Here is a 72,089-nt window from a genome sequence, read left to right on the forward strand (position 1 = left end):
TGTTTAATAAGGTGGGGTTTCACACGTCCATTCAACTCTATCCTTAATAGAGGCAGTGAAGACAACACCATGTGATATCTCATGCGTATGCCCTCTATCCTTTAACACTATTCTTCTCAGGGATTTGGATTTCCTTCCCACACAATCTTAAAAACTATATATATATCCCTTGTCTTAACAAACAACACATGCAATTGCAACCCTCAAGTTCAACACTTAGATTCCTTCCTTCAAGATTATAGATTCGTCTACTTCATTCAATCAAGCACAAAAATGGGTTTCCGATTACCTGCTATTCGACGAGCATCATTCACAGCTAGCCAAGCAGCTTCAAAATCTTCAGAAGTCCCAAAGGGCTATCTTGCAGTGTATGTTGGAGAGAAACAAAAGCGGTTTATGATTCCCATATCATACTTGAACCAACCTTCATTTCAAGGCTTGTTGAGTCAGGCTGAAGATGAATTTGGATATGATCATCCCATGGGTGGCCTCACAATTCCTTGCACCGAAGACGTCTTCCAACGTATAACTTCTTTCATCAATTGACAATATATCTCACTCTTGAAGACTGACATAGATTAGTGGAGAAATTTTGTACAATAGGCATCTCCTAGCTTGTAATCCTTTTTCCCTTTCTCGAGAAAGAGGGAAATGAAACAGAATGACAAATTCAAATTGTATAATTCTTTTGTTTATATGCCATGAATTCAATCACTAAAGCAGCTCCTCCGTATTTTCTGTTTAGTTTCAGTCTGTACTCTTTGCTTAATGGATAACAAATTTCACAATTTAGGAGACTAACAATAGGCGTCTTCTCAACATGTAAACATCTCCCTTTCTATGGACAAACCTTTAGAATCACAAATTCATATTTCGTATAGCATATATTTACTTGGTTAATTAACAATACTATGTCAATGATACATATACCGCTATGCATCATTGAACCGAGTAAAAATTCTTTCGCAGGGAATTCAATTGCCACTCTCTCTCTGGATCTCTTCATTACTACTTTTCTATTTAACTTGTAATGTATAAATCTTTAAATTATAACTGTGACTCTTTTCCATTGGATAAATTGATTAATAACAAGTGCAAAGTGCGATATGTGACTTTGAATGATCTGCAAATTTTTCTGATGGAGATATCAATAGATTAGAGAAAAGATTTGTACATATGGCTTTTTTTTTTATTATATACTCATAACACCATCATTCCAAAATTTAACTTGATACATATATACCAGCGTGAGTCACAATTTTGATGCAAATGAAGAAACGGTTTTGCTCATGACTCTTGTTCTATTCGTTTGATAACTTTAAACCTATGCTTCTTTCATTGTAAGAACATAGTTTCTGAAGGCATAGGATTACAATGAGACATAGCATTCATGAATGATATAAGAGAAAGCTTTCGTAACAGGAGTAGGCCACCTCTATTATTCATAAAAGAAGAAATTGATGTAAAGCACAATTTTATGTTTTCCTTATCAGTATAAAGTCTTGCTTTTTAGCAGAATTCAACCATGGTCATACAAGTGCAGATTTAAACTTAAAAAGAAACTACGGAGGAGCCGCTTGAGTGGTTGAATTCAATTTAATTAAAAAAAGTTATATACAAGGATTTTTATCATCTTTACAAGAAAAGGAGATGTTTACAAACTCAGAAGATCCTTATTGTGCAAAATGCCTCTACTAATCTATGTTAGTCTCCTAAAGAGTGAGATATAAGGTCAATTCAAGCATGAAGTTATACGTTGGAAGACATCTTCGCTGCAAGGAATTGTGAGACCACCCATGGGATGATCATATCCAAACTCTTCCTCAGCTTGACTCAACAACTCCTGAACCGAAGGTTGGTTCAAGTATGCTACGGGGATCACAAACCATTTCATTTTCTCTCCTACATAGACTGCAAGATGGCCCTTTTGTGCATCCACTGCTTTAGAAGATGCTTGATTTGCTTCGAATAAGGCCTTTCTGATAACAGGTAAACGAAAACCCATTGTTGTATTGATTTGAGAAGATAACGGATATAGGAGAAGTCTTGAGAACTTTGAATGGTTTCGGATGCGAATGATTTGTAGTGATCCTAAATGCTTGAATAAGTGAATATATATACAGATAAAAGGTTATGAAAAAACTATGAATTGGTTACTTGAATTATTGGCGAAGGAGGGAAATAAAATAGGACTCATGGGACCAAATGAGAGACATGGCATGTGGCGTTGTCTTTGAGGGCTTTCTGAATAATCAACGTATCATGTTAGCATGTACATAATAGAAATGACCCACCTTTTGGATCTACGAAAAAGAAGTGTAATTTGATCTTATCGACACTAGCTTACTCAGGGTGGTGGGAGCGAGGAACTTCTTTTATTCAAATTTCATGTTATGTTTGTTGGAATTTGATGTACATAAAATGTGGTTCATAATGCCTCGTGATGCGGACAATTATTCAACGTTGGTTCTCTTATGATCACAGTGGAGCTATAAGGTATAGGACAGAGCCAAACCTTATATATAATGTTCACAGTTGGCCATGAGATGACTCAAGAAAACAACATCACACGGTATGGCCGCAGAAGTCGTTTTCAGGGATTAGGACACTGAGTGAGAGAGCATTGCGATAATGATCGTGAAATTACTCACCTATGTTTGTCCATGCATTGCCATAAAGCTAATTTAATGGTGGATAAGCTTTAGACATACCACATACTTCCTCAAATATTTGAGATGACATTTCCATTCAAAACTACATATCTCGGATGTATCATCAAATAGTATCACAGTGACAGACAGCAACTACTAAACCTTAATCAGACAACACCATGTGCCCTTGTCTTTCAATTGGTCCAATTACTCCCATTGCGTATCCCTCCTTCAATAATTCATGCAGCCAATGATGTCTTATCTATTCATTTCTCTATATATTCATGGCTAATTTATAGGATCAACGCAGATCATTGACATCCAAGAGCATTCAAAACTCAAGAGCTTATTCTCAAGACTTTTCGTAAACCATTCTCATCCCAAATCAACACAATGGGGTTTCGTTTACATGGTATCCGAAAGGCTTTATTTGCAACAAATCAAGTATCTTCAAAACCAGGGGATGTGCCAAAGGACTATCTTGCAGTCTATGTCGGAGAGAAAATGAAGCGGTTTGTAGTCCCCTTATCATACTTGAATCAACCTTCATTTCAGGATTTGTTGAATGAAACTGTTGAAGAGTTCGGATATGAACATCCCATTGGTGGCCTCACAATTCCTTGCAGTGAAGATGTCTTCCGACGTATAACGTGTTGCTTCAATTGACAAATAGTAGTATACTTTTGGACACTGACATAGATTAATGAAGACATTTTTTAACATAGACGTCTTCTCAACTTGTAGAGATCTCCCTTTCTTGAGGAAGAGAGGGGAAAGACCATTCAAATGACAAATTCATATTTCTTAGAGCATTTCTTTGTATGGTTAAACCGCACTCTGTCAATACTATATACACACAAACCTTCCTTCTGTGTCATTGTAATGATTTACAATTGTTTCATACAATTTATTTTCTCTCTCTCTAACACCTGTGCCTTCCTACTTTTCTCTTTGACTCATTTATGGTCCTGATTCCTTTAGCTTAAAGTCTACTTTGTATCAGAATGCAAAAACTGGGACATCTTCCTAGCCAGTAATAGTTTGCAGGATCATTGACTTCTTAACGCCATATCAGAATCTATTTTTAAGCCCGTTTAAATTCACTTCTAAATAGTTAGTCTAGAAAATGTGTTCTGGAAGTTTCTATATGATTATAAGTATTTGATGGTATTTATAATCAATTTTACGTTGAATATTAAACCAATAATTATTTGTCAAGTGGCTGTTATACAGTGTGGGAGTGGTTCAAAGTTAGGAATTATAGAAGTTTGGAAATTTGATTGTTTCAAGTGCATGCATGCATTCTGCTAATGCATAACCGAATATCTATATTGGGAATGACTGTCCTCTCTACCAAACAAAGGGACTATTTACTTGATAATTACAAAATATTTTATCCATACATCCATACTGGGAATATGTTATGATATTATTATTAATTTAACATTGTTATTATATAATAATTTAACATTGTAGTGATTGAAAGTTTTATATAAGTATCTATATGAATATAATTATTAGCTTAATTATTTTAAAGTGTATATGTTTTTGTATTTATGTTCGATATAACTTAGAAAGTAAATATGTATTATAAATTTGATTTAGAAGATTCCAAGTTTTTATTTGATTATGCATTAGCAATTTTCCTGCACAGTTGATAAATCTTTGAAAGCTCCATTTTTTATTGCTCCAAAACTTTTCCAACACGCACAGTCCTCTTGAAAGCTAGTTTGGCAGTATGGTTGTTGGAAGCATCTACGCTTGACAAACAATTTGTCCATAACAGCACAACAAGAGTCTAATTTCGTAGGTACGTGCTTTGAGATTTAAGTATAAAGCTTAAAACTAATTTAGAATTCAACGTTAACATACCTATATAAACACCAGAAACAATCCTAAATACCATAACAAATCTTTCACACACTTCACTCAGCGGCAAAGTAGTTATTCCAATTACTGTCACACTACACAAGCCACCATGGTTTCAAAAAATCAATTCTATCATATTTCATTGGCGTTGCTTTTCTGCATGGGATTCTGGGGTTTTCAAGTCACATGTCGCACTCTCCAAGATGATGTCTCCATGTATGAGAGGCATGAAGAATGGATGACTCGTTATGGCAGTGTGTACAACGACCCTGAGGAAAGGGAAAAGCGTTTCAGGATATTAAAAAAAAATGTGAATTATATTGAAACCTTCAACAATGCTGCCAATAAACCTTACCAGCTAGGCACTAATCAATTTGCAGACCTCACCAACGAGGAATTCATAGCAGGCAGAAACAGGTTCAAGGGGCACATGTGTTCCTCAATCCTAAGGACAACCACTTTTAAGTATGAAAATGTGACTGCAATTCCGTCCACAGTAGACTGGAGGCAGAAGGGTGCAGTTACACCCGTGAAGGACCAAGGTCAATGTGGTAAGAAAATGCATCATTCTTCATTCACATTTCCATGTCAAATTATAAACTCAATGATTGTCTAACTATTAATTTATCTTGTAGGATGTTGTTGGGCGTTTTCAGCGGTTGCAGCAACTGAAGGAATCCATGCACTGACTTCTGGAAAATTGATCTCTTTGTCAGAACAAGAACTTGTTGACTGTGACACAAAAGGTGTGGACCAAGGGTGTGAAGGTGGTTTTATGGATGGTATTTCAAATTCATCATAAAAAATCATGGAATAAACACTGAAGTGAATTACCCCTATAAGGGTGTAGATGGAAAGTGCAATGCAAAGGCAGAAGCGGTGAATGGTGCAACCATTACTGGGTACGAAGATGTCCCCGTTAACAACGAAAGCGCCCTTGAGAAAGCTGTTAGCAGTCAACCAGTTTCTGTAGCAATTGATGCCAGTGGATCTGACTTTCAGTTTTACAAAAGTGGTGTGTTCAGTGGTTCGTGTGGAACTGAGTTGGATCACGGTGTGACTGCTGTGGGATATGGTGTTAGCGATGATGGGAAGAAGTATTGGTTGGTAAAGAACTCATGGGGAACAGAATGGGGTGAAGAAGGCTACATTAGGATGCAAAGAGATGTAGCTGCTGCAGAAGGACTCTGTGGGATAGCGATGATGGCATCTTATCCTACTGCATGATTATAACTTGTACACTACTCTTCATACCTAAACTTGTGTTTAACACTGTATTCTCTAATCAATTATTCACTAAAAAGGAAATGAAATTTAGTCATGTGAGTAATGATTTTATGGTGATGCATAATTTATATATGCTTTATATCTATTTATTTAATTAGTAATTGTTAACGAACATCTAACGCGCGCAATAGTATAAAAGGTTAGGCTTTCCTCCCTCATTGTGTTCGGAAACAATGGCAGAAGAATTACCAACCACGATTCCGTGTTGAATAAACTTTAACATAATAAACTTTCAATGTTAGTTTGTGAGTTTTAAAATTAGAAGTTGTTCCGTATTCTTTCATAAGTCCTTACTGACTTGTGTCGGAGTGCAAACTGCCATAAAACCTCCTTTGTCTCTACAGGTAAAGCCTCCAACAACCAAGAGAAGTGCAGATTCAAGGGGAGACAAGCGGAGCCTAAACTAACCATCAGAGTCAACCGACGACCATGTCAACCGGCAAGAACATTTGGCGTCCACCGTAGGGCCCGATAAAACTAGGACCCATCCACATTGGTAAACAAAGCAATCGAAAGGCATGAGAAATACTCGACAAAGCGGTCCCGCTGGATCTGAAGAAGGCGATGCCCCCACAACCCAGCAGCTTATGGAGATCATCACAACTCTCCAAGAGACAGTGGCGACAACCAGGGCTGAGCAGGTTCAAAACCAAGACCAGTTTAGGACTGAGTTGGATGCATTGCAGGAAGCTAATGAGGAACCAAGCAGAGCTAATGAGGAATTGCACAGGAATTGGAAGTGCGCCACGGGCGATCAGTACCCACCTGTCCAAAATAGGGCCCGCACAATGCCCTTCTTGTAAAACAAGCAATCACTCACACTTGAATTTTCTCTCTAAAGAACACACTCTTCTTTGAATTTCTCTCTATTGTATTTCTTTTTGTGGTGCATATTACAACTGAGAGAGCATCCTATTTATAGGCTTTAGGAAGCTCTTCTAGAAAAATCTTCATTATGGCCTTAAAACCCCACTAACAACATAATTAAAATCCCACTCACAACCTTTGACCTTTTACATATCCAAACTCTCATTCTACTCTTTTCTAGTAACTTCTAATTTTAAAACCCACAAATTACATTAAAGTTTATTCAACAAAACTCCCCCATAAACTTAAATGTTTCTACCATCCATCATGCCAATCATCTTCTTGAATTTGTCGAAAAGGACTTTCGGTAGTGGTTTTGTGAAGATATCCGCAACTTGATCCTGACTTGCCACATGCACCAATTCCACACTTCCTTTCTTCACATGATCACGAATAAAGTGAAAACGAACGTCAATGTGTTTGCTTCTTTCATGGTTCACTGGGTTCTTTGCCAACTCAATTGCTGATTTGTTATCAACTTGAATCACGGTTGCACCTAGTTGCTTTAGCTCCATCTTGCTCAACAAGTTTCTAAGCCATATCGCATGACATACACACCAAGATGCTGCCACATATTTAGCTTCACACGTCGATAGCGTCACGATTGGTTGCTTCTTTGAAAGCCAAGAAAATGCTGTGTTTCCCATAAAGAATACATATCCCGATGTACTTTTCCTATCATCTATGTCTCCGCACCAATCTGTCAGAGTAACCCACCAACTTGTAATCTTCTGCTTTTGAGTAGAACAATCCGAGTGATACAGTACCTTGGATGTACCGTAGGACTCGCTTCAAAGCCTTCCAATATGAGTAAATCGGTTCCTCCATGAATCGACTTATGATGCCGACACTTAATGAAAGATCCGGTCTCGTGCATGTGAGATAACGAAGGCTTCCTACCAAACTCCGGTATCTACTTGCATCGAAACGTTCTCCTCCATCAAACTTTGAGAGTTTCGCACCTGGTTCCATTGGTATTGATACTGGGTTGCAATTTTCCATCTTGTACTTCTTCAAAATCTCTTTTGCATATGTCTCCTGTGATACAAAAATACCTGTCTTTTCTTGTCTAAACTCCAAACCAAGGAAAAACTTCATCAATCCCAAATCTGTCATCTCAAATTCCCGTCTTATTGTGCCCTTAAATTCTTCTACCATCTCATTATTGTTACCCATAAAAATGAGATCATCAACATAAAGAGCAACAAATATCATGTTACCTCCATCGTTCTTTGTGTAAAGAGCATGCTCGTAAGGACATTGCTTGAACCCGTTCTCCTTGAAGTATGTATAGATACGAGTATTCCATGCCCGCGGTGCTTGCTTCAACCCGTAAAATGCCTTCTTTAATTTTAGCACCTTCTTCTCCTCTCCGATTTTCATGTACCCGGGTGGTTGTTCGATGTAGACTTCTTCTTCAAGCACACCATTCAAGAATGCCGACTTGACATCCATTTGAAATATCGTCCATTTAAATTGAGCCGCTTGGGAAATGAGCAATCGAATTGTCTCCATTCTTACAACGGGAGCAAACACCTCATCGTAGTCAATTCCCTCCTTTTGTTTGTATCCCTTTGCAATGAGTCGCGCCTTGTACCTCTCTATCTCACCTTGAGCATTCATCTTTTTCTTGAATACCCACTTCACACCAATGGGTTGACTTCCCTCTGGCAATTCTGTTAGCTCCCATGTGTTGTTTCAGTCAATCGCTTTAATATCCTCATCCATGGCAGTTTGCAACTTCTTGTCTCACACCGCCTCTTCAAAGCTGATATTTTCTACATCTGCCAAAAGACATACAAGGTGTACCTCATTTGTCGAATCATACAAATCATGCAAACTTCGAATTTTAGGTTGTCGTGGTTCATCTTCATCATCGGTTGTTTCGGAATTTATACTTGTCGGTGCAACTATTGATGATTCTCCAACATCAATCATAACCTCTGAAGAATTGTTCCAATCCCACTTGCTTGTTTCATTTATTCGCACATCATGACTCACTATCACCTTCTTGCTTATCGGGTTAAAGAGCTTGTATCCTTTTGTCTTCTCATCATACCCAATAAAAACATACCTTTTGCTTTTGTCTTCGAGCTTCGTTCTTCGTTGATCTGGTACGTGTGCATAAGCCACACTACAAAACACTTTGAAATGAGAAACTGTTGGCTTTTGTCCGCTCCATGCCTCTTGTGGTGTTTGATGATCTAACTTCACATGTGGACATCGATTTTGCACACAGATGGCACATTGCACAACTTTCGCCCAAAATTCCTTTGGCATGTTTTTGCTCTTAAGCATTGATCGAACCATGTCGACAATGGTCCGGTTCTTCCTCTCAGCCACACCATTTTGTTGAGGAGTGTATGGTGCAGTTAGAAATTGCCTTATGCCTTGCTCCTCGCAATACTCCATGAAAGTTGTTGAAGTATACTCGCCACCTCTATCAGATCGTACAACTTTGATCTGTTTATCAGTTGCCCTTTCCATCATCACCTTGAACTTTTTGAACACCTCAAATGCCTCGGATTTTTCCTTCAGAAAATAAACCCAAGTCTTTCGTGAGAAATCATCGATAAAGGTAATGAAATACCTTTTACCGCCGAAGGATTCTGGAGTAATTGGTCCACATATGTCGGTATGAATCAATTCGAGAGGTTGCTTAGCCCAATATTGAGCCTTCTTTGGAAACGAGGTTCTCATATGCTTGCTAAGCACACATTCTTCACAAAATTTTCCCTCGTAGTCCATGTTCGGTAGCCCGTGCACCATATTCTTCTTCGCTAACTCTTTTAGACCACCATGATTGAGGTGACCAAAACGGAGATGCCACAGTGATGCCTTATCTTCTATGTTGACTTGCAAACATTTTTCTCGTATGCTTCTCAAATTAAGCATGTACATCCGATTTCTTGCCATCTCGATTTGAGCAACCAAACGCCCTTGCTTGTTCTTCAAGTGTAGTAGCCGATCTTTCAAAAAAATCGAGTAACCTTTCTCCGTGAGTTGCCCCATACTCAAAATGTTGGTCTTGAGGTCTGGTACGTAATAAACATCTTGGAGTGACCCAATTAAGCCATCCTTTTGTAAGTAGCAAACGTACCTCGCCCTTTGACCTCCACCTTTGATGCATCTCCAAATGACGCATGACCATCTTCAATCATTTGCATATCTTTGAATAGGTACTCATGACCGCACATATGGTTGCTTGCTCCTGAGTCGAGGTACCACAGAGTGTCACTATTAATGTTGACTTCATCTTGAGCCATCAAGAGAACACCTTCATTCGTTTCGACTTTCATGGCTAGGTTGGTTGTTTCTTCTATCTTTATATCAGCTCGACAATTTTTTGCAAAATGCCCCACTTTATGATGAAAATGAAGATGAAAAAGAGGCCAACATTCAAGAAGAAGAAGACGAAACTCATGGAGAAGCCCAAACCCACTCCAATCAAAGAATCACTAGGAGCATGGCTAGATCATTGGGAAGATATTGCTAAATGAAATCTCTCTTTGTAATATCTCTTGTATTAAATTGTAAATAGGATAGGATAGCCTTAGGGAAGTGCCTAAATAGGAAAACAAAAGAAACTATGCATGTAAAGGCACTTTTAGTCACTAGTTACTTAGAAATGGCTAGGAAGGTCACCATTTGGCCTAGTTAGGCGCCTTTTGTTCATAGAAGGAACTTGAAGGAGCCTTTCCTTCCTTCCTTACCTAGAGGGCCGGTCATCTCTCACCTTATAAAAGGAGAGCCTTGCCTCATTGTAAAACAAGTTGAAATTGAAAGTAATGAAATTCTAGTGAATTTTAGAGAAAGTTGTGAGGCTTGACTCTTCTTCTCTCCTTAGTCTCATCTTGTGAGCTCTTGGGACTCTCAAGTGGCGGCACCACCCACTCATCTTGGAGCAAACCACCCTTCAAGTGGCGTGAAGATCCTCCCTTGGTCTACAACCCCATAAGTCACTTTTTCCATCTTCCGTTTTCTTCCATTTTTGTGTTTCTTGCTTGTGTTTTCTATTCCATTCGGTGGAATCTGTTCTTTGTTGTTTTCCCTTTCATTTTCTGCACTTTATTTCTCCTTTAAGCAGTGCAGTTTGGTTGTTTCCTTGCTGTTCTTGGTTCGTCCCATTTTGGTAATTACATGTGATAATCTTGTTGTTTTCAAGTTCTTTTCCATGGGTTATGTTGTTTAACTTGTTTCAATCGGTAGTTCTTTGTATGCTGCGTTAATTTATGTTCTTGGCACGGTTCTTGTGTTCCTTGAGCTGTTCTTGAGTAGTTCTTGGGTTTTACTTGCTGTTTTAGAGTTACCCATTCATTCTATATCCATATCATGTTATTGGAATCGCATCATGCGGTATCATGAGTCTTAGGTTTGTTCTTGTGTGTGTTTGAGTTGTTTTGGCACTTTTAATTCAAGAACTTTACATTCTTGTCTTTACCCTTCTGTTTTATGTTTATTTTTTGACTATTTCTTGCTGTTTTCTTGTTCTTATTACATTGTGTTTGTGTCATTTTGATTTTTGAATCCTTATTAGTTTTGTCAAAGTCATGTTTCTCCAAAATGTTATCAATTCTATTTAGTCCTTTTGTTGATAATTTTGGTTTCTTGATTTTGTGTTGAGTACAGATTTATGTGTTTGTTTTCTTGATCCTTTGGTGCTTTTTCTTTTTAGTTTTGAGTTCATACTTGTGTAATAGACCTATACAAATTCTTAAACATCACTTCTATTATGTCTTTTGAAGTTCTTAATTCTGTTTTTCATTCCAGTTAGGTTTCCTCTGTTTTCTTGAAAACGTGCTGACTATTTCGATTTATTGAAATTTCTTTGCTTACTGGAAATTTCTGAAATTCTGGATTTGAGTTCTTCAAAGTGTTATAAAAAAGTAGAAAAAAGAAGTACATCAAAATTCCATGTACAAAAAAAATGATAAATGAAATACGTCCAATGTGTAATTCTGGCGAAAAAAATACGGTAATCTGGCAATGATTTTGCAAAATTTATCACAATTAATTGGCTTACTGTTTTTGTGTAATTTCAGTGCCATTGTTGAGATAAGATCTTGAACTTTCTGTGGTTTAAAATTCATAATCCAGTTTGCATTATACAGTTCCAGATAAATCTATAAAGTCACGCACAGTTTATAAAAAAATTCCAGTAGTTCTTTTTTTTTCTTCATCTATTCTAGTGCTTTTCTCTAGGTTTCTTTTGTGTGTCATCCTTTAATTGAGTACCTTATTTTTCTTGCTTGTCTTTTTTTCACTATTCTTTGAGTTTGTCATATATCTTGTATTCCTTTTTCTATAGCCTTTCTTGTTTACACCTTTTCTTGCTTGTCTTTTATTGTTCTTTAAGTTTTGTGGTGGATGCACTTGGATAAAGTGGGTGAGTGCTTTGACATATTTCACTTGAGAATCACCAAACCACAAGATTAACTTGGAAGAGAATTGAATTCTTTTTGGAGTGGATTGAGTGCAAATTTTGTCACAAAACCGCAAACATCTTTGCCATTTTTCACTTGTTTTACTAACTTTGTTTTCTCTTAATTGTTTGTTCATTTGTGTACTGTTTTGTTATTAAAATGGAGCATTATTCAAGTAGTGGTTCATCCGAGTCTAACTCTGCACCAAAAGCATACATTAAAGATGAATTGAAGGATGCCAAAAAGACCATTGCACAAAAAGATGAAGCCATAAGACAATTAGAAGCAAGGTTGCAAAGGCTTGAAGAAAATCATGCCACATCCAACAATTCTGCACATGGAAGGCGCCATTCACATAGAAGTCCTTCAAGAGGCGCTTCTAATCACCTTGGCCATGAAGAAGAATCAGATGGAGGACGATACCACCAAACTCACCAACACCACCGCCATCATCATAGAGAAAGAAGGCACCATGAAGAAAGGAGGCACCATGAAGAAAAACCTTACTTACCCTATGTAAAATTACCTACCTTTAGTGGGGAAAGACATCCTAATGTGTACTTAGGATGGGAAGCAAAATGTGAGCAAATTTTTGATGTATATAAGGTCAAAGAAGACCAAAGGGTACATCTAACCACTATAGAATTTCTAGACTATGCTTTACAATGGTGGCATAAGACACTCATGGACATTGGACTTAGAAGGAGGCCTCACGTGGACTCCTGGGATGCTTTAAAAAAATGTATGCGCGATAGGTTCGTTCCACCACACTTTAGGAAAGACCTAATGTTGAAGCTCCAATGGCTTCACCAAGGCATGCTAAGTGTGGATAGTTATTTCAAGGAATTAGAGACGCTTATGCTTAAAATAAATTTGGATGAAAGTGAGGTAGCAAAGATTGCTAGATTTATAAGTGGTCTTAGAAGGGATATACAAGATGTTGTAGAAATTCAAGAGTATTCATCTTTACAAACCTTAGTTCACCTTGCCATCAAGATTGAAAATCAAATTGCAAGGAAAATGGCTTTCAAAAATTCTACTCATGTTTGTTACTACAACAACTCTTGGAAAAATAAAAACAAATCTTTTTCAAAGTTCCCTTCTAAAGATTCATCTTCTAAAGCTATGGATTCTAAGCCTTCCACTTCTAATCATAAATCACCAACCAAATCCTCAAGTAAAAAGTGTTTTAAATGTTTAGGATATGCTCACATAGCGGCTAATTGTCCTTCTAAAAGAAATATGATGATAAATGTTAATGGGGAAGTGGTGAGTGAACATGAATCCGCAAACTCTAGATCATCCACACCTCCTAGGACTCCAAGTGAGTATGAGAGCGAAAGTCCACATGAAGGTGACTTATTGATGATAAGGCGAATGCTGGGAACAATTCCAAAATCATTGGATGATACCCAAAGAGAAAATATTTTTCACACCTGCTGTCTTATCACCAACAAGTTATGTTCCTTGATTATTGATGGGGGTAGTTGCACTAATGTGGCTAGTACAAGAGTTATGGAGAAGTTAGCCTTACCCACTATTTCTCATACCAAGCCTTATAAATTGCAATGGCTTAGTACCGAAGGTGAAATCATGGTTAACAAACAAGTCCTCATTAACTTTGCAATAGGAAAGTATAAAGATGAGGTTTTATGTGATCACTACAAAAAACAGTGTACATTGTGGCGGTTATTTTCGTATATTATGGCGGTTTCCCAAATCGCCATAGAACTGGCTGCCACAAAGTTTAATGTGGCGGTTTTACCCTACCCGCCGCAACACCCACCACTTTAAACATAATGTAAGTAGTGACGGTTTTTATATGTAAGTAGTGTCAGTTATAATTGTCGCAATTTACATTCATTGAAGAAGATTCTGGTGTCATAGTATACGTAAGTAGTGTCAGTTATAACTGTCGCAATTTACATTCATTGAAGAAGATTCTGATGTCATAATATACGTAAGTAGTGTCAGTTATAAGTGTCACAATTACATTCATTGAAGAAGATTCTGACGTCATAATATACGTAAATAGTGACATTTTTAACTAACGTAATTTTAATTCTGAATAAATAAAATTTAACCACCACTTTTTAATAATCTGTTTTATACAATTATAAAATTTAACCACCACTTTTTCATAATAAAATAAAATAATGTATAAAGTTATAATCATCCATTCTTTTCATTGAAAATATAAACACACATAATAATGTCCAAAAATTTATATGTAATTGAAAATTAAAACACATAAAAAGTTCATACATCCCTAATCAAGTTTAAAATTACAACACATAATTGTTCAAAAGTTCATACATCCCTAATCAAGTTTAAAATTAAAACACACATCCCTAATCAATTTTGCTTCCAGCACTTGATCCTATTACTTGATTAGGTGAATGAGCACCACTTCCATAATCTGATGCCTGAAATAAATAATTTTAAGTTAATGAATGTGTATGTTTATAATTATAAAATAAAAGACACCAATAAATATTTAAATATATTAATATCTCATTGGTGGATGCATGTTACACTTTATCCTTCACCATGCAAATACCAAGTTTTGTAGTTCTGAGGGAAAGCTGTACATGTTAAGTGTTCTTGAACTACATCCATTGTTTCCTTGCTGTTCTTGGTTCGTCCCATTTTGGTATCAAATTACATGTGATCATCTTGTTGTTTTCAAGTTCCTTTCCATGGGTTATGTTGTTTAGCTTGTTTCAATCAATAGTTCTTTGTATGCTGCGTTAATTTCTATTCTTGGCACGGTTCTTGTGTTCCTTGAACTGTTCTTGAGTAGTTCTTGGGTTTTACTTGCTGTTTTAGAGTTACCCATTCATTCTATATCCATATCATGTTATTGGAATCACATCACTTTACCACAATTGTAACATTTGTCAGAGTTACAATCCTTCGCATAGTGACCATATTTTTGACATTTGTAGCACTCGATGTTGGAATAATTCGATCGGCCGCCTATTCCTCTACCACGTCCTCTTCCACGCCAATTTGGTTGGCTCAACTGTTCCTTCTCCTTATAGTACCCTTCATGGTTGTTGCCTTTTCCACCACGACTGTTTCCACGACTTCCACGACCACGCCCTCTATTTTGAGAATTTTGATGATAGAGTACCTTTTCGTCTTTGATTGACGCCTTGGTTTGAAGTGCTTGCTCGAGTGTTTCCTCCTTCTTCTTCTTCTTTCGTTGCTCGTGTGCCTCGAGAGAACCGGCAAGCTCGTCGACTGTGAGCGTCGTTAGGTCCTTTGACTCTTCTATTGCGCAAACAATACTCTCAAAATTGTCAGTTAATGTTCTCAAAATCTTCTCCACAACTCATGCATCGGTCAACTTTTCACCATTTTGGTTAAGTTGATTCACCACAGTCTGTACACGCGTAATGTAGTCAGATACACTTTCCGACTCCATCATCTTCATGCTCTCCAACTCGCCACGAAGAGTTTGTAGACGCACTTGCTTAACTCGGTCGGCTCCTTTCAACACCTTTTTTAAGATGTCTCACACTTCTTTTGAAGTAGTTGCACTGACAATCTTCTCAAAGCCCGACTCATCAACCGCTCGGAACAACATGTATAGTGCCGCCTTATCCCTTGATCACATCTCTTTCAACACTTTGGTTTGAGCCACCGTATAACCCGTGGTATTTGTTGGTTCTTCGAAACCTTCTTCGACCACATCCCATGTATCTTGAGAACCGAGAAGAGCTTTCATTTGAATGCTCCAATTATCATATGTGATGTGATTCCAATAGCGATATAGAGAAAGGTTCTTGACCTTCTTAGGAATCACCTTGAGTTGGACATTATAGAGGCACTTTTCTTAGAGTTGGATCATTGTTCTAAGACAAGAACTCACCAAAAACTAGCACCAAATCCCAAACTCATTTGGATGAACCAATTTTAGTCAAATTGAACCGAACAAAAGAGTAAGAAAAGCAAAGGAACAAGATGAATGGACAGAATTATAAAACTGCCGAACCAAAATACTCATAAAAACAGCAAGAACACCAAACCAAACAAAAGAACACAAGCTAACAAAAACAAATGAAAGAGGAGAAAGGAAGGAGAGAAGAAATGCTCTTGAAGATGGAAGGAGGATGGATGATCTCGCCACTAGAAGTGTGGAATGCTCTTAGATGAGAGTGATGCCGCCACTTGAGGACTCCATTGATCCATCAAGATAAGACTAGAGAAGAAGGCTCAAAGCTCTCCAAAGTTCACTCAAAATTTGAGTAGAGTTTTCTTAGATTAATTCCAATCTGAATTTTACAAAGGAAGCACCTCTATTTATAGCCTAAGGTGCTGAAAAATAGGTGGGAAATTTCAAATAAACTCAATTGAAATTCCCACCAAAAACAAGTCACATGGGAGGTGTGACCTTTTTCTACTATGACACCTCCCAAAAACTACACCTACACCACTCTCCTAAGTCACATGGACAATGTGACTTTATTTTACATTTTCACTTACCTTTATTTAATAACCACACCTCCTAAAACTATACAAGAGTATTTCAAAGCTTGGCCTTGCCCCTCATGGGATGGACTTGGGCTCTTTGGGCTTTGGCCTTCTTGGGCTTGGGCTTGGGCTTTGGGCTTGGGCCTCATCTTTATTTTATGTCTTCTTTTAATCTTGAGAAGACTAGAAGGAAGAACTTCAAATGTGAGGGTGGATGTCCTCTTCCTCCATTAATAAAAGCCTCCTTTATTTGATTCTCATCAATATGTGGTCGCCTTTGTTAACCGTGGTAGCGGTATTTGACCCATCACATTTGCCATTGGCTCTGATACCAAATTGTAAAACAAGCAATCACTCACACTTGAATTTTCTCTCTACATAAAACATTCTTCTTTGAATTTCTCTCTATTGTATTTCTTTTTGTGGTGCATATTACAACTGAGAGAGCATCCTATTTATAGGCTTTAGGAAGCTCTTCTAGAAAAATCTTCATTATGGCCTTAAAACCCCACTAACAACATAATTAAAATCCCACTCACAACTTTTGACCTTTTACATATTCCACAAATTACATTAAATTTTATTCAACACTTCTCACAAGAGATCTTAGACGCAATTGTGCCAAAAAACATGACGACGCCTAAGATCACTTTCACTGGTGTCGAAGATCCGGACGTCCACCTTGCAGCCTTTGAGGCCCAAACAATGATTCAAGTTGGCACAAATGTCGCACATTGCAAACTATTCACGGGCACACTCTCAGGCACAACACTGAAGTGGTTTATTGGCCTACCCAACGGCCTTATAACCACTTTTGACCAGTTCTCCACATTGTTTAGGGAATAGTTCATGGTGAATCAAGCACCACCCACTGTTCCTTTTGACCTCTTTGGGGTGATTCAAAACAAAGGGGAATCTGTGAAGGACTTCCTAAATCGATTTGGAGTGTTGGTGGTACAACTCCACACCCACGACGAGGGATTGATAGTACATGCCTTTGTGAAGGGGATAAGGTCGGGGCCTTTTAGCAATTCTTTGATAACAAATCGACTCAGGACGCTGGTAGAGATCAAGCGGCGAGCAGTCGCCCACATCGAAGCTGAAGAATCGATGAGCACGAAGCGTGGGAGCATGGGCGTAGGGCCAACCAAGGCCCAGGAGAACTGTCGTACCCAACCCTTGAGGGTACACGAGACCACAACGGAGAAGAAGCCAGCGCGGAAAAAACCCTATGAGTCCACTGGGACCCAATCCAGGGCGAGGTCAAGCACCAACCCGCCTCCCCAGCCTAAATTGAAAATGCCCTATAGGGAGTTACTTGCCATCCCGGCTATTGCGAAAAAATTGAAGTCCCCACCAAAGACCGATAAGGTCTTGGGACCGAGAAAGAATACTTGGTGTGAGTTCCATAAGGCTTATGGACACGGCGTTGAGCACTGTTTAGCTTTGCGCTACCAGTTCTCAAGACTGTTGAAGGATGGTTTCATGCATGACTATATGTAGGGAGACCAAGAGGGGACAACAAAAGAAGCACCGACGGGAGAGCAAAGGCACAAGGTGCCCATCCACGGTGAAATCCATACTATATCTGGAGGGTTCTCTGGAGGAGACTCTTAGAATATATGGCCTTAAACAAGAGGGGAGTGAATTGTTTAAAGGGGGTTTTTCAAAACTTTTTCAGGTTCAATGAATATTTTTGTATAAATCCAGAACAAGAATCAAGTTAGCCAAGAACTCAAACAGTTAAGCAGCAATACACAAAAAAAACAATTAGTTGTTTATATTAGATAAACTATAAAACAGAATTAAAAGAAGTTCAGAGTAAGATAGAATCACACAAAGAACTTATACTGGTTCACTCTTAAACCAAGAGCTACATCCAGTCCTCAGAATACCACTGGGTAATCCACTAAGCAATCAAACCAGATTACAAACACAAACCACCAAAGTAGTGACCTTGAACCCTACAAGAAACACACTACCTTTGGCAAACCACACCAAGAGTATTGATCTTGAACACCTCAAGAACACACAATACTCATTGGCAACACAACACCAGAAATACAGTAGGTTTAGAAAGGATTACACCTGATCATAGTACAATCTGAATTGAATACAATTGCAATCCTATTCCACTCTCTCTTGAAAATCCAAAGCTTGATGTGAATCTTGAAAATCATAGAATCAAATCTATCAAACTTAATTTCTCAAAGTTGTTTCTTATTTGTTTGAAAAATAAAAAAACCATTTATATTTTCCAAAGATTGGTCAAAGCATTTAGTGAAGGAGCGTATTCAGTTAGAAAACAATTAAAACAGATTCACCATTCAGAACAAAATTCTGATAGGATTTTCAAAGAAACAATCGGTTGAAATCACGAAACAACTGATTGTTTTGGCTTGACAGTTAAGTCAACCAAACCAAAACAGTTTTCAACCTTTTTCAAAACTCCTAAGAGCAAAACAACCGGTTGATTCGAGAAAACAACAGGTTGTTATTCACTTAGTTGGAAAAACACTTGATTTCAAAAAGGTTTTAAATCACATCATTTTTAGATTCAACAAAGGAGTGAATCACACTCTATTCTACCCATATCCCACCCAAACACAGCAGCAACAGTAGCCTTTCATCAAACATCTTGGATTTGGATTCTTCAAAGCACTTGATCACACATGATCAATAATCTCCCCCTATTTGATGAAGACAAATCCCTAGTTGTTTGTGTTGATCTTGATTGAATCTGAAAAAACACCTGCAAAACAAAAAACTATGCAATGCAAAGCATCTCTCATAGCAGATTATAATGGCACATAAACTAGTTTTCTACACAATCATAACAGTAGAAAAACCAGCCAAAAACCTCAGCTGAAACTGTACCGTCCCGTACCCAAGCGTTGACAAAGTCAAGGTCAAGGTCAACGTAAAGGTCAAAGTCAACGTAAGGTGTCGCCTAGGTGGAGGTGACGCCAAATACAGACCTCACCAAGAGAAAGCGTCGCCAAGGTAAGGCCTTGCCTAGCAGGACGTCGCCAGGATAGGGCGCCGCCCAACTGGGTGTCGCCAAGATGGAATGGCTCAAGGGCAAGGTGACCACAACGCTGCTCCCCGATACCCGTGGGTAGGAAAGACCATGGAGGGGGCGACGCCGGGGGAAGGCCCCAAACCTGGATAACCAGGGAACAGTAATAAAGAGAAGAGAAAGGTGGCTTCAAGGCCATAGAAATAGCGCCAGTATAGAGCAACCTGCCTCGTGAAGTGCACCTGCCGTCCAGAAACGCCCTTGGGATAGGTATGACCCAGGAGAGGGGTCACGCCCGGGGGCAGCCAGGCACAGGGCACGAGAGGAAGGTAGATACGCTCTCACAGTGAGTGACTAGAGGCTTGGGGGCATGAGTTGGCACCCAAAAAGTCACCCCTTGCGCAGTTGCACTCCCAGGTAAGAGGACTCACGCGAGGAAACACCCTCAGATAGGGTAACGGTGCTGTGAGGCCCTCCACGTGTACAGCAGCCAAGTCAGGATGGAGACGCCACGTTGCCAGGTGTGAGGTAATTAAGGTTATTTAACACATTTTCCGTTTCGAGCGTTTAAGGTACTGTAAATGCTCCCGCACGTTTCAAACGTCTTAAATGTGCTGAACAGTTTTATAATTAAATGCGCTTTGAATATGGGAAGAGCTTAAATAGCGCTTTGAATGTTGGGAACGGGGTTCGAACTTTTGGCAAATTTTCCAGAAACACTCTAGTTGCTTGCTCGAGCCTTGAGGTTAGGCACAAGGGACTAGGGAAAGATTGTTTGCCAGAACGAGAATATACACACAATACACAGTCCATTTTTAAGACCTTCAGAGTGCCATACGCGGTGCTCAGAGACGGAGGTGCACAGTTTTGGTGTTTCTCGCTGGCTGACTTGAGCGTCGGAGTGCAAACGACCGCTAGGGCGCCCTCTTGTCCTCTTTTGCAGGGATCCACAGGTAACCAGTGGGAAGGAGTCCCTAGCTGACGATTGAGGTCGCGCACGAAGACGTCCCAGTCAACCGGACGGAACATTTGGCGCCCACCGTGGGGCCGATATAAAACATTGGTCCCATCGCAAGTTCGAAAAGTCTATCAAGTCACGATCGCATTTGAGGAAACAGAGAAGGATGGCCACCACTAGACGAGGTACCGCACGCGCTGCGGGAGAAGAAATGTCCATGCAGCAGGTCCTGGAGATAATGCGGGGGCTGCAGGATGATATGGCGGATTCGAAGATAGAGCAAGAGCGCATGCAGGCGGATCTTGACGGCTCACATGTGAGAAACGACGAGCTCCGTCGCGTGAATGAGGAGTTGCGTCGGAGTCTGAGGAACAATCAGGTGCAGCGCGAGAACGAAGAGGGGGGGCATCTCACTCCACCAAGGGAGTTCTCTACTCCCTTCTCGCAGGAGATCCTGGACGCGCCGATCCCCAACACCTTCGCAGGACCTAAGGCGATTTTCACTGGGATGGAGGACCCTAAGGCGCATCTCACGGCGTTCCACACACAAATGGTGTTAGTGGGCGGTTCTGACGCCGCAAGGTGCAAGCTCTTCATGAGTACTTTGACAGGAATGGCCATGGATTGGTTTATCAGCCTTCCTAGCGGCCATATCACCTCTTTCTAACAGCTGTCCCAGTTGTTTAGAGAGCAATACCTGGCGAACAGGACCCCGCCGCCGGTATCTTACGATCTGTTTGATGTGAAGCAATACCAAGGGGAAAGTTTAAAGGAGTATATCAACCGTTTCGGGTCCCAGGTGGTGAAGGTGGGCATGACGGAGGAGCCCATGATTGTGTATGCCTTTAGGAAAGGCGTATGTCCTGGCCCTTTTTGCGAATCTATTATTCGCAATCGACCAAGGACTTTCGCTGAAATACGGCGTCGGGCGGTGGAGCATATCGCCTCTGAAGGAGAGGTGTGCGAGAAGCGCACCAGCGTGGTACCTTCGCGCCCGAGAGCGCAAGCGCGGGCTCAGCCTGTCAGGGTCAATGAGACCACGACGGGGAGAAAAAAGCCAGAGGGGAGACGCCCCTATGAGACCAGGAAACCCCAACCCAAGGGTCCAGCAGGAGGGGATCGCCCAGTCAGAGAGAGGGCGAGACCGGCGAGGTACAACTTTGCGGTGGAGCTGAAGGACCTGATCGTCGTGCCTAATATAGCTGAGAGGCTGAGGCGACCGGCGAAAACTGACAAGGTGTTAGGGCCACGGAAAGACTCCTGGTGCGAGTTCCACGAGGCTTTCGGTCATCACATTGACAACTGTCTCTCATTGGGTTATCAGCTTGATGAGCTGGTGAAGAGCGGGTTTCTGAAGGATTACGTCGCAGAACCCGCCGCGACCGCCGCCCTGCCGGCGCCAACAGAGGAGCAAGCACACGAGATGCCTGTACTTGGCGAGGTCCACACCATTGCTGGAGGTTTTTCCGACGGGGGACCCACCGCCTCCCAGCGGAAGAAATACGCGAGGGGGGTCAATTCAATCGAAGAGAGAATCTCGGGTGAGCCATGGGAGTCGGACCTCGTGTTCACGAGAGGAGATCTCCGAGATGTGGTACCCCACGACAACGACCCCGTTGTCATCTCAGTCGTCACAGCCGGAAGAAAGGTGCATAGGGTTCTGGTCGATCAGGGAAGTTCAGCAGACGTCATGTTCTTGTCGACATTCAACAAGCTGTGATTGTCCCCTGACCTTCTGAGGCCCTACACAGGCTGCCTATATGGGTTCGCAGACAACCAAGTGGAAGTCCGAGGCTACTTGGAACTGCGGACGACATTCACAGATGGGGAAGCCTCGCGCACCGAAAGCATACTATACTTGGTCGTGAACGCTCATTCCGCCTACAACATCTTGTTGGGGAGACCGGCGCTGAATAGGCTCAATGCGGTATCCTCCACACGTCATATGAAGATGAAGCTACCAGACCTTAGCGGCAAGGTCATAGTTATCAAGTCGGATCAGGAGGAAGCGCGAAAGTGTTATGAAAACAGTTTAAAATCGAAGAAGAGCGTGTTCATGGTGTTTGAACGACCGCCAAGTGTCGATGCGACGATGATAGAGGCAACGCCCTCCGGGTCAACGCCTGTTGGGGCCACGCCCGAGAGGGCGACGCCCGAGGTAGATACACTGATGGAGGAGAGACCTGACGATACGACGCCCGTGGAAGAGGTGGCGCTCATCCAGGGAAATAGCGGGGATCAACAGGCGGCTAATGCCGTGGAGAGGGAGATTGGCGGCAAGACGTTTAAACTAGGGCGTCTGCTGGGCCAAGAAGAACAGGAAGCAGTGGCAGAGGTGATCTCACGCCATTTGGACGCCTTTGCGTGGTCTGCCTCGGACATGCCTGGCATCGATCCTGATTTCTTATGCCATCACCTCAGCATGGACGCCACGGTTCGCCCCGTGCGCCAAAGGAGGAGAAAGTTCAATGAAGAGAGGCAGCTGGTGGTACGCGAAGAAACGCAGAAGCTGTTGAAGGCTGGCCACATCAGGGAAATCCAATACCCCGAGTGGCTAGCCAATGTCATTCTAGTAAAGAAGGCGAATGGGAAGTGGAGGATGTGCGTGGACTTCACAGACCTAAACAAGGCGTGCCCAAAGGACTCGTACCCGCTGCCCAGCATTGACGCGTTAGTAGATAGCGCCTCCGACAGCAAGGTGCTAAGTTTCCTAGATGCTTTCTCAGGGTACAACCAGATTAAAATGCACCCGAGAGACGAAAGCAAAACCGCATTCATGACGGAAACCAGCAGTTATTGTTACAGGGTGATGCCTTTCGGTTTGAAAAATGCGGGCGCCACCTACCAAAGGCTGATGGACAAGGTCCTAGCACCTATGTTAGGAAGAAACGTATACGCCTACGTGGATGATATGGTAGTGGCGTCGAAGGATAGGGCACAGCATGTGGCTGACCTGGAGGAATTATTCGTCACTATATCCAAGTACCGCCTCAAACTAAACCCCGAGAAGTGTGTCTTTGGGGTAGAGGCCGGGAGGGTCCTAGGTTTCATGCTCACGGAGAGGGGGATAGAGGCGAATCCCGACAAATGCGCAGCGATCATCGCCATGCGAAGCCCGACGTCAGTAAAGGAAGTACAGCAGCTGACGGGGCGGATGGCGGCGCTCTCGAGGTTCGTTTCTGCCGGAGGAGAGAAGGGGCACCCATATTTCCAGTGCCTTAAGAGGAATAGTCGTTTCGCATGGACGGATGAATGCGAAGTGGCTTTCATCAAGCTAAAAGAATACCTGGCGGCGCCACCGGTCCTCTGCAGACCGGTAGAGGGCGTGCCTCTCCGACTGTATTTCACGGTGACGGAACGAGCTATCAGCTCTGTGTTAGTCCAAGAACAGGACCAGATTCAAAGACCTATCTACTTCGTAAGCAAGGCCCTACAAGGTGCGGAGATGAGGTACCAGGCATTGGAGAAGGCAGCGCTGGCGGTGGTGTTTTCCGCCAGGAGGCTTCGTCATTACTTCCACAGCTTCACGGTGGCAGTGATGACCAACCTCCCCATACAGAAGGCACTGCAAAAGCCCGATGTGGCTGGAAGGATGGTGCGCTGGGCGGTGGAACTTTCAGAATTCGACATCCAGTATGAGCCCAGAGGATCCATTAAAGGGCAGGTATACGCAGATTTCGTTGCAGAACTCTCGCCCGGAGGCGAACAGGAGTTGGAGGCAGGCTCGCAGTGGTCGCTCTCAGTGGACGGCTCTTCCAACCAGCAAGGAAGTGGTGCGGGAATAGTCTTGGAAGGACCAGACGGTGTACTGATCGAGCAGGCCCTGCGCTTCGCTTTTAAAGCCAGCAATAATCAGGCTGAGTATGAAGCCCTGATTGCAGGAATGCTTTTAGCCAAAGAGATGGGCGCGCGGAACCTCTTAGTGAAGAGTGACTCTCAACTAGTTACAAGGCAAGTGTTGGGTGAGTTTCAAGCGAAAGACCCGCAGATGGCAGCATATTTAAGGTACGTCGAATCGCTAAGAGGAGCCTTCAGTGCTCTTGAACTGGTGCATGTCCCAAGGGAGCAGAATGCCAGAGCTGACCTGCTCGCCAAGCTGGCCAGCTCAGGCAAGGGGGGCAGGCAGAGGACCGTAATCCAAGAGACGCTTAAGGCTCCGAGGAAATTCATAGAGGATAACAGGGTGGATGTCCTCCACGTAAGCGCCGCGAGAGGAAGGCCAAGAAGTCATCGTTCCTTGACTCAGGATACGTTGAAGGCACCTCACATTAGTGTATACACGGACACGCCCGAAGGAGGGAGGCGAGCGCAGATACATGTTTTAGCCGAAGGAGACACCTGGATGACCCCCTTCAGGCGGTACCTGGCGGATGGGGTTCTCCCAATGGAGCCTGAAGAAGGTAAGAAGGTTAAGAGAAATGCGGCAAGGTACACCCTGATAGACGAAGTGTTGTTCAGACACGGTTTCACTCACCCTATCTTAACATGCGTAAGCGGCGACGAGTGTACCAGGATAATGACGGAGCTCCACGAAGGCGTTTGTGGGAGCCATGTAGGCGGAAGGTCCTTAGCTTCTAAGGTGGTGCGCGCAGGGTTTTATTGGCCAACAGTAAAGGAAGATTGCGTGTGACACGCCCAGCGTTGTAAGCAATGCCAAAAACACGCAGACTGGCACAAGGCGCCGCCAGAGGAGCTGCGATCCATATACAGCCCATGGCCTTTCCATACCTGGGGGATCGACATCCTAGGCCCGTTTCCGTTGGCGATAAGGCAGATGAAGTACTTGATCGTCGCCATCGAGTACTTCACCAAGTGGATAGAGGCGGAGCCCGTGGCCCAGATCACTGCGCACAAAGTCCAGCATTTTGTGTGGAAGAACATTGTGTGCCGCTTCGGCATACCTAGACGCTTGATATCCGATAATGGGACCCAGTTTGCCAGTCAGCAGTTGAGAAACCTATGTGCTGAAGTAGGCATCAAGCAGGTGTTCGCATCAGTTGAACACCCCCAGACTAATGGGCAGGTAGAGTCAGCAAACAGAGTTTTGCTGAGAGGGCTAAAGAGAAGGCTGGAAAAGGCCAAAGGAGCATGGGCGGAGGAGGTGCCAAGGATCGTGTGGGCATACCACACCACGCCCCAATCTTCCACCATGGAGACGCCTTTCAGCTTGGTGTATGGGTCGGACGCGATGATCCCGGTTGAGATTCACGAAAGCTCACCACGTTTCCAAAACTTTGTGGTGGAAGAATCCAACGAAGAAAGGCGGGTGAACCTAGACCTACTGGACGAAGCCAGGGAGGAAGCCAAAATAAAGGCCGAAGCAGTGAAAAGAAGAGTATAGCGACAATACAGCTCTAAGGTAAAGCCGCGACAGTTTCAGATTGGCGACCTAGTTGTGAGGAAGGCTCATCCATACGAGCTGGAGAATAAGCTATCTCCCAAGTGGACCGAACCCTTCAGAATTACCGAGGCTAAGGGCAATGGTTCGTACAACCTAGAGACCTTGGAGGGGGGTCCCATCCCACGCAGCTGGAATGCAGCCAACTTAAAATTTTATTTTAGTTGACTTATGTAAGCAGCCATGTAACAACTTAGTTGAAGGGGACACTCTTTTTCCCTCTCGGGGGTTTTTTAATGAGGTCACCCGAATAAAAGAAAAAAAAACAAGTTTCAGAAAAAGCCGTGCCTTGGTTTTCAGCCTTTACTTTTCTCCGTTTGAAGTAGTGTGAGTCGTCGCCAAGTCAAGGCGTCGCCTAGGTGAAGGCGTCGCCGAGAGAGAAGGCGTCGCCAAGAGAGAAGGTGTCGCCAAGAGAGAAGGTGCCGCCAAGAGAGAAGGCGTCTCCAAGAAGACAGGTGTCGCCTGAGTACAGGCGCCGTTGAGGAACATGAAGAAGGAAAAGCGCACAATATACGAAACGTATGCAAAGTAAAGCGGCGTTGCAAAAAATCAAGTATGCTATAGAAAAGTTGACGTTACAGGCAATGTTCGATACAAATGGGCGTAATGCGGTTAGGGCAAATATTACAACTCATGCAAAACACAAACGAGCCACTTCTCAGTGGCCATCGGAGTCAGCACTGGAGGAAGACGAAGCCCTGATCCCAGCCCGCAGAGCTCGGGCAAGTCGTGTCCTCCTCTCTTGGTTTATTTCGAACCTGCACCAAAGGATATAAATGTGTCAGAGACACCAGGAAGCAAGACATGCACAGATAGAAAGCAATAAAAGCCGAAGTTTCTAGGGCAGTGACTCATACATATGTACTTTTCGAGAGTCCCAGCGTTGAACTCCAAGCTGATCAAGGTGGCGGAGTCAAAACTTCCCGCCTCAGCAAGAATCCGGCAGGCCACCTGGTCATTCGGGGCCAGCTTCTTGAAGGGCTTGGTTTTGAGAACCCTCGCCTCTCTCACCCAGTACAGAGGAAAACCATCCAGAGCGGTGGGAACGAGGTCAGTGCAGCAGATCTTGAAGAACCGGCCTTTCCACCCGGTAAATGAGTTTTGGAAGGGGGTGAGGAGAACTCTCCCAGGAACGTTACTGAGAGTTACCCAGAGGTTGTGCCTTTGCCTCTTCACCTCAAAGAAGTGAAGAAAGAGGTCAACCGAGGGAGCACAACCCAGAAACCCGAAGAGGATGTCAAAGGCTTTGACAAAGGCCCAGCTGTTGGGGTATAACTGGGCCGGAGCGACATTGATCTCCGTCAGCAGTTCCTTCTCGAACCGAGAGAAGGGCAGGCGCACGCCGATGATCTTGAAAACCACCTGGTAGAAGTAAAAGAAGGGGACCCCATCGTTGGCCCGTTCATCCCCGCATACTGGCTCCTCTAGAGTGCAGGGGAGCACAGCAATGTCGTCATCATGCCTCCTCGCGAAGGCGCGGTGATCATAGGAGCATGAATCCCCTTTGTGTTCCCTTATTGCCCTGGTGGCGAGTAAGCATGAGCATTCGTCAAGAAGCTCACTTGAAGCCCAAGGGTACAGGTCCTTGGGATTGACCCTGGGAGAAGTAGCATGTGAGGACATTCTTTAACAAGATCAGGGATTGTCGAAGGCGTATGACCCGCCGGTAACGCAAGAGTCGAGCGATGGTGGGAGCGAACGCTGGAAGAACCCTTCGCGAAAGGAGAAAGGGTGCAAGAAGAGAAAGTGTAAGTAGGATACAAAGAGTGCAAAATGATGAGAACAATTTCAGAGTTTGAAGAGTTAAATAAAGCGGTTAGAGCGCCAAACGACGCAAGTAGAAGTATTGCAGTTAGAGCATTAAACGACGTGAATGGATGCACCGCACGATCGAGCCACGTGGCAGAAGATGAAAGGATGGCCCTGGCACCGCTGGTTAAACTCAGAAAACGTCGTATCGACAGAATACCCAGTGGTACGATGCGCCGTCGAAAGTGGGTCAGGGGAACAGTAGGAGTCAGGACTCAGTCGAATGACTGAACGTCCCATCAGCCATACAAGAAGCGCCACGTGGATGGCACCGGCGAAACCTCGAGCTTTTCGCTGTCCTCAGGAGTCGACCAGGGCCAAGGTCACAGTCAATGCCAAGGTAAAGACGGCGCCTTTGGCGACGCCAGCATGAGACGCTCGAGGCGTCGCCTAGAAAGACGCAAAGGGTGACGCCAGCGTGAGACGTGCGGGCAAAGTCAATGCCAAGGTAAAGACGACGCCTTAGGCGACGCCAGCATGAGACGCCCGAGGAGTCGCCAGGAAAGACGCAAAGGGCGACGCCAGCGTGAGACAGTGCGGGCGTCGCCAACCCAAGTATCAGTAGCGTCGCCGATACCCACAGGCAGGAAAGACTGTGGAGGGAGACGAAGTCGAAGAAAGCAGAGCTAGTTAGCGGCGTCGCCTCCCCGATACCCACAAGTAGGAAAGACTATGGAGGGAGACGAGATCGCCAAACGCCAACGAATCACTGGCAGGGTTGTTCCCCGATACCTATGGGAAGGAAAGACCATGGAGGGAACGACCCCCCCCAGAGCACTCGGCGTTTTAGACACCAGGGGATGGTACGGCGCTGCTGTAGCAGGCCTCTCCTTAGGCGTGGGCGCCGGGCATTAAGAATCAAGGGACGGATCGCTTGGTGTTGAGACACCCCATGGACGATACGGCCCCATTAGACAAGCCTCTCCATGGGCGTAGGCATCGACGCGTAACGAGTATAGTACAGGCAAAACAACTGAAGCACGTGAAGTCAAAGGACGGAAGTAAAACCACACATGCGGAATTCTATATCACAAAGACACGAAGGTAATCATACAAAAACCCAGAGTTGTAACAAACGCGCAGACAGTTCAAAGAATCACAAGTTCAACAGAAAGAGTCAAAAACAGAGGTAAAGAGTAAAAGGAATAAAGCTTGAAAGGTAAAGGTGGCGGGTGAGAGACAGCGGTTCAGTCATCCAAGTCCATGGGCACGACCTTCCCGTCGATGACATGGTGTGTGGGGTCGCAGTTTGAAATATTGATGCCAGGGTTCTCGCAGGACGCCTGAGTCAGAGCCTCTTGGAAGCCCTCTTCAAACGCGCCCGCCATCTCCCCAGTCAATTCTTGGACCTCCCCCTCTAGTTCCGCAACCCTAGAGTCCATGGATGTCAACTGCTTCTCCAGAAATTCCTTCTCCACGCGGAGCTTGTTAGCCTCGGCTTGGAGAAGGCTCAAGGCTTCGACCTTCGCAGCCAAGGCGTCCTCTCTCTCACCTAGTTTCTGCCTCCAAGCAGCATCCAGTTCTTCAAGTTTTCTCCGCTGCACTTCGGAGGCAAGAGCCGCCTCTTGGAGGCCAATGCTTTGGATTTGGTAGGAGGTGAGTTGGGCCAGTTGATCGGCATGCGCCTGTTCGAGTTCGCGCGCGTACGTCTCAGCCCCCTCCCTACCCTCGTGGGCCAGTTTCAGCAAAGATTGGGAAGTTTCCTCCTTGAGCCCCCAGTTTTGTTTCTCCTCTTTCAACGCTCCCTCCTCTTGTCTCAGTTTGCGGAGAGCCTCCCTCCCCTTGATAGCGTTTCGAGCCTGGGTGCGCCACTTGAGTGCCACCGCCAGGAATGCCCCCATATAATAAGGCATGCCTCCCCCCTTTTGAGGATCAGTCGGCGACATTCCTTCGGTGAAACCCTGCGTCAACTCCCTATGAATGGGGCGAGGAATTCGGGGTTTGCGAGAAGTCAAGGCAGGGACTGATGCAGGAGGGGCGGAACCCGAGGCCTCAGCGGCGTCACGATGCGGCAACGGCGAGAGCGGGGGAACCGAGTCAATCCTTTCTTCTCGTTCCTCGTGGGCTGGTGGAGGTGGAGGTGATGTGGCACTTGGAGGATCGTCCCTGAGAGAGCTCCCACCACCGGGAGACGCGGCTGATGAGGCAGGAAGGCCCGTAGCCCTCCTCTTATGGGAAACCAGGGTAGTGCCCGAGTCTTCCCTGTCAGAGTCTACTACCAGCACCCTTTTTCCTTTGTTGGGGCGTGCTGGGGCAGGGGTCGACGCCATGGCTAATGGAACCGTGGCGATGGGAGAAGGAGAAGCCGATGGTGGAGGAGTCGGCAGGGAAGCGACGGTGGGCACGTCAGAGGCGACGGCGTCTCCACCCTCTTTGGCAGATTTTGCCTTCTTCAAAAATTTGGCAAGAGCGAGTCGCCTCGAAGAAGTCATCACTGAACCTGCAGCAGCGAAGAATAGCAGAGCAAAGATTAATTCCGATAAAACAGAAGGGGAATTTTATAGCCAGACACGTGCAGATAACCACAAGGGTTCAAGCAAGCAAGTGAATCCGTATAACCACAACAGCTAATGCAGTATTAATCAAGGGCAGATACCAAAGTAGGTAGAGAGCCCATGGGCGTTGAATTTATTTGCGATGAGCTTGGCAGTATCGAAGACTACCCCAAGCCCCGTCAAGGCTTTGCACACGTCCCGATCAGCGGAGGCGAGCTGATCCAAAGCCAGGGCCTTCATGGTTATGGGCTTATCCGTCCAGTATAGGGGGAAGCCTTCTAGGGTGGTAGGATCGCGCTTGGTCGCACGTACTTTGAAGAACTTCCCTTTCCATCCTTTGAACGAATTTTGGAAGAGCGTGAGGATGATGCGCCCGGCGACGCCAGAAAAGCTCATCCATAGGCTCTTCCCCTGTTTCTTTACCTCGAAAAAATGAAGAAAAACGTCCACGGAAGAGGGGACACCCAGATATCCGCAGAGAATCTGAAACCCCCTTACGAAAGCCCAGCTGTTGGGGTGGAGCTGGGCTGGGGCGATGTTTATCTCTGTGAGCAGTTCCCTCTCGAAGGAAGTAAGAGGCAGACGCAGGCCCACCCTCTTGAGTACCATTTGGTAAAGGAAGAAGAAGGGGCTTCCCCCAGTGTCCCTAGAGTCCACACAAACGGGTATCCCAGGTCTCACCCGGCATACCAGGACGTGGGAGTCGTGAGTTTAATGGAAGGCGTTGAAATTGTAAAGCGCGAGGTCCCCCCTGTGGGCCTTCACGTCCTCAACAGAGTTTAGGGTGGAGCATTCGTCGAGGAGATCGTCGAGGGCCCAGTCATACTCACCTTTATAGTAAGACTCAGGGAGCGGAGGAGGCGCGGCGGTCTTAGTTTTCGCCATTGATGCAAGAGCTGAAGAGCAAAAGAGGAAAGAAAGGGATCAGAGAAAAAGGGTTTGGAGAAGAAAAGGGGAAAAATGGAGGAATCCTAGGAGAACCCTACCCACACGAGAGAAAAGAGGAACGAGGGGAACGAAGAAGCACAAGAACGATATTTGAAGAAATGCAGTAACATGGACAGTCCCTGGCAGTTCATGCAGTAAAGGGAATCATCAAGGAGAGGAAAAACCGTACCTTTGGGGGTTGAAGGGCGTGGAGAGCGGAAGCACGAAAGGGCAGGGGTCGTGAGAGAAGGGATTCAAAGAAGATGAACAGTGAGGAAAGGCAGAGAAAGTGGATGTAACAGTGGTTCCAAGCGCGGGGTTTGGGTAACTTAAACGTTACACTTGCAACTCAAGGAGCGTTAATTGGGGACCGTGCGATGGTGCCGCATGTCAAAGGATGGGGCGCTCAAGGGGAGCGCAAGAGGTTCTCAAGGATGACCGCGTGATGAGCCACGTGGCACACGATTAAGCATGGCCAAAAAAAGCGTTGCTTTCCCCGTTTCAGAGGATGTCCAATCAGCCATTAAGAGCACCCCAAGGGTTCGGAGAGTGTCATGTTAATGTTTTCAAGGATGCTACGTCATCAAGAATGACACGTCACCGGGTGCCACGTGGATGGCGTGGGTTTAGCCTTAGTCTTTTCGCTGAAGACCAGTCATCAGCTTAAGACTGGGGGGCTTGTGTACCGTCCCGTACCCGGGCGTTGACAAAGTCAAGGTCAAGGTCAACGTAAAGGTCAAAGTCAACGTAAGGCGTCGCCTAGGTGGAGGTGACGCCAAATACAGACCTCGCCAAGAGAAAGCGTCGCCAAGGTAAGGCGTCGCCTAGCAGGACGTCGCCAGGATAGGGCGCCGCCCAACTGGGTGTCGCCAAGATGGAATGGCTCAAGGGCAAGGTGACCACAGCGCTGCTCCCCGATACCCGTGGGTAGGAAAGACCATGGAGGGGGCGACGCCGGGGGAAGGCCCCAAACCCTGGATAACCAGGGAACAATAATAAAGAGAAGAGAAAGGTGGCTTCAAGGCCATAGAAATAGCGCCAGTATAGAGCAACCTGCCTCGTGAAGTGCCCCTGCCGTCCAGAAACGCCCTTGGGATAGGTACGACCCAGGAGAGGAAGGTAGATACGCTCTCACAGTGAGTGACTAGAGGCTTGGGGGCATGAGTTGGCACCCAAAAAGTCACCCCTTGCGCAGTTGCACTCCCAGGTAAGAGGACTCACGCGAGGAAACACCCTCAGATAGGGTAACGGTGCTGTGAGGCCCTCCACGTGTACAGCAGCCAAGTCAGGATGGAGACGCCACGTTGCCAGGTGTGAGGTAATTAAGGTTATTTAACACATTTTCCGTTTCGAGCGTTTAAGGTACTGTAAATGCTCCCGCACGTTTCAAACGTCTTAAATATGCTTAACAGTTTTATAATTAAAAGCGCTTTAAGGCGCTTTGAATATGGGAAGAGCTTAAATAGCGCTTTGAATGTTGGGAACGGGGTTCGAACTTTTGGCAAATTTTCCAGAAACACTCTAGTTGCTTGCTCGAGCCTTGAGGTTAGGCACAAGGGACTAGGGAAAGATTGTTTTCCAGAACGAGAATGTACACACAATACACAGTCCATTTTTAAGACCTTCAGAGTGCCATACGCGGTGCTCAGAGACGGAGGTGCACAGTTTTGGTGTTTCTCGCTGGCTGACTTGAGCGTCGGAGTGCAAACGGCCGCTAGGGCGCCCTCTTGTCCTCTTTTGCAGGGATCCACAGGTAACCAGTGGGAAGGAGTCCCTAGCTGACGATTGAGGTCGCGCACGAAGACGTCCCAGTCAACCGGACGGAACAGAAACACACCAAAATGCAGCAGAATTTTAAATCAGAGTTATAGCAGTTTTAAGACAACACATAAACCATATTCTCCCCCTATTTGTCTTCACAAATAGACTTTAGGAAGAGATGAAAACAGAATAGTCCAAATAAAGTAATACAAATAAATAAACTTGGCTTTAATTTTCTTTCCCATACTGCAGCTCAAAAAGCTGGTTTTGAACAACTTCAATATGTTCATCAAGGGTCTGAAAACATGTGTCCATGCTTTGAAGTCTGTTGTCAAAGTTATGAAAATTTGTAACACAAAGATCATGAAGATTTCTTTGATTTTTAGCAAAGCTGTCTAACCTATTGACCATGAATCTCTCAATGGAAGACATTGAGGGAATCCTATTTCCTTGATGTTCAACAGCTTCTTGATCTTCTTCATCATGTTCAGCATGAACTCCACTTGAGGAACCACCATGTTTACCATCCTTACTTACCCATCTTCCATTAATCTTGGTAAAACACATCTTGCTTAGTGAACCATTGTTCACTTCATGTGTTAATTTCACCAACTCAGATGTTTCATCCTCAAGATTCACTTCAAAATAGTTTAAGAATTTAGAAATCAACATAACATAAGGATAATGATAGTCACTTAACCTCATAGATTTTTGCATGTGTTCCTTGATGATATGGATCCAATTGATCTTGACTTTGCTCATTATGCAGTATATGTAGACAAGATTTTCCTCAGTGAGAACAAAATGGTTGATCCCTCTTGGTGTTAGAATCCAAGTGACAATGAGAGCCAACAATCTTTCATTCAATTTCAACCCTCCAACAAAACAAGTTCTTACTTGTGCGTGAGGATTCTTCAAACAGCTTTTGTAATATTGAATTTTGTTGAAATCTTCCACCACACCAATATTCCCTTTATTGATTCTTAAACCAACATACTTTAGGTCAGTCAAAGCAACCCACACCTCATGAGTGATCTCCATATCCACACCATTGACATGAGAAACAAGATTGTTACCTTCAAACTTTAAATTGGTGTAGAAAACCCGAATAAGATCCGGATAGATGTTTCGTTTCATCTCTAAGAACCTTTTTAGCAGTTGTTCTTTGAGTATTTTTCTCACATCATCCAGCTTTTGAGTCTTCAACTAGCCAAAAGAGACAACTTTTGGATTATTTATCATTTTTCTACTAGTTTCAAAGCGATATTTCTCAATCAATTCATTGTCTCCTGAAAACCAGCCTTCAAGACGCCCTCATGATCTTACAACTCTGGTTTTAATCCTTTTTGATAGTGGAGGAGTGGAATCCATGATAACAGAATGAGAGAAAAGTAAAATAGAGAAGAATGCAGCAAGAGATATGCCAATGGGTTGTTTTTGTGTAGAAAAACAGCTGCAGAGGGTTTTATAGCAAAACATAAATCCTCTTTTCCTTTGGTTGCAGTGGGTTCCAGTCTTCAAGAAGAGGAATCTGGTTAAGCTTGCACAGTAACCACGTCAGCCCATACCAGAAAAAAAACATGGTCAGCACATGTGGATGACTAGTCATAAAGGCACTTGAATTTCCAAAATATGGAATATATTCCTTTTATAACAAGAAGTAACTTTCTCCTGAACCAAATCAGACCTCATGTTTGTTTTATGGACTCATAGTCCCTTTAAAAAGGAAATCTTTAAAAGATAGAATGCATAAAGAAATTAAATCAATTTTATGCAGTGCTGTCAGAGAAGAAACAATCGGTAGTTTCGAGGAAACAATCGGTTGTTTTTCTGAAGCAGCAACAAGTTTGAATTTTATAAAATAGAGAAGAATCAAAATGTAATTGTACGAATATAACACATATAGATGAAGATTTTAGCGTGGATTAATAACAAAAAATCAAGGACAAACAAAGTCTTATCCTTTTGTCATGGAGTCCCTTCAATGAGTCATTTATTCATGATCAAGAAGGCTTCTTTTGGCTTTCAAGAGGACTTAAGCTGGTATAGAGCCTTTATTCAGTTCCAGATAAAATCCTTTTCTTCTAAAAGGTTGTTCTGATAACTCAAGAGCCCATGCTTCTTTTAGTATCCCTGCAACACAACAAATTCAAGCGACAAGATTTGGTTCCCTTACAAATGTCGGTCCTTTTGATTCAGCTTTATCACTGGAAACTTCAGAAACTTTGGGAATCCATCTCATAATACCTTTAGGAACATAATATTTCCTAATTTTAAAAAATCAAACTGAGTGGCCTCTCTTCATGCAGTAAAAACATGTAACAACCGGTTGTTTCGAGCTTTCAATCGGTTGTTTTTCTGGCACATTGAAAAAGGCTTTGAAATCCCATTTTTCTTGTTTTGAGGATTAAACCCCAAACCAGATTTTCCAAAAATACATATTTGGGATGCCAAAACAGTTTCAAAGTTGGATTTACCCTCCCTTTGAAAGTTTATTCACAGTTCTTACAAGATAGTGGACTTTACTCTAAAGAGTTTTACAATTTTCACAAGCTTTTGAGTTACACAAGGAAGAAGAATTTTTGCAATGCATTTCAAGTTTTTCAAAATCAGTTTTTGAATTTTCCAATTCTTCTTTAAGTGTCTTGAATCTATTTTCAAGCTAGTTATTCATCCCTTTCAATCGGTTGTTTAAGAGAGCCAATCAGTTAGCTTCTTCATGAGTTTCTTTAAAAGCTTGAAGCAATTGACTATAGTTTTCAGTATTTAAGGAAGCACAAGAACTTACACTGCTCGAGCTGCTTGAATTATTATCTCCTCCAGCCATCAAACACATATTGGCTTTTTCATCTTCACTTGATGAGGAGCTTGATGAAGAGACTTCATTTTCATCCCAAGCACTATAGGCTCTTTTTGATTTCCCTTTCTTTTCCTTATTGCTTGACTTCTTTTCCTCGCCTTCTTTATTTGGGAAATCAGATTTTATATGCCCATGTTCTCCACAACCAAAGCAAGTGTAATTATTAGAATTGAAATCACTAGTTTTCTTGTTTCCATACCTTTCTTTGTTGGATTCCTTGTTGCGGTTTCTCTTCAAGAATTTGCTGATCTTTTTGGACAGCAAACTAAGAGTTTCTTCCTTACTTTCATCACTTGAGTCTTGGTTATTCTTGTGCTTGGCAGATTTCAAGGCAATGTTCCTTACATGCTTGTCTTCACTTTCTTGAACATTGAGTCTATTCATCTCCAACTCATGTTCTCTAAGATTTCCAAACAAGGAGGTTGTAGTCAAAGATGTCAAGTCCTTTGATTCTGAGGTAGCCATGACTTTAGGTTTCAAAGATCTATCAAGACACTTGAGAATCTTGATGTTCAACTCCTCTTTGTCAAAGAGTTTTCCAAGACTCATTAGATAATTGACAATGTGAGTGAATCTCTTTTGTACTTCAGCAATTGATTCTCCTTTGAGCATTCTGAACATCTCATACTCTTGTATTAGAGTATGTTTCCTTGCTCTCTTCACATCATTTGTTCCTTCATGGGTGACCTCTAGAGTATCCCACATTTCCTTAGCAGATGCACATTGTGAGATCCTGAAAAATTCATCAGAGTTCAAAGCAGAGGTTAGGATATTCTTGGCAATGCAATCAAACTTTGCCTTTTTTATTTTCAGCATCAGTCCATTGGGACCATGGTTTTTCAATAGAAGATCCATCCTTTTCAAATTTAGGAATAAAAGGGTCATTTTCAATTGCATCCCAAATTCCTTTATCAAGAGATTCAACAAAGATTTTAATTTTAACCTTCCAAAACTGATAATTCAAACCAAAAAATAAAGGTGGCCTATTTATTGAGGCACCCTCCCCAAAAGGTAGTTTTTCAGCAATAGAAAAAAGATTTTAGGATCAAACTTGAATATTTTTCAAGTACCAAGCTTTGATACCAATTGTTAGAATATATGGCCTTAAACAAAAGGGGGGTGAATTGTTTAAAGGGGGGTTTTTGAAAACTTTTTCAGGTTCAATGAAATTCTTTGTATAAATCCAGAACAGAAATCAAGTTAGCCAAGAACTCAAACAGTTAAGCAGCAATACACAGAAAAACAATCGGTTGTTTCTTCGAAACAATCCAGTCCCCAGAATACCACTAGGTAATCCACTAAGCAATCAAACCAGATTACAAAACACAAACCACCAAAGTAGTGACCTTGAACCCTACAAGAAACACACTACTTTTGGCAAACCACACCAATAGTATTGATCTTGAACACATCAAGAACGCACAATACTCTTTGGCAACACAACACCAGAAATACAATAGGTTTATAAAGGATTACACCTGGTCATAGTACAATCTGAACTGAATACAATTGCAATCCTATTCCACTCTCACTTGAAAATCCAAAGCTTGATGTGAATCTTGAAATCATAGAATCAAATCTATCAAACTGAATTTCTCAAAGTTGTTTCTTATTTGTTTGAAAACATAAACAAACCATTTGAATTTTTCAAAGATTGATTAAAGCATTTAATGAAGGAGCGTATTCAGTTAGAAAACATTTAAAACATATTCACCATTCAAAACATAATTCTGTTAGGATTTTCAAAATCCAATCGGTTGAAATCACGAAACAACCGATTTTTTTGGCTTGACAGTTAAGTTAACCGAACCAAAACAATTTTCAACCTTTTTCAAAACTCCTAAGAGCAAAACAACTAGTTGATTCGACAAAACAACAGGTTGTTTTTCACTTAGTTGGAAAAAGACTTGGTTTCAAAAAGGTTTTGAATCACATCAGTTTTAGATTCAACAAAGGAGTGGATCACACTTTGTTCTACCCAGATCCCACCCAAACACAGCAGCAACACCAGCCTTTCATCAAGCACCTTGGATTTGGATTCTTCAAAGCACTTAATCACACCTGATCAACAGAGACTGTACCGCTTCCCAACAAAAGAGGTATGTTAGGGAAGTAATGGAGGTGGATGCACAAGGATTAGAACAACCAACCGAACCTGACCTTTGTTTCACCCAAGCAGACTTGAGGGATGTTGTCCCACACGACAATGACCTCGTAGTGATATCGCTCGTCACCGCTGGAAGAAGGGGGGGAATCGGGTTCTTGTAGATCAGGGAAGCTCGACCGGCATGCTATTTTCGTCGACGTTCAATAAGTTGCAGCTGTCACCAGATCAGCTGAGGCCTTATGATTACTGTTTTTATGGTTTTGCAGGGGACCAAGTAGAAGTGAGGGGGCACGTAAAACTGAGGACGGCCTTCTCAGACGGCGTCTCATCTCAGACCATTAATATCAGGTACTTAGTCGTGCACGCTTCTTCAGCTTATAACATCCTTCTCGGCAGACTTGCCATAAATAAGCTAGGAGCGGTGTCCTCATCGAGGCACATGAAGATGAAGTTACCCTCTCAAGAAGGGGGTGTAATTGTTATTAAGTCCGACCAAAAGGCGGCAAGAAAATGCTACGAGTACAGCCTAAAGACCAAGCGAGGAGTGTGCATGGTCACCACTCGACCAACGGAGGAGTGACACATCCTGCGCGTGCAAATCGCCGATGATAAGTGACCTGAGCCGACAAACGAGGTTCAGGAAAGGGAAATCGGAGGTAAGAAATTCAAGCTTGGCAAGTCCTTGAGCCAAAAATTGGAAGATAAGATTGCTGAGGTGATAGTACGACATTTGGACGCTTTTGCATGGTCTGCATCAGATATGTCGGGTATTGACCCAGACTTTCAGTGTCATCGACTCACGATGGACCCAAAGGTCATACCAGTCATTCAAAAGAGGAGAAAATTCAAGCTTGGCAAGTCCTTGAGCCAAAAATTGGAAGATAAGATTGCTGAGGTGATAGTACGACATTTGGACGCTTTTGCATGGTCTGCATCAGATATGTCGGGTATTGACCCAGACTTTCAGTGTCATCGACTCACGATGGACCCAAAGGTCATACCAGTCATTCAAAAGAGGAGAAAATTAAACGTAAAGAGACGTCTTGTCATTAAGCAAGAGACACGGAAGTTATTGGATGTTGACCATATAAGGGAAATCCAATACTCTGAGTGGTTAGGAAACGTGGTTTTGGTAAAGAAGGCTAGCGGAAAATGGAGAATGTGCGTGGACTTCACGAATCTCAACAAAGCTTGCCCTAAAGATTCGTATCTACTGTCCAACATCGACACCTTGGTAGATAGTGCATTCGGATGCCGACTTCTTAGTTTTCTAGATGCATTCTCGGGGTACAACAAGATTCGTATGCACCCTCGAGATGAAAGTAAGACTGCTTTCATGACGGAGCACGCTAGGTATTGCTATAAGGTGATGTCGTTTGGGCTAAAGAATGTTGAAGCAACATATCAGAGGTTGATGGACAGAATTCTCACCCCCATGATAGGGTGAAATGTGCAGGCATATGTGGACGACATGGTCGTCACCTCGACAGAACAAGAACAACATGTGGCAGATTTGGAAGAGTTATTTGTCACGATAGCCAAATACAACATGAAATTAAACCTTGAGAAATGTGTGTTTGGGGTAGAAGCAGGAAAGTTCTTGGGATTCCTCCTCACAAAGCGGGGGATAGAAGCAAATCCCGAGAAGTGCGCGGCGATCATTGCCATGAGAAGCCCTACCACCGTGAAGGAAGTGTGGTAGTTGACAGGAAGGATGGTCGCCCTCTCTCGTTTCTTGTCAACCGGGGGAGATCGGGGGTATCCTTACTTCCAATGTTTGAAGAGGAATAATCGTTTTATGTGGACAGCTGAATGTGAAGTAGCGTTTATGAAGTTCAAGGAATACCTGGCCAGCCCACGAATCCTTTGCAAACCACTACTAGGTATTCCTCTTCGTCTCTACTTTGGAATCACAGATCGAGTGATCAGCTCGGTCGTAGTATAAGAGCAGGAGCACCACCAGAGGCCAATATATTTTGTAAGTAAGGTGTTACAGAGGCCAGAGGCGCGGTATCAGACCATTGAGAAAGAGACCTTAGCAGTGGTATTCGCTGCTCGGAGACTCTGTCACTATTTCCAAAGTTTCACGGTGGTAGGGATGACCGACCTGCCAATTCGTAAGATACTGCAGAAATCAGTATGAACCCAGAGGCCCCATCATATCCAGTATGAACCCAGAGGCCCCATCATGGGGTAGGTTTATGCTGACTTTATGGCAGAGCTCTCCAAGGGAACTACCCCACCAGACGGTGGAGACTTTCAGTGGATTCTTTCAGTAGATGGGTCCTCCAACCAACAGGGTAGCGAAGCTGGTATTATCCTGGAAGGGCTGAATGGGTTGTTGATCAAGAAAGCCCTTAAATTTGCTTTCAAGGCTAGTAATAAACAGGCCGAATATGAAGCATTGGAGGCTGGAATGTTGCTCGCCAAGGAAATGGGCGCTCAAAGCCTATTGGTAAAAAGGGATTCATTGTTGGTAACTGAACAAGTTACAGCAGAATACCAAGCCAAGGACCCCCAGATGGCTTCATATTTAAAATATGTCATGCTGTTGAAAGAAGCTTTCCCCGCGTTCGAGCTGATACATGTTCCAAGGGAGCAAAACGCACGAGCAGATTTACTAGCAAAGCTCGCCAGGTCAGGCAAAGGTGGTCGCTAGAGGTCCGTAATTCAAGAGACCTTGAAGGCGCCCAGAACTGCTACGAATGATACGGGCGATGAACAAAAGGTGAATTTGGTCGATACGAGAGAAAGAAGGCACAAATTCCTGACTCAGGAGACTTTGAGCGTGCCTAAGATAAGTGGCTACGGCTTGACCGAAAGGGGGTCGTTGGATGTTTGCCTCATTGGCATAGGTGAGACTTGGATGGCGCCCTATAGGCGCTATCTCGCTGATGGTGTGCTGCCAGTAGAACCTACGGAGGCCAACATTGTGAAGAAGAACGCGGGAAGGTACACTTTGATAAATGGGGAGTTGTTTAGGCATGGTTACACCCATCTTACTCTGACTTGTGTAAGCGGTGATCAATGTACACGTATAATGGCAGAGCTCCACGAGGGAATTAGTGGGAGCCACATCGGAGGGCAATCTCTCTTTCTAAAAGCTGTTTGAGTAGGGTACTGCTGGCAGACTATGCGGGAAGATTGTATGAAGTATGCGCAACGGTGCACGCAGTGCCAAAAACACGTTGATTGGCATCATGCACCTTTAGAGGAATAGCGATCGGTCAGTAGTCCGTGACCCTTTCACATGAGGGGCATTGACATTCTGGGACCTTTTCCGTTGGCCATTTGACAAATGAAGTACTTGGTACTGGCTGTTGAATACTTCACCAAGTGGATAGAAGCTGAACCTGTAACATAGATCACCGCCCATAAAGTTCAACACTTTGTATGGAAGAACATAGTTTGTCGTTTTGGGATTCCAAGGTGCTTGGTGTCTGATAATGGTACCCAGTTCACAAGCCAGCAGCTCGGCAAGTTGTGCACCGAGCTCGGCATCAGGCAGGTATTCACATCTGTAGAACACCCCCAAACCAATGGGTAAGTCGAGTCTGCCAACAGGGTTTTGCTCAGAGGTTTAAAAACGAGACTTGAGAAGGAAAAAAGGAGTTGGGTAGAAGAGGTTCCGCGAATTCTATGGGCCTACCACACCACTCCTCAAACCACTACAAAGGAGACACCATTCAGCCTAGTATATGGATCGGATGCCATGATCCCAGTAGAGATATAGGAGAGCTCGTCGCGGTTCCAGAATTTCGTGACAGAGGAATCCAATGAAGGGAGAAAAATGAATCTCAACCTACTTGATGAAGTACAAGAGTAGGCGTGCATTAAAGCCGAAGCTTTAAAAAGAAAGGTGGAGCAAAAGCAAATGTCTAAGCTCAGACCTCGACAATTCCAGGTTGCCGACTTGGTCATGAGGAAAGCTGAACCGTACCAGTTTGAAAACAAGTTATCTCCCAAATGGACTGGACCATTCTGTGTGACAGAAGCACTTAGGAATGGAGCTTACAAGCTCGAGACTCTAGAGGGGGGTTCTATACCCCGAACATGGAATGAAGCCAGTCTTAAATTTTATTGCAGCTAATGTATAATGTCAATCACGAACAATTAAGAGGACACTCTTTTACTTTCACGAGGGTTTTTAAACGAGGTCGCCCAATAAAAAAGATATTTGAAAGAAAAAGATGATTTGTCATTGTGTCATCATTAGAAACCAGCTCATCGAAGATTCGGTGTAGCATGTACGAAACCAAGCTCACCGAAGATTCGGTGTAGCGTATACGAAAGCTCACCGAAGATTCGGTGTAGCGTATACGAAACAAGCTTACCAAAGATTCGGTGTAGCGTATATGAAACCAAGCTCACCGAAGATTCGATGTAGCATAAACGAAACAAGCTCACCGAAGATTCGGTGTAGCATATACGAAACAAGATCACCAAGGATCCGGTGTAGCGCATACGAAACTAGGCTCACCAAAGATTCGATGAAGCACATACGAAACCAAGCTCACCAAAGATTCGGTGTAGCTTAAACGAAAGTAGCTCACCAAAGATTCGATGTAGCCCGACTGAAAGCAGCTCACCAAAGATACCGTTAAGCATTTGGGACCTCATCCTGAGCGAAGGCACCCTCAAATTGCAGCTCGCCATTGTTTTGGTGTGAGCCTGGGAAAAGACCGGTAAAGTGGAAATGTCAACTACAACCATCAGGTACAGGTCGTCCTGAAGATGACTGCGTACGATAATTATCTTGTTTAAAATAACTATTTATATCCACTTTTGCCATGCTAATTAGATCTAATCATGATATCCATTTTGCTTGGACGTAGAGTCTTTAAACACGTTAATTGGTGTACCGTCCCGTATCCGGGGGTTGACTAAGTCACGGTCAAAGTCAACGGCTGGAGAGTCAAAGTCAACGCAAGGCGTCGCCTAGGTGGAGAGACGCCAAGTGCCAGCATCGCCAAGAGGAAGCGTCGCCAAGGCAAGGCGTCGCCTAGGTGAAGGCGTCGCCCAACCAGGGCGTCGCCAGATCAAACAGTGCTAAGCAAGGCAATCACGGTGTGATTCCCCGATACCCATGGGTAGGAAAGACCATAGAGGGGGCGACGCCGTGGGAAGGCCCCAAACCCTGTATAACCAGGGAACAGTAATAAAGAGGAGAGAAAGGTGGCTTCAAGGCCATAGTAAAAACACCAGTGTAGGGCAGCCTGACTCGTGAAGTACCCTTGCCGCCCCAGAGACGCCTTTGGGACAGATACGACCCAAGAGGAAGGTCACGCCCAGGGTAGACGGGTGCGGGGTACGAGAGGAGGGCAGATACGCTCTCAAAGTAAGTGACTAGATGATTGGGGGCATGAGTTGGCACCCAAAAAGTCAACCCTAGCGCAGTAGCACTCCCGAGCAGGAGGACTCACGCGTAGAAACGTCCCCAGCTGGGCAGAAACGCCCCCAGATGGGGTCACGGCGTCGTGAGGCCCTCCACCTGTACAACAGCCAGGTCAGAATGGAAACACCCCTTGGTCAGGTGCCAGGTAATTAAAATCATTCAATACAGTTTCCGTTTCGAGCGTTCAGGCACTATGATGGCTCCCAAGCGTTTCAACGTCTTAAATGCGCTACGTTTTCTAATTAAACGCTTTAATGAGTGCGTTACGTTTGTGATTAAAAGCGCTTTAAGGCGCTTTAAATGCTTGGGAGGTTTAAATAGCGCGGGGAATGTTGAAAACGAGGGGGGGAAACTTTTGGCAAATTTACCAGAGAACTCTCTAGTTGCTTGCTCGTGCTTCAAGGTTACGTACAAGTGACTGGGGAATATTTTTGCCTGAAGGAGACAATACACAGTTATTTTTACCACCTTCAGAGTGCCATACGCGGTGCTCAGAGACGTAGGTGAATAGTTTTGGTGTTTCTTGCTGGCTGACTTGAGCGTCGGAGTGCAAACGGCCGCTAGGGCGCCTCTTTGTCCTCTTTTTTGCAGGAATCCACAGATAACCAGTGGGAAGGAGTCCCTAGCTGACGGTTGAGGTCGCGCACGAAGACGTCCCGGTCAACCGGACGGAACAATTAGTTAGACCATGATAGTCATATATGTTAAAGAGCATACATTATAAGTTAGTCGAGTCATGTAGGAGGAAAACATAATGGCATAAATAAACTATGCACGCATATATACAACACATGTGCAATTGTTTTGAAGACCACAAAAGGGGTTTGACTACAAGGAATTTAAGGTTGCTCCTCATCCTCATACACCAAGTGCCCGTCCACCATGACTTTTCCTAGACCGAGTTGGGAGAAGTCAGTATCAGGGTAGACACTTACGGCTTGGGCAACAACGTCTTTGAAGCCAGTAGCATATGAGTTAGCGACATCATCCGTGAGCTCCTCCTTGGTTTTAGCCATCAACTCATCCTTTTGACCTAGCTCTGCCTTCTAAGTGGCCAACAACTTGGCCATTTCTTCTTTCAACGACTCCACCTCAGTACGGAGGTCCTTGTTCCTCGCATAGACGCCCAAGGCCTCTTGAGATTTGTTGAAGAGGAGGACCTTGGTCTCTTGGTAGATTTTCCTTGACTCTTCCAACTCTAGAGTGAGACCCTTTACCTGCTAGGCAAGTCTTTCACACTTAGAAGCTTCACCCTGGGCAGCGCTTTTCAGCTTGGCAAGAAATATGCGGCTCGTGGCTAGCGCTTGCCCCAGTTGTCTTGTGGTTTGCTCTAGAATTTGGTTTTCCTCTAGGGGATCCAACTTCTCTTTTATTTTAGGAGGAACAGGGCTTTTTGGATCGTAAGAACGGGATCTGCGGAAGGGTCCCACAGTCCTTCCTCCTCAGTATGTTCCTCCTTGCCCTCTAGGAGTGTAACTTCCCTGAAAGTTGAGGGGTATGAGACTGGAGAATGAGAAAGTGAAAGAGCGCGTTGCCTAAAATTGAGTGAGAAAAGGAGGCTACATTATTTCGTCTTCTCTTAAAGAGGAGTCCAGAGCCTGTTTCGTCATCCTCTGAGGCCGCCACTTCAATTATGGCCATTTTATTGTGGTCCTCGGCAGGAGACACCTCTGCTGCAGCCTTTTTCTGCCTGACCAAAGTAGCTAAGTTCTTCCTCTTCTACGCATCCAACATGTTGTCTGAACAATAAACCAAGACAAAATCAGCAGTTATGCCAAGCTATACAAAAAAACAGCAATACCTAAGCACAATAAGGAATAAAAAGATACCAATATAAGCTTTGAGTATTACTGGGGAAAACTCCTCTTGAATCAGGAAGGCAGTATCAAAAACCACATTGAAGTTGGAGAGATGGATGCACACCTCACGTTCAGGTGGGGGTAGGTCATCCAGGAGTCTAGGGCCCTGAAAGATAGGTTTTTGGGTCCAATACAAAGGGAACCCGTCCAGAAGGGTTGGGTCCCCCTTTGTTGTGCTTCGGATTTTGAAGAACATCTTTTTAAAACTCTTATAAGACTGCTGGAAGAGAGATAACAAAGATCTCCCAGCAACCCCATTGAAGGACACTCAGAGTGTGCGGCCTGGACGCTTGGCCTCAAAGAAGTACAAAAAGACATCCACCCCGAAGTGGGAACCAAGTATGGAGAAGGTTCGCACAAACGCCCAACTATTTGGGTGAAGCTCGGCAGGGGCAACATTGATTTCGGTAAGCAAGGCCTTCTCAAAGGAGAATAAGGGAAGACAGAGGAGGATTATCTGGAAGAGGGTGGAATAAAAGAAACAAAAGGGGCCCTCGGGGTCTGTGGATTCATCACTACATACGGGTTCACCCTCCCCGCAGGGTACTATGCGTATGAGCCTATCATGCTCCCTACCAAACATGGTTCTCTTGGGGTGTTTTTTGTGCTCAGCTTTTCTATAGTCCACTATTGTCTTACTAGAAGTAAAACCTGAGGTTTCGGTTAAGAGTTTCTCAAGGGCCCAAGGATATTTCGACCGATAATCCATCTAAAACCAGAGCAAGCAAACAAACAAGAAACATAGATACATTCAAATTCCAACTATGCATGCATTCAGAAAAGAGAACAAGTGTCAACGGTAATATCAATATCACAAGGTGTGAACGATCCCAGCGCAGTGAGTAAAAGCAAACTGAAAGCAATAAAAGCACATTATGGGAATAGGGCAAGATAAAGTTAATACCTTTGTGATGACCAAAAAGATTTGGGAGACAAGATTATGTGGACGACGACAAGGGTGCAGCAAGTTTGAAGAGAAGCGCGAAAATTGCTAATGAAACAGTGGAGACGTTTAAGTTTCTAGAACTCTATTGTATTAGGGGAGCGTAAGCGGCAATGTTTTGTGACCGTTGATGAGAGTCACGTGGAAGCGCACGATGAAGTGTGTTGAGACATCAACTCAAGGTACTGTGCACGTGGCGCTACTCATTTACCGCGTAGGTCAACTCGGGTGAGAAAATAGCCAAATCGTCGAAGCAAGTTCAACTCGAGCCTGGGGGCTTGTGTACTAGACCGGAACTCGTAGCGCTTAGAGCTTGCCGGTCAGACTTCGGCATTTCCCTCAGACAGGTCAGCTCGGCACATGGGTTTCATTGGCCTTGTGACTGGGCCCCAAGTATACGTATATATTGACTCTCATACATGCATATAGGATAATCCTTTGTGAATTGTTGAGGTAAAGACATTAAATAGGCCTAGGGGTATACTTATCACGTCCAGGTCTATGGTAAGTGTGGTAGACCAGAATGATGGGCCACGCGCTTGGAATCAGGTACTTGAGTAATAACCCACATTCATGCATTCGATATAATTATTCGCGTATAAGGCTTGGTTGGCCAGCTAAAGGTGTCAAGGGATCTAGGGGTGCATTTAGCGCATTCAAGTCCCGCATAGGAAAAGCATTATGTGTAAGCCCAAGCCCAAGTGCGTTAGGGTTTATGGAACGTTATGCATGCATGGTGCAGAGGGTCACAATTAGTTGATTGTTGCATGATATAATCTTAGAGATAGGAGTGACATTCGTGATGACTTGCGGTCTACATCTTAAAGGTAAAAGATAATGTTCCCAGTTATATTCCAGTTGAGATTTTATTCTCTCTGGAGCCATTGCATATGTTATACGTAAAAGCAGGAAAATGTACTTGAAAACAGCTTGGACCCCAAGAGTGGTTGCCTTCGTTGATGCCCAGGTGGTTATTCTGTTAGGGTTTGTTGCACTCCAAGAAGATAGAATTCTACACAGCTGTGTAGATAAGATTACGCACACTATAACAAAATTCTTTTTATTGAATATACTCTCACTAGAGATAGGATTCTCGGGAGAAAAGGTGGTTAACAGTGGTAACCTAGCGATACTCTATAAAAGGGGCTTAAGGTCCCAGGTGAAGGTACGCAATTCTGAATACACTTTTTGAATACTGAAATTAGTTGTTTCTTATTCTTTGATAAGCCCTTACTAACTTGAGCGTCAGAATGCAAACGGTCCTAAGGGCACCCTTTGTCTCTACAGGTAAAGCCTCCAACAACCAAGAGAAGTGCAGATTTCAGGGGAGACAGGCGGAGCCTAAACTAGCCATCAGAGTCAACTGGCAAGAACAACCGCCTTCTTAAATCAAGTTAATTTAAAAAATGCCACTGCGTTTTGAAAGACAGTGTCTCACCGTAAAAACGCATTAAATGATGGGTCACTGTTTTAAACTTTTGTACTAGTGGCAATATCATAGATACCTTGCACATATCTTCTGCCAAGCAGACATCTTATCTAAATAAATAATATAAAATATAATTTTGTGTAGGATGTAATCTAGGCCGACTCTACTCGTGTTTTGTGTGGACTTCGTGTAGGCTAGGCCGACTCTACTTATGTCTTGTATGGACTCCATGCATCCTAGGCCGACACACAAATTACATGTTGCGAAGCCTATGTAACCGTCTAGTCGATGCTACTTGCGTCCATACATAGGTCCACATTATTGTTTTGTGTGCACAACATTAGATTCCAAAATCCATGAAACACTAAGTCTACGATAACTTCCCTTTTGCATCCGCTATTTACACTTAACGTTTCCTTTTGGCCCATGCTAATAAGCACATTTCTTGTAATGATAACATATGCATTCCTCCAACCTCAGGAACATAATGATCTATGATATTTCGTTATCCCTTGCTTTATAATTCATCACCCACAAAATACATTCCAGCGGCAATCCAACATAATTTGAGAAACATGTTTACAGCAAGTCTATAAAATTATAGAATACCGATTAATGAATGAACAATCGTAAAAACTATATATACACTATCCCTTTGTCTTCACAAACAACACATGCCATTGCAAACCTCAAGCTTCAACACTTGGATTCCTTCTTTTAAGATTTGGGATTCTTCTACTTCATTCAATCAAGCACAACAATGGGTTTTCGATTACCTGCTATTCGACGAGCATCATTCACAGCTAGCCAAGCAGCTTCAAAATCTTCAGAAGTCCCAAAGGGCTATCTTGCAGTGTATGTTGGAGAGAAACAAAAGCGGTTTGTGATTGCCATATCATACTTGAACCAACCTTCATTTCAAGGCTTGTTGAGTCAGGCTGAAGATGAATTTGGATATGATCATCCCATGGGTGGCCTCACAATTCCTTGCACCGACGACGTCTTCCAACGTATAACTTCTTTCTTAAATTGACAATATATTTCACTCTTGAAGACTGACATAGATTAGTGGAGAAATTTTGTACAATAGGCATCTCCTCATCTTGTAAAGTTTTTTCCCTTTCTTGAGAAAGTGGGAAAAGAAACAGAATGACAAAATCAAATTGTATAATTCTTTTGTTTATATGGCATGAATTCAATCACTAAAGCAGCTCCTCCGTATTTTCTATTTTAGTTTCAGTCTGCACTTTTTGCTTAATGGATAACAAATTTTCATTACTACTTTTGTATTTAGCTTCCTTGTGTCGTGGTTACGATAATTTAGTTTGTATTGTATGAATCTTTTAAGTCATAACCATGACTCCTTTTTCATTGGATAAATTGATTAATAAGATACACGACCAACAGCAGAAATCAATGGTGAAAAAGATACGTAGAATTGAAAATAGCTTAACAGGGTCTAAATTTTATAATTATGCAGTGGGGTACGATGCTTGCATGGCTATGCCACACAGTCCTTCTTCAGAATCTACACCCCTTTGCATCCTAATGTAGCCTTCTTCACCCCACTCAGTTCCCCATGAGTTCTTAACCAACCAATACTCAGTTCCATCATCGCTGACACCATATCCCACTGCAGTGACACCGTGATCCAACTCTGTTCCACATGAACCAGTGAAGACACCACTCTTGTAAAATTGAAAGTCAGAGCCACTAGCATCAATTGCTACAGAAACTGGTTGATTGGTTACAGCTTTTTGCAGTGCCTTCTCATTGTTGGCTGGGACATCCTCGTAGCCTCGAATGGTAGCTGCATGACTAGATGCCGCCTTTGCATTGCAGGTTCCATCAACGCCCTTGAAAGGGTAATTGGCTTCAGTATTGAGTCCGTTATTTTGGATGATGAATTTGAAAGCATCATCCATAAGACCACCTTCACAACCTTGGTCCACACCCTTTGTGTCACAATCAACAAGTTCTTGTTCAGACAAAGAAATCAATTTTCCAGTGGTGAGTTGATGAATTCCTTCTGCCGATGCAACAGCAGAAAACGCCCAGCAACAACCTACAATGCAAAGTAAATTAATAGTTACATAGTAATGATTCAATGTAATTTGACTTGACTTGGGAATTGAATTATCCAGGACTTACCACATTGGCCTTGGTCCTTGACCGGTGTCACCGCACCCTTTTGCCTCCAATCCACTGTGGATGGTACTGATGTCACATTTTCGTACTTAAAAGTGGTTGTCTTTATGATTGAGGAACGCATGTGCCCCTTGAATCTATTTCTTGGTGCTATGAACTCCTCGTTGGTGAGGTCTGCAAATTGATTAATGGCTAGCTTGTAAGGTTTATTGGCAGCATTGTTGAAGGCTTCAATGTAATTCATATTTTGCTTGAATATCCTGAAACGCTTTTCCTTTTCTTGAGGGTCCTTGTAGACTCTGGAATAACGAGCCATCCATTCCTCATGCCTCTCATAGATGGAGGCATCTTGCAGAGTGCGAGATGTGACTTGTAAAGCCCAGAACGCCATGCAGAAAAGCATTGCAAGTGAAATATGACACAAATGAAATTTGGTAACCATGATGGGTACTGTAGTGTGACAATTATGGGAACAAATGCTTGAGGTTGGCTAGTGAAATGTATGAAAAATATATTGTGTTGTGGTATTTATAGTAAAGATAACTTTGAATGGTAAACTAATTAATGTGCTTGTTTTCAACTCAAGCTCTAAGAGCACAGTGTACCTCTGAAGAAGTTTTGTATGTATCTGGACAAATTATTTGTCTAAGAGTGATAACGTAGAGGCACTGACATGGCAAACGATGCCATAGTAGTTTTCAAAGGAATGCCTTGCGTGTATCGGAAATTTTTGGAATTATAAAACTCCAGCTTTGACACTTTTATTGTTTCATCTCCATGCATAAAGCCACACATATATTTTAAGAAATATAGTTAATAAATTTAGTTTAAATGTTTACCATTTTTTATTTCATTAAATAATATAACTGTGATAAATATCCCGACTGTGAATATTATTTTAAGGATTTACAATGATATAATTTTTTTCTTAATATAATAATTTTCTTTTATAATATGTAATTTCTATCATGAATCAGTTTCGACCTCGGCACCGACCGATCGAGTTAAAGAACATATCAAGATTCATAATAAATAATAGAAATGATAGTTATAACGATACTTAATGAGTCATAACAGCTATCCCGAAATATGTGGGAAATATCTTCGACGAATCAGCTAACAACTAATTAACTTTAACTGAAAGATGCACATTACTATCTGATCCTGCCTGTTGACCAAAACGATGGAGCTTTGCCTCGTCAAACTTGGATCGACGTGTGCGCCGTGTTTGCCTCCGTCCTTCACCACGATCCACCTCAAGAACCTGCAAAAGACGAAACGGCACCGCTGCGGCCGATCGCGCTCCGACGCCCAAGTCAGCGACTGAACCACCAATTACTCAAGAGTAAGACTCAAGAACTCTAAGGAACCGTGACCAGTTCTCTCTCAGTGTACTCAAGACTCGCAAGCGTAAAGAAGACAATCTGAACGTGCGTACCTCAGAAGTTCGTTGAGAACTCTTATATACCTGGGCACTTTCTCTCTCCTGGCAGTTACACATCTGGACACGTGGCTCGCATCCAGCTGTACACGTGCCTTCATCTGGAGCATCCTTGACTTGGGCGCTACTTTTGACTCTTCTTTGGCTAAGTTACTTATGCATGATACTACTCAGTGCATGGTTGCCTTGGAGCGCGATCTCTCCTGGATGGCGAGTTCGGGTGCCTTCGTACACACCTTCCCTGTGGTCTCGCCGGCCGCCTTCATGATCTGCACCACCTGTTTCACCGTACACGCTCGAGTAAGCCGTCCTCCGACCTCATCCTCTGGCCAGCTGGGAAGCGTCCATCTGCCTTCATCTTCAACTTGGTTTCGGCGATCTCTGATCACTTGGTCGCCTGGATTCATACCTGGCGACTTCATCTTCAACTTGGTGACCGCCGGTATTGGTATGATGGAGATCGGAGCACGCCAACTTAATAACTGACGACTACGTAAACCCCCCGACCTCCTTCCCTTCTGCCAGCCAGGTGTCCCGTCCAACACGCCCATATAATAGCTCGACGCCACGTCACTACTCCCGAACACCAGGGCGGTACACTATCTATTAATAAGGAACTTCGACGCATGTCAGTAAATTACTGATATCCAGCCGATCATGGTCAAAGCCCATGACCAAGGCTATAAATAAAATCCTTTGCGGAGAAGTAAGGTACATTTTTACTAATTACTATAATAGACTCTTTTCAGAGTACTTACTTGAGCGTCAGAATACCTTTTGCAGGTCACCCCATGACCGACTGAGCGCCAACATTTGAGGACGGAGACTTAAGGGAAACAGCTAGAAGATTACTCACATGTTAGCAATTGTACGCCCACTCACAAGTACTGTCTAAGGCCTTCTGCCTATACAGGTACAATTGGTGTTAGAATATATGGCCTTAAACAAGAAGGGGGGGGGGGGGCTGAATTATTTATGAAAGATTTTCAAAAACTTTGAAGGTATAATGAAAGCCTATGAAGAATCACAGAGAAAGAAACTAAGGAAAGCAATGCACAAAGTTGTTTTAGTTGATTTCCAGAAAACCAATCGGTTGTTTTTGGGATTCAATCGGTTGTTTTTATCAGCAGTTAATAAAAACAACTTAAGATAGATATATGTGAGATTAGGGAAAGAGAGAATCACACAAATAGATTTATACTGGTTCACTCTTACACCAAGAGCTACATCCAGTCCCTAGAAACCACTAGGTAATCGACTATGCAATCAAAACCAGATTACAAACACCACACACCAAAGTAGTGACCTTGAACCCCTCAAGAAACACACTACCTTTGGCAAACCACACCAAGAATGTTGATCTTGAACACCTCAAGAACACACAACTCTCATTGGCAACACAATTAAAGAAATACAGTAATCAAGGAAGAAGGGAATAGAATACACCTGGGTATTACAAAGCTTAAAGTTCAGAATTACAACCCAATCCTATTCCACAAACTTAAGAATGATCCAAAGCTCTTTCAAATCTTGGGAAAACTGTTTTTGATAAACTCTTTCTCTTACTCCAAGATTAGAAGCGTAAAACCACCTTTATATAGACAAACCAAATGGTCAAAAGCATTTAATAAAGGAGCCAAGGTAGTTGGGATCATTTAAAACATATTAAAACCACTTAACAGAATTTTGTTAAGCTTTTTAGAAAAACAATCGGTTGTTTTGTCGAAACAATAGGTTGAATTGACTTGACAGCAAAGTCAAGCTTTTCAAAACCTTTTCAAAAACTACTAAGGTAAAATAATTTGTTGTTCCGAAATTTCAACCTATTGAAATTTCAACAACCTTTTAGAAAATCCATCTTTTCAAAAGGTTAAAGATTCAAATGAACTTGGATCATCTTAAGGAGTGAATTAACAAGTTTCAAACAACTAGACAACACACACACCCAGCAACAAGGTCTTCAAGCTTTCCACTTGGATTTGGAGACATCAATGTATTTGACTCTTTATGGTGTTAAAGTATCACTATCCTACCAGATAATAATAGACAACACAATTTGCGTTATATATATTTATTGATAGATTTGTGTCCTACTCTTTTCGGTTTTGTAGGTGATTTGCGGAAGCTACACGGATTGGAGATGGAACAAGGTCCTCCTAAGAGTGGTGGTGACCTTAAAGGTGCATCATAGGTAGAATTTGAGAGTGCTGAGGCCAACTCTACTTGGAAAGGGCGAATTTGTGAAGATTAAAAGCCTAACCTATGAGGTTTTGGGCAAAGAGTGATATTGGCACAATTTTGACAGCAATTCACTCATGTATTAATCTTACAAAATGAGAGTCAAGTACCTCAATTTATAGTGTTTAGAGGGCTGGAAAATCAAAAGAAAGTGGAGGGAAATTCAAATGAATTCCCTTCCAAAAGTGGAGTCTAAATGAGCACATGGGGAGGGGTGTGTCTAGTTTGTATGCTCACCCCCTCCATGGGCTTTCTAGACCAGCCTTGGAAAATTTAGAGGTTTTTAGAAACTCTAAGTTTACCTAGGTTGGTGTTTTAGGTGCCAAAATTAATTCTAAGAAAAATTACAAATAATGTTCTTATGCTAATTTTGATAAGAATTAAAAAAACTATTCTACACTAGAGTTTATGACATGTAGAATGCGTCCTCTTGACCCCTCTTTGACCATAACTCTAGTGGTTGCCTCAATTTGACATTTTAGTGGCCTTTCAATGGATTGGTGTTGGGGCCTCTTCCATCATCCCCTCCCTCTTGAAAAGGATTTGTCCTCAAATCCAAGGCTTCGTCCTCGTCATTGGTAGGGGGATGTATGGGGCTGGATGGTGTCCATCATCTCCTCCTTCTTGAGAAAATCTATCCTCAGATCCACAGGGTTGATCTCGGATAGCAGCCTCTTGCTTTGACAACTATGCTCGTCCTCCCGGATCAAACGTCCATCTGTGGGAATCATACAAAGCAAATGTGTTAGTTTGAGCAGTTGTATAAAAATAATTTCTATTAAGTTGCCTTTCCTCTTGTTTTTCTATTGTTTTTGGCAACTTTTTACAAGATTTCTTTAAGGAGGAGTTCATAATTTTCTTTTCTTTCAAAAGCTCAAGATTTTTATCAACTCCAAAATGACTTATTTGCAAGCAGTTTTCTATGTGTTATTTGGGGTATGCAAAGTTTTTCTTCTGTAAATAAGTACCCCTCGTAAACATAAAACCCTCCATGTGCTCTATGTTGGTATTTAGCAAAAGTGGGTGCAAAATCTTGATAAAGTTTAGGTATGTTATCAAATCCAAGAATTTGGGCTCCAAGTTTGAAAAATAGGGCATGTTTCCTTGATAGAGCATCCACCACAATATTTGTATTTTCCTTCTTGTATTTGATAACATATGGAATTTGCTCAAGAAACCCATCCACTTTGCATGTATTTTTAACTTGTGTTGACTCTTTAAAGATTTTAAAGACTCAGGCAAGGCCCTCACAAGTGTATAGAGCTCTTTGTTATAGATGGGGTAGTTGAGGGTTGCACCATGAAGTTTTTCAATAAAATATGCAATTGGGTGCCCACCTTGCAACAACCCAACACCTATTCCTACTCCCAATGCATCACACTCTAGCTCAAAAGTTTTTACAAAGTTTTGTAAAACTAGAATGGGTGCATTGGTGAGTTGAGCTTTTAACCTTTGAAAGGCCTGATCATGCTTTTCCATCCTGTTAGAAAAGATGGCTTTAAACTAGAGGGGGGGGTGAATTGTTTAAAGGGGTTTTCACAATCTTTTCAAAGCTAGAATGAATTTATTTCAGAAACCAATTAATTCAGCAATTCAGTTAGCCAAAACAGCAAGCAAAAACTGTAATACTAGAAAAAACAATCAGTTGTTTCTTCGAAACAATCAGTTGTTTATACCAGCAAACAACAAATAAACTGAAATTAAAGAGTTAGGGATAGAGAGATTGTACACAATTGTTTATACTGGTTCACTCCAAACTAGAGCTACATTCAGTCTTCTCAGAAACCCTGAGGATAACCACTAAGCAATCACCACTTGATCACTTACACCACAACCAAGAGAATGACCTTGAACACCTCAAGAAACACACTCTCCTTGGCCAACACTAAGATTGTTGATCTTGAACACCTCAAGAACACACAGCCAATCTCAGCAAAACACACAAATGAATTGTTCAGCAGTTTACAAAGATTACACTTGTTACAGATGAATATCTGAAATCAATACAAGTAGAATCCTATTCCAGCACCTTGATCAATCTCTCAACTCTTAAGCAATCTCAGAACTCTTTGAAAAGCTCTTAGTTGTTGTTAAAAACTTTGTCTCAAGATTCTTAATCCTTAAAAATAGTTTTTCATAATATATTCAAGAATATAGTTTGTTATCAAATCTTAACAAACTCTTAATTGCATTTAAAATAGATTGGTCAAAGCATTTAATGACTGGAGCGTATTCAGTTAAAGCATTTAAAGCTCAGTCAAAGAAAACAGTTTTTCTGTTATGGTTTCAAAACAAACAATCGATTGTTTCCTCGAATCAATCGGTTGTTTTGTTACTTAACATATTTCACCATTCAAAAACAGTTTTCAAACTTTCTCAAAACACCTAAGTGTAAACAATCGGTTGTTTCGACAAAACAATCGGTTGTTTGAACTTAGTTTGAAAAACATTTTACTTTGATAAAGATTGAGATGCTAATTGCTTGAGATTTAATCTAAGGGTGGATTACAACATTAAACTACCCCAGAACAAAGCTTAAACCAGCACAGCAACACACAACAAAGCAGAGGCTTCAACATCCTTCAAAGGATTTGGATTCTTCAAAACATTGAACACCACTTGGTTCAACAATCTCCCCCTATTTGATGAAGACAAATCCCTGATGCTTGTGTTGTACCTGATTAAATCTGAAGCAGTTCCTGCAATAGAACTTTGAGCAATATTTTGAACTTCTGATATTCTGTTAGCATACTGATAAACATTTAAGGCTTAAAACAATTAATATCAGAAACAAAATACATGTTACTTAAACTGTTTTTAATCAATAATGAAAAACAGAGATATTTAAACAAACTGGAAACACAAACACAGCATATATCTCCCCCTATTTGTCTTCACAAATAGACAAAGATAAGAGACAAAATAAGATATTGTTTCCATTACATCAGAATAAACCAGCAACAGCAGAAGGAAAGAAATTTTAAAACCAAAAAAGAATAGCTTAAAAACAATCGATTGTTTTGTTGACCAATCGGTTGTTTTTCCTTCATTCTTCTTCATCAGCAAACTGAAGATCAAAGATTTGATTATGGACAGCTTCAATCTGTTCGTCCAGAGTCGTAAACCTTGTTTCCATGTTGTCAAACCTTGTATCAATCCTCTGAAAGTTACTAACACACAGATCATGAAGGCTTCTTTGATTTTCAGCAAAGCTATCTAGCCTATCCATCATTTGTCTTTCAAAAGATGACATGGTTGACATTCTTTCTCTTTGATATCCATCAGCAGCACTAGGCCCTGCATCTTGAAAATCTCCAGCTGGATCTTCATGTTGAACATCCATATCAGCAGGTTCATCTTGTTCAAGATGAGTAGCACCACTTGATGAGGAACCATGATCACCATCCTTACTTATCCACTTTCCACCTACTTTTGTAAAGCCCATCTTGCTGAGTGATCCATTGTTCAACTCTCGAGTTGACTTGACCAGCTCAGAAGTTTCATCTTCAAGATTAACTTCAAAATAGAGTAGAAACTTAGATATTAAAACAACATAGGGATAGTGGTAATCGCCTAACCTCATGGCTTTTTGCATATGTTCTTTGATTATGTGAATCCAATTGATCTTCACTTTCTTGGTGATGCAGAAGATGTAAACCAGATCTTCTTCAGTCAGTACAGATTGGTTACTCCTCCTTGGAGTTAGAATCCAAGTAACAATGAGAGCAAGCAATCTTTCATCAAGCTTCAAACCTCCAACCGAGCATGTGCTAACTTGAGATTGATTGTTCTTCAAGCAACTTTTGTAGAACTGGATTTTGTTGAAATCTTCCACCACACCAAGGTTTCCCTTGTTGATTCTCAGACCAGAGAACTTAAGCCCAGCAACAGCTGCCCAAACATCATGAGTTATCTCCATCTCCACAGCTTTCACATGAGAGACTAGGTTGTTTCCCTCAAACTTCAAGTTGGTGTAGAATACCCTCACCAAATATGGATATATGTTCCCTTTTAGCTCCAGAAATTTTCTGAGTGATTGGTCCTTGAGAAGCCTCCTCACTTTGTCAGCTTTTGACTTTTCAGCCAATCAAAGCACACAACCTTGGGATTGTTTATCTTCTTGACACTTGTTTCATACCTATACTTCTCAATGAGTTCGGTGTCACCAGAAAACCAGGTTTCAAGTCTTCCTCCAGACCTTACAGCTCTGGTTTTGACTCTTTTGGAGGTGGGAGGGGTTGATTCCATGACAGCAGAGACGAAAACTCACTTCACAGAAATTTTGCAAGAGATGGTGCAAGAGATATTGCAAGAGATGTTGCAATTGATTGTTCTTGATGGAAGAAATCTGCAACTCATTTTATAGTAGAAAGAGAATCAATTTGAATTTAATTTCATTCAATGGGTACCTGATTTTTCAGAGAGAGGACTTGACTCTGTTCTGCACTGAAAATGTCAGAAAAAGCTGAAAATCACATGGTCTGCACATGTGATCTTTGACTAGTCATTAAGGCTCTTGAATTTCCAAGATTTTGGAATATATTCCATTATGACTGTTGTAACTTCTTTCTGATCATGCTCAGCTTTCAACACAGATCCTTTGACCAAGATTCTCCATTTGAAATTGATCTGCAACGGATAGAATTTCAAAAAGCAATTAAATCAATTTCTTCACAGTGCTGTCAGACTCAAAACAATCGGTTGTTTCGAAGAAACAATCGGTTGTTTTTCTGCAGTAGTTAAAAACTTGATTTTGAAAATTTTAACCATAAACACAAACAGATTAAAGCACATGACATTGATTAAAAGACAATTAATCATAAGAAAGAACTTTGAAACAGAAATTGAGAATAAATAAAGGAAGGTCTTATCCTTGTGTTGTTTCTTCAATGAGCCAATTGCTTGTTGATCAAGAAAACTTCTTTTCACTGTTTTGACTTTTTGCATAGCATTGATACAGCTTCAATGACTGCCTTTTTCTTCAATAGCTTTATCAGATGGGTCAGTTCTTCTTTTTCTCTTCATTTTCCTGCATAAACAAATTCAAGTTGCAAGATTTGGTCCCCTTACAAATTTGGGTCCTTTTGGCTTTTCTTTGCTGTTAGAAACATCACATCCCTTAGGAATCCATTTCATAAGACCTTTAGGAACACAATATTTTCTATTTTTACAGAATCTAACAGAGTGGCCTTTCTTCATGCAGTAAAAGCATGTAACAACCGGTTGTTTCGTCTTAACAATCGGTTGTTTTTCTGATTTTCTTAAAAAAAAATTTGAAAACCTATCTTGCTTGTTCTATGGATTGAAGCCTAAACCAGCCTTTCCAAAAACACAGCTTTGAGATGCCGAGACATTCTTAAAGTTTGATTTCCCTTTTGAAAGCTTGTCCACAGTTTCAACAAGATAGTGAACCTTTTTCTCAAGATTTTCACAATTTGTGCAAATGAGAGTATCACACTTGCAAGAGGCATTTTTTAAATGATTTTCCAGTTTTTCAAAATCAATTTTTGCTTTTCTCAGATCCTCTTCAAGTGATTTAACTTTCTTTTCAAGCCCATTGTTAAGATCTTTCAATCGGTTGTTTGAAAGAACCAATCTATTAGCTTCATCATGAGTTTCTTGAAAAGCTTCAAGCAATTCACTATAGTTTTGTTCATTTAAGGAAGCACTTGAACTGCAAGAATCATCATCATCATCCTCAGCTACTGTACCGCCCAGGTGGTCGGAAGTGATGACGTGGCAGGAAGCTATTATATAGGCGTGTTGAACGGGGCACCTGGCAGGCAGAAGGGAAGGAAGTCGGGGGGCTCGTGTAGTCGCCAGTTATTAAGTTGGCGTGCTCCGATCTCCAGCGCACCTAAACCGGCGGTCACCGGGTTTGTGATGAAGTGATCAGAGATCGCCGAAAGGAGGAGATCGCCGAGGGATCAGGGAAGCTTGTTCCAGGCTTTCGAAGCAGAAGATGAAGTCGTCAGATGGTCATTCCCTAGCTAGCCAGAGGTTGGGATCGGGGAACAGCTTACCCGAACATGCACGATGAAGCAAGTGAAGTAGATCATGATGGCGGCCCGCGAGACCACAAGGAAGGTGTGTATGAAGACACCCGTACTCGCCACACAGAAGAGATCGCGCTCCAAGGCAGCTTTACACCGAGTTACTCCTTGCATGGATAACTTAGTCGAATAAGCCTGAAGAGTAAGAAGTGACGCCCAAGTCAAGGATGCTCCAGATGGTGACACGTGTACAGCTGGATACGAGCCACGTGTCCAGATGTGTAACTGTCAGGAGAGAGAAATGCACAGGTATATAAGGAATCCTAACGAACTTCTGAGGTACGCGCGTTTTAGAATACTTCTTTTACGCTTGCGAGAACTTGAGTACGCTGAGAGAGAATTTTGCACGGTTCCTGAAGTTCTTAGTTTTCTCTTAGTATTTTGGTGGTTCAGTCGCTGACTGGGGCGTCGGAGCGTGATTGGCCGCAGCGGCGCCGTTTTGTCTTTTGCAGGTTCTTGAGGTGAATCAAGGCGGAGGACGGAAGCTAACACGGCGCAAAGTCGATCCAGATTTGACGAGGCAAGGCTCTTGCGTCCTGGTCAACAGGCAGGATCAGTGAGCTTAAAAGGAATTGCTGGGAGATCGATCCTCTCTATATTCCAGCAATCTTACAAAGATTGGAAGGGAAAGTTCGTCCAAGTGCGCCAAAATGATCAAGACCCTTCGTTGCTCGATGGCTTTCCCTTGTACTGGGTAAACAAGGGAAGTAAGGACTCCAAAGAAAGCTTTAGAAGGCCAAGAAGTCCTGACAATATGGGCGAGTTGGACAAGGATCTATGCCTCTTCTGGAAAAGCGTAGCAGCCGCTAACATCACCTTTCCCACCTCCGCAATAATCTCCTTCGAGTTCCTCGAGGGCAAACTCGAAGCTCACATAGGTTAGCGCTTGCCTCGACATTTAGGTTTTCGTCTTGTGCTGCATTTCTGTTATCTATTATTGGGCGTCCTGCTTGTTGCGCACTAGACTTGGTTTTTATTTCCTGCACCATTTGTTTGTATCATTCGCACCCGTACTCGTATATTTTACTTTTTTCCTTCGCGCTTACTTGTATATTTTTGCACTGTGCAGATCTCATGTTGGGCAAAGGCAAATTGGCTGAACTGAGGGCGCTCGTCCGAACCCACAAATTGGCGTCGGGTTCTCAAACCGTGCCAAACTCGGTGGTGGAGATCGCCGCTGCCCAGGGCAGATCGCCCCCTCAAGGCCCAGCTCCTCCAGAGGCACTGCCCGCCACTCAACGAAAGAAGCTCGTCTTAAAGAAACCAAAGAGGAAAACTCCTCAAGTGGTTCAAGAAGAGGAGGATGAGGATGATGAGGCGACTGAGGACGGCCTCATTACCAAAAGGAGAAGGGTGGCACCTTCTTCACCACCTGCTCTACCAACACCAACACCACCCTCTCCCCCAGCTCCAACACCGCCAGTCCAAGCAATACCCTTGGCAGCTGCACTTCCTGCGGTTGAAGGCAACGAGCCCAACTTCATGGAGAACCCTCCGAGCGCCTCCACGCCATTCGTATCTGCTGGAGAGGGTCCTCCTTCAACTGCCTCAATCGCTAAAGCTGCACCAGGTGGGGATGAAGGCGCTCACAACTCACCAATACTCATAACCGAGTCCCCCACATCACCACCACGCCAGGAAGCCCAACCTCATCAACCAATTCAAGAGGGTGGTGGTGAGAGTCAGCACCAGGCTCCTTCAGCACCTTCACCGACAGCAGCTGCAAGCCTTCCCCCCGTGGTCAAAGAAATCTGGGGGCCCTTCACAGCTAAACTCAAAATGATGGCAGAGGACCTCCCCTCCATCATAACAAAATCTGTGGAGAGCTCCAACAAAAAACTTCAGGATGATATCTCCACACTCCAAGAGGAGAATCGCCTGATAAGGATCGAGGCGGAGAAGCTGTCTTGCAACCTGATGATGGCGGAGATCGATCACTCAAGGGTGGAGGATGCCATGAGTGCCGAGCTGAGGGTTGCACGCAAGGAGGCCTCCGATCTACGCCAGAAACTGCACCTCCTAGCTCAAGAGAAGATCGAGCTGGAGAGTAAGCTGGTTCCCTTCCGGCTCAAGGTGGCTGACTTGGAGGCATCAATAAAAGCGGATGCAGCCAAGGTAGAGAACCTTGAAAAAGGTCGGTTGATCGGGAGGTTCTCCTTGGAAAGGTCGAAAAGGAGAGGGATGACGCCGTGGCTGAGCTCGCCGAAGCTAGAGAGGAGAACAAAAGAACTGTTGCAGAGCTGGCCCTGGCGCGGGAGGAAAGCAAAAAGGTTGCTAAAGACCTCGTTCAAGCTCGTGGGAAAACTGAAGAACTAAAGAAACGAGCTGACGAGCTGAAACAGCAAACCGAGGGGCTCAAACAACAAAACGAAGAGCTCGAACTAAGCTCCGCCCAAGTCCTCGCCGTTGGGTTCGACGCCGCCCTGGAGCAAGTCGCCTGCCAGTACCCCGAGCTCGACCTCTCCATGGTATCAATATGTAATGAAGTGGTGGATGGGAAGATCGTTCCTTCTGAAGATTAGTCGTCTCCCTCCATTACTTATTCACTGGGACCCCATGCTTGTTTCCTTTTGTACAAACTTTACCTGTAATAACTTTTCTTTTCTTCTTATGCATTTCGAACTGATACCACCTTTATTATAAACTTTTCCGCTTCCGCATATGGTTTCTCTGTTTACTCTGCTTTTCGTAGTAGAAACCGCTTAAGGAAATTAACTTAGCGATCCTGCGGGCTCAATCGTTCAATTACTGCTTCAAACTCGAGCAAAGTATCAACTTTCAAACGATGGCGCTTTAATAACTTGTGAACTTAAGACAACGAACTTCAGCGTGAAACTATTTACTAAACAGCAAGTTTCAATCCAACTGATAGTTTAAGATATAGTTCACCTGATCTGCTCTATCAAAATGGGCCCTTACTCTTGCCATCGCTTGAATTTCTTCTGATCGCCAGAGGGTCCCGGCGATGTAAGCCCCCTTTTGCCTTCGTAACTTGGCTATTGTTCCCTCATCTGGGGTAGAGGCGCCTTTCGGATCCTTCTCTACCTCCCTGAGTTTCAGAACAATAAGTCGGACAGCTAGGCGTTCTCTTCGAACCTACCTTAGCCATCCTTTAAACTTCTTCCACCCTCCACACCGTACCTGAACTCGTTCGAGACGAGAAGGATTTTATCTTGCCTGAACTCGCTCGACGGTGAGAAGGTCTTTATCTTGCCTGAACTCGCTCGACGGCGAGAAGGTCTTTATCTTGCCTGAACTCTCTCGACGGCGAGAAGGTCTTTATCTGGTGCCTCTACATTGCCCAGGGATTATATCTCCTCCTCCCTAGATGCATTGAGGACTTTTAACTTTTTCTCGCCTGCACTCGCACAAAGTCGAGGAGGACTTTAATCTCTTTCTCGCCTCAAGACGCGCGAGGGCGTTGAGGTCTTTTAAACGTTGCTGGTGCCTCCGATCACCGAAAGACGATGAGGACTTTAAAACTTTAACTGATGCCGCTAGTCGCCGAAAAACGATGGGGACTTTTAACTTTAACTGATGCCGCCAATCGCCGAAAAGCGATGGGGACTTAAAAACTTTTTAGAAAGCATGCAGCATAACTTCAAACTTGCCTTAAATCACATACGAGTGACAAGGTCTTTTTCTAAAACTTTTGTAACAACAAGCATGCAATCTAAAATACTTTAAACTTTGAAAACTCTTCTTTATTGGGTAGCCTCATTAAAAACCCTCCTTAGGAAAAAAGAGTGCCCCCTTCAAACTGTTTTAACAGAAAGCTTGCAAAACTCTTCGTGTTTGTTTTTACTTACAAAGCTTCAACTGTAATATAACTTGAGGTGCGTGGCATTCCAAGTGCGAGGAATCGCCCCTCCTACCAAAGTTTCTAAGCGGTAGGCGCCGTTCCCGAGCGCCTCGGTTATTCTGAACGGTCTCGTCCACTTAGGCGACAACTTGTTCTCCATCTCGTACTGGTGGGCCTTCCTCATCACCAGGTCGCCTTCTTTAAACTGCCTTGGCACCACCTTCGAGTTATACCTTCGTTCAATCCTTCTTTTCACTGCCTCGGCTTTTACTCTTGCCTCCTCCCTGACCTCATCCAGCAAATCCAGATTCAACCTTCTTTCCTCATTCGAGTCTTCCGCTACAAAGTTCTGGAATCTCGGTGAGCTCTCCTGGATCTCCACTGGAATCATTGCGTCGCACCCATAGACCAAGCTAAACGGGGTCTCATGGGTTCCTAACTGCTCGGTGGTGTGGTACGCCCAAATTATGCGGGGTACCTCCTCAGCCCACGATCCCTTGGCTTTCTCTAACCTTCTCTTCAAGCCTCTTAGCAATACCCGATTAGCGGACTCTACTTGGCCATTTGTCTGGGGATGCTCGATGGATGCAAACACTTGCTGAATTCCCACCTCTTCGCACAGCTTCTTCAACAGGTGACTTGCAAACTGAGTCCCGTTGTCCGACACCAGGCGCTTAGGCGCACCAAACCGGCACACGATGTTCTTCCACACAAAGCTCTCGATCTTGTGTGCGGTGATCTGGGCTACTGGTTCTGCTTCGATCCACTTGGTGAAATATTCCATCGCCACCACCAAGTACTTCATCTGTCTGATCGCCAATGGGAAAGGTCCCAGAATGTCGATCCCCCACGTATGAAACGGCCAAGGGCTGTAAATCGACTTCAACTCCTCGGGAGGCGCTTTGTGCCAATCGGCGTGCTACTGACATTGCTTGCAACACTGTGCATACTTCTTGCAGTCCTCCCTCATTTTTGGCCAGTAGTAACCTGCACGGAGGGTTCTTGCAGCCAGAGCTCGACCCCCGACGTGACTTCCGCATATCCGTAGCGCAGACCTGCGTCGTGTTCACCCTCTCCCCCCGACATGCTCTTATTCTCGGCGATCTCAAGGTCTCCTGAGTCAAAGACCTGTGACTCCTCGCCGCTTTCTCCGTCGACTTGCTTATTTGAAGAACCAGGTGGTCTGCCACAAATGCTCTAGGCGTTTTCAGAGTTTCTTGGATCACCGTCCTCTGCCTACCCCCCTTGCCTGAACTGGCGAGCTTAGCTAGAAAGTCAGCTCGGGCATTCTGCTCTCTGGGCACATGCACCACTTTAAAGGAGACAAAGGAACTCTTCAACTCCTGCACATACTCCAGGTAAGCCGCCATTTGTGGATCCTTGGCCTGGAACTCGCCTGTTACTTGTCCCGTGACCAACAGCGAGTCACTCTTAGCCATCAGCACCCTAGCTCCCATCTCCTTGGCCAACAAGATTCCGGCGATCAGCGCCTCATATTCTGCTTGATTGTTGCTGGCTTTGAAGGCAAACCTCAGGGACTGTTCAATCAGCACACCGTTGGGCCCTTCCAGGATGACTCCAGCACCGCTACCCTGCTGGTTCGACGATCCGTCCATCGAGAGCACCCAACGGAAATCATCCCCCTCAACTCGCGCTGCTTCTGACGAGAGCTCAACCACAAAATCGGCGAAAATCTGCCCCTTGATCGGACCTCGGGGCTCATACTTGATATCGAACTCTGACAACTCCACCGCCCACTTCACCATCCTCCCAGCTACATCAGGCTTCTTCAGGACTTTCTGGATGGGCAAGTCGGTCATCACTAGTACTGTAAAACTGTGGAAATAGTGGCGCAACCTCCTCGCCGAAAATACCACAGCCAGTGCAGCTTTTTCCAAGGCTTGATATCTCACCTCCGGGCCCTGCAGCACCTTGCTGACGAAGTAAATAGGCTTCTGAGCCTGGTCTTGGTCTTGAGCGAGCACCGCACTCACCGCCCTCTCAGTCACAGCGAAATACAACCTGAGAGGGGTCCCCACCAACGGTTTGCACAAAACCGGCGGGCTCGCTAGGTACTCTTTAAGCTTGACGAAGGCCTCTTCACACTCCTTCGTCCAGGCAAACTTGTTGTTCCGCCTTAAACATTGAAAGTACGGATGGCCTTTCTCTCCGCTAGCCGATACGAAACGAGACAGGGCGGCCATCCGACCTGTAAGTTGCTGCACCTCCTTCACGGTAGCCGGTCTCCTCATCGCCAAGATGGCAGCACACTTATCAGGATTGGCCTCTATTCCTCTTTCAGTTAAGAGGAATCCCAAGAACTTCCCTGCCTCCACGCCAAAAATGCACTTCTCGGGGTTCAGCTTTAACCTGAACTTGGCGATTATGGTGAACAACTCCTCCAAGTCCGCAACGTGTTTGCTCTTCTCCGGCGAGGTCACGACCATATCATCCACATACACTTGCACATTCTTTCCCACCATTGGTGCAAGTACCCGATCCATCAACCTTTGGTACGTGGCCCCCGCGTTCTTCAGCACAAAGGGCATCACCTTGTAGCAGTAGCACGACCTCTCGGTCATGAAGGCGGTCTTCTCTTCATCCATGGGATGCATCTTTATCTGGTTGTACCCCGAGAAGGCGTCCAGGAAACTCAGCAACTTGCACCCTGCAGCACTGTCGACCAGGGCGTCTATGCTTGGCAAAGGATACGAATCCTTTGGGCAAGCCTTGTTCAGGTCAGTGAAATCGACGCACATGCGCCACTTCCCATTGCTTTTCTTTACCAGCACGACATTGGCCAACCACTCAGGGTACTGGACTTCCCTGATATGGCCTGCGGCGAGGAGCTTCTGGGTTTCATCCCTGATCGCCTGCCTTCTCTCCTCGTTAAACTTCCTTCTTCTCTGTCGCACCGGTCTGACCTGGTTGTCCATTGCTAGATGGTGGCACAAGAAATCGGGGTCGATTCCCGGCATGTCTGAAGCAGACCATGCAAAAGCATCCAGATGCCGCTCTATCACCTTGGCGATCTGGTCTTGGAGCTCAGCCTCCAAGGATCTTTCCAACTTGAAGACCTTTCCCCCGATCTCCCTTTCGAGCCACTCCTCGACGGGTTTGGGTCTAGCTTCCCTGGCGATTACCGCCCTGGCGATTCCCAGCTCCCTCGCTTCCTCTGGGCGGTTCCGCGCCTCTTCCTCCCGATCGGCGTCCTCTCCCTCAGCCTCAGCATCCAGCATGGTGACATCGCCTCCGGCGGCCACCTCCATCGCCGCATCAACAACTCGCCATTCTGTTGGCTTGGGCTTCACCCCGGGAGGCGGCGTCGTTGTGATGTAACTTACTGACCTCTTGTTTTTCAGGCTATTCTCATAGCATTTCTTCGCTTCCTTCTGGTCAGATTTGATGGTGATCACCACCCCCTCCATCGACGGCAACTTCACCTTCATGTGCCTGGTTGAAGGCACAGCTCCTATTCTGTTGAGTGTTGGTCTTCCCAACAGAATATTATATGCTGAGGGAGCATTCACGACGAGGTATTTGATTTTCTCCGTCCTCGAGCCCGCCTCATCCGTGAATGTAGTTCTTAATTCTATGTACCCCCTGACCTCCACCTGATCGCCAGCGAACCCATATAAGCACCCTCCATAGGGCCTCAGCTCGTCAAGGGGCAATTGCAGCTGTGTGAAAGTCGGCCAGAACATCACATCTGCCGAGCTTCCTTGGTCCACCAGAACCCTGTGGACCTTCCTTCCCGCTGTGACAAGCGAGATGACTATAGGATCGTTGTCATGAGGCACAACGTCCCTGAGATCTTTCCTCATGAACGTGATGTCCACATCTGGCGAGTGGTCCTCGAACATGTCCACCGTCATCACAGACCTTGCATATTTCTTCCTCTGTGACGCGGTGCATCCACCACCCGAAAAACCCCCAGCGATGGTGTGGATCTCTCCATGAGTGGGCATCTCGTGCTGCTGAGCCTCACCACCTGCCGGCTGGGAGCTCGACGCGCCCCCCGTTCTCCTGTCCAGCAGGTAATCGTTCAGGAAACCGCTCTTGACCAGGTCGTCGAGCTGGTATCCCAATGCCAAACATGAATCGACGGTGTGACCAAAACTCTGGTGGAATTTGCATCAGGCGTCTGGCTTTAGTCCTAACACCTTGTCGCCCACTTTCTCGGGTGCCTTGAGCCTGGCTGCTATATTGGGAATGGCGATCAGGTCCGCCAACCCCATAACAAACTTATGCTTTGGTGGGCGATTGTACTCCCTGGGGCGCCGTGGGACCCTGCCCTTGTTTCTTCTTGGGTCATAAGGATGGCGAGTCCTTTGATCCCTCTTGGCCGCCGCTGTCTCCAGCACCCTCTGTGGATGGATCCTGGTCTGGGCACGTGGCCTAGCGGGGGCCACGCTCCCTCTCTTCTCGGCGACCTCACTTTCATCGGCGATGTGGGCCACCGCAAGTCGCCTAACCTCAGCAAACGTGGCGGGGTGAGCCCTGATCAGTGCCTCGCAGAACGGTCCCGGCAGCACGCCCTTTTTGAAGGCGTATACCAGAATCTCTTCGTCCTTGGCCGGTGAGCGGACCATCTGCGCTCCAAAGCGATTCAAGTAGTCCCTGAGGGACTCTCCCTGGTACTGCCTTATGTCGAATAGGTCATAAGACACCCTAGGTGGCGCCTTGTTCACTATGTACTGCTCGACGAAAAGCTTCGAAAACTGCTGGAAATTGGTTATGTGACCGGTAGGCAAGCTCACAAACCATTCCAGCGCTGTTCCCTGGAGCGTGCTCACGAACATCTTGCAATACACAGCATCCGAGCCTCCTAACAGCATCATCTGCGTGTGGAACGTGGTGAGATGTGCCTCAGGATCCTCCACGCCGATGAAAGTAGCCTTCACGGGTACCACACTCGCAGGGATAGGCGTGTCTGTGATCGCCTGTGCAAATGGCATGGGGAAAACGCGAGGTGGCGACGACGGTGCGACCTCCTCAGCGACTTGGCGCCCTCTCTGCTCCTGAAGAGCTTGGCGCAACTCCTCACTCACTTTGCTTAGCTCTTCATTCCTGGCCTGAGAGGCGGACTAGGGTCCTCATGCATCCTTGCCTGCTCTATGCGCGAGGCCTCCACATTCGCCTGCAGCGCACGCATGATCTCTACCATCTGCGCCATAGTCATGGCGCCTTCAGCAGCAACTGGCACAACTGGACTTGAACGGTTGCTTCTCATCTTTCTCCTGAAAACTTCACAGACCACAACGAGCGACGAACAAAACCTCCTTTAGCAATGATCGATCCAGCAATCAACCGGTTAGAACTTCGCGAACTCCAAAGAACTTCAAGAACGCAATCTCAACAGCAAAGACCTTCGCAGAAACTCGCAATCTCAGCACGAACCTACCACTCCTCCACCAAAACATCTGATTCACCAGTCAAAAGTCCGAACGAACGTCGAAACTTCGATCTCACCGATTAAAACTCGCGTAAACAGCGAAAAACCTCTCCTCACCGAACAAGAACTCAACAAGCGGGGAAAAACCTCAATTCTCTGAACTAAACTTCGAACGAACGGTGGAAAACACGAATTTACCGAACAAAGCTTGAATGAACGGCGGAAAATGGTTGCACCAGCACATAACCACACAGAAACTGCAGAAACTCCAAGAACTCACGCTGTGGATGGGAACAGGTTTTACACGGCCCCACGGTGGGCGCCTGATGATCCTGCCTGTTGACCAGGACGCAAGAGCCTTGCCTCGTCAAATCTGGATCGACTTTGCGCCGTGTTAGCTTCCGTCCTTCACCTTGATTCACCTCAAGAACCTGCAAAAGATAGAACGGCGCCGCTGCGGCCGATCACGCTCCGACGCCCAAGTCAGCGACTGAACCACCAAAATACTAAGAGAAAACTAAGAACTTCAGGAACCGTGCAAAATTCTCTCTCAGCGTACTCAAGTTCTCGCAAGCGTAAAATAAGTATTCTAAAACGCGCGTACCTCAGAAGTTCGTTAGGATTCCTTATATACCTGTGCATTTCTCTCTCCTGACAGTTACACATCTGGACACGTGGCTCGTATCCAGCTGTACCCGTGTCACCATCTGGAGCATCCTTGACTTGGGCGTCACTTCTTACTCTTCAGGCTTATTCGACTAAGTTATCCATGCAAGGAGTAACTCGGTGTAAAGCTGCCTTGGAGCGCGATCTCTTCTGTGTGGCGAGTACGGGTGTCTTCATACACATCTTCCCTGTGGTCTCGCCGGCCGCCATCATGATCTACTTCACTTGCTTCATTGTGCATGTTCGGGTAAGTTGTTCCCCGATCCCAACCTCTGGCTAGCTAGGGAATGACCATCTGACGACTTCATCTTCTGCTTCGAAAGCCTGGAACAAGCTTCCCTGATCCCTCGGCGATCTCCTCCTTTCGGCGATCTCTGATCACTTCATCACAAACCCGGTGACCGCCGGTTTAGGTGCGCTGGAGATCGGAGCACGCCAACTTAATAACTGGCGACTACACGAGCCCCCCGACTTTCTTCCCTTCTGCCAGCCAGGTGCCCCGTTCAACACCCCTATATAATAGCTTGCTGCCACGTCATCACTTTCGACCACCTGGGCGGTACACTCACCCAGGGGCGGCCTCCAGGATTCTTAGCCTCGAATAAGAAAAGGAAGACGTCTACCGAGGCCGGTAGTCCCAAGTGTGCGCACATGATTTGAAATGCCCGCACGAATGCCCAGCTGTTGGGATGGAGCTGGGCAGCGGCAATGTTGAGCTCGGTTAATAGTTCCCGTTCAAAACGGGTGAAGGGAAGCCTGAGTTTCACCTTCTTGAAGAGAGTAGTGTAAATGAAGCAGAACAACTCGCCGTTGTTCCCCTTGTCATCCGCGCAGATTGGCACGTCAGGAAGGCAAGGCAGCACCATCAGTTTGTCGTCGTGCTCCTTGTGGAACGAGAGGTTGGGTTCGTCCCCTTTCTTCAACCGTAGCACCGCCAACGTAGAGTTTACTGAAGAGGTCTCCTTCAGTAAAGTTTGGGGTGGCCCACGGGTAAAGTTTCTTGTAGTCTGGTGTGGGAATGGAGGCTCCTCCGGCGACTGGTGGAGTTGCCTGAGCGAGGTTGGGACGAGAGGTTGCAGGCCTCTCAGCCTGGGAAGAAGGAGCACCAGATGCTCGTGGTAGGTTATGCGCTTGGGATGGAGGGTTTCGTGATGAAGGAGGAGGATTCGCGGTGGTTTTTGTACGAGCCATCGCGGGAACTGCAAAGGAAAAAGAAGAAAGGATGAACAAGGGTTGTAGAGATCGACTCGATTGTGGACGCAGAATGAAGAACGAACGAACGAGAGTTCGTTGTGATGAATGTAATGGAAGACGAAGCCCTAAGTTACGAGAAGGAAGAAGAAGAGGAAAACAACCCACAGCGTATGCACCAGACAGATAATGGATGATGCGAATCGGTTAAAATGCAGCAAGAATCAACAGAAGAAGTAAAAGAGGTACCTTTCGATGATCAGATGAGCGTTGAAGGGAGTTGAAGATTGAGGGAGCTGAGAAGCGCTGTGGGTTTGCAGGGAAAACTCAGAGCGTTTTGAGAAGGCAGATAGATGATGAAACAGTAAAAATGAAAGGGTTTAAGGGTTTTTCAAACGTTTTTGGAAGCGCAAACGACAGCTAAAGATGACCGTTGATGAAGCCACGTGTCGAACGATTGGAAAAAGGTGTTTGGTGGAGCGTCAGAAAAGCAGAGGGTACGAGCGTTTGGAATTCTGTGCCAGCGCCACGCAGATCGGCAGTGACGTGACCTCTTAGTCTTTTCGCTGGACAAGTCTTCGCTTAAGACTAGGGGGCTTGTGTACCGCCTAGGTGGTCGGAAGTGATGACATGGCAGCAAGCTATTATATAGGCATGTTGAACGGGGCACCTGGCTGGCAGAAGGGAAGGAAGTCGGGGGCCTTGTGTAGTCGCCAGTTATTAAGTTGGCGTGCTCCGATCTCCAGCGCACCTAAACCGGCGGTCACCGGGTTTGTGATAAAGTGATCAGAGATCGCCGAAAGGAGGAGATCGCCGAGGGATCGGGGAAGCTTGTTCCAGGCTTTCGAAGCAGAAGATGAAGTCGTCAGATGGTCATTCCCTAGCTAGCCAGAGGTTGGGATCGGGGAACAGCTTACCCGAACATGCACAATGAAGCAAGTGAAGTAGATCATGATGGCGGCCGGCGAGACCACAGGGAAGGTGTGTATGAAGACACCCGTACTCGCCACACAGAAGAGATCGCGCTCCAAGGCAGCTTTACACCGAGTTACTCCTTGCATGGATAACTAAGTCGAATAAGCCTGAAGAGTAAGAAGTGACGCCCAAGTCAAGGATGCTCCAGATGGTGACACGGGTACAGCTGGATACGAGCCACGTGTCCAGATGTGTAACTGTCAGGAGAGAGAAATGCACAGGTATATAAGGAATTCTAACGAACCTCTGAGGTACGCGCGTTTTAGAATACTTCTTTTACGCTTGCGAGAACTTGAGTACGCTGAGAGAGAATTTTGCACGGTTCCTGAAGTTCTTAGTTTTCTCTTAGTATTTTGGTGGTTCAGTCGCTGACTTGGGTGTCGGAGCGTGATCGGCCGCAGCGGCGCCGTTCTGTCTTTTGCAGGTTCTTGAGGTGAATCAAGGCGAAGGACGGAAGCTAACACGGCGCAAAGTCGATCCAGATTTGACGAGGTAAGGCTCTTGCTTCCTGGTCAACAGGCAGGATCAGCTACTAAGTATATGTTGGCTTTTTCATCTTCACTTGATGATGACACCTCATTTTCATCCCAAGCTATGTAGGCTCTTTTTGTCTTGCCTTTCTTCTCCTTGTAGCTTGTCTTTTT

The 72,089-nt window shown here is 44.2% G+C and overlaps 4 protein-coding genes and 1 pseudogene across 4 annotated transcripts; 3 read left to right on the top strand and 2 right to left on the bottom strand.

Moving 5' to 3' along the window:
• Positions 1-4,629: 4,629 nt before the first annotated feature.
• Positions 4,630-5,747, top strand: LOC137825211 (senescence-specific cysteine protease SAG39-like; annotated as a pseudogene).
• Positions 5,748-23,707: 17,960 nt separating this feature from the next.
• Positions 23,708-25,183, top strand: LOC137805753 (uncharacterized). Its single transcript, XM_068605682.1, has one exon. The coding sequence runs from the start codon at positions 23,708-23,710 to the stop codon at positions 25,181-25,183; it is 1,476 nt and encodes a 491-aa protein (XP_068461783.1).
• A 10,464-nt stretch (positions 25,184-35,647) lies between these two features.
• On the bottom strand, positions 35,648-36,424 carry LOC137805764 (protein gar2-like). The gene has a single exon (XM_068605691.1). It carries the CDS (start codon positions 36,422-36,424, stop codon positions 35,648-35,650), a length of 777 nt encoding a protein of 258 aa, XP_068461792.1.
• A 3,698-nt stretch (positions 36,425-40,122) lies between these two features.
• Positions 40,123-40,569, top strand: LOC137805774 (uncharacterized). Its single transcript, XM_068605702.1, has one exon. The coding sequence runs from the start codon at positions 40,123-40,125 to the stop codon at positions 40,567-40,569; it is 447 nt and encodes a 148-aa protein (XP_068461803.1).
• An 8,366-nt stretch (positions 40,570-48,935) lies between these two features.
• LOC137823861 (senescence-specific cysteine protease SAG39-like) lies at positions 48,936-52,605 on the bottom strand (the record flags this gene model as incomplete). Its single annotated transcript, XM_068629171.1, has 3 exons — positions 48,936-49,601; positions 49,688-50,103; positions 52,589-52,605. Coding segments are annotated over 3 exons (1,026 nt in total), but the record flags the coding sequence as incomplete, so codon positions are not given.
• Positions 52,606-72,089: the final 19,484 nt, after the last annotated feature.

This window comes from Phaseolus vulgaris, chromosome 11 (assembly GCF_000499845.2).
Source record: "Phaseolus vulgaris cultivar G19833 chromosome 11, P. vulgaris v2.0, whole genome shotgun sequence".
Taxonomy (NCBI): domain Eukaryota; kingdom Viridiplantae; phylum Streptophyta; class Magnoliopsida; order Fabales; family Fabaceae; genus Phaseolus; species Phaseolus vulgaris.

Excerpts from the sequence above, each read along its gene's own strand:
- LOC137805764 (XM_068605691.1), bottom strand. The coding sequence starts at position 36,424 with ATGTTCAGAATGCTCAAAGGAGAATCAATTGCTGAAGTACAAAAGAGA.
- LOC137805753 (XM_068605682.1), top strand. The coding sequence starts at position 23,708 with ATGGCGGCGCTCTCGAGGTTCGTTTCTGCCGGAGGAGAGAAGGGGCAC.
- LOC137805774 (XM_068605702.1), top strand. The coding sequence starts at position 40,123 with ATGGCAGAGCTCTCCAAGGGAACTACCCCACCAGACGGTGGAGACTTT.